The sequence below is a fragment of the Hyalella azteca genome, unplaced genomic scaffold (assembly GCF_000764305.2).
Source record: "Hyalella azteca isolate HAZT.00-mixed unplaced genomic scaffold, Hazt_2.0.2 contig2030, whole genome shotgun sequence".
Taxonomy (NCBI): domain Eukaryota; kingdom Metazoa; phylum Arthropoda; class Malacostraca; order Amphipoda; family Hyalellidae; genus Hyalella; species Hyalella azteca.
In genome coordinates, this window is record NW_025932318.1 from 287,913 (window position 1) to 360,001 (window position 72,089).

Below are 72,089 nucleotides of genomic sequence, written 5' to 3' on the forward strand. Positions count from 1 at the left end.
TTTTAACTAATACAATAAAAAAATATTGTAATAGGATACAATATTTTAACTAGGATACAATATTACCATAAAAATGTTCTTCTTTTAAATAAAACAAGTTTTAACTTCATAACATTGTTAGTTTTTTATTTATTAACAAATTAAAAGGGTCAATTAATTCTGGTTCACCCTGTATAAGCACAATCCCCGTATTTCTGCAGTCACATATACGGCGTCTGCAGGGCTATAGCGAGCTTACCCGGGTTTTAATAGAAGTAAATAAGAGACCGTAATTTTTTATCATCATCCATCCACGAACGGAAATAGTTGTAATTAGTGCTAGAATTGATCCGTACGCTGGGTGAAGGGTTAACGAATGCAGTTGAGTACCATATATTAACTTGATCGATTAACTTCGTTTACAGCTCCAACGAGAAAAAAAACACTAATCAAAATTTACGTTATTGAGATCAAAGTAAAAAAAATGCAATCATGCGTGTCGGGGTAATTAACTATAAAGTACATACTTAGCACAGATGGTAGAAATAACTATGTACTTAAAATAAAGGTTGAATTGTCCAAGTTATTTTCACGGAACAACAATCACATACGAATTATTCTTTTGAAAATAACAAATACAATCTTCGGTACAAAAAATTGCAGCGCACATCACAAATTAACGTTAAAACATTAATCTTGGAAACCGAAAAACTTGTGTCAATAAAATGTCAACTTGAAAGTTAATCTGCAAGTTGCATAACAAATCGTAGAAAGTTATTTAATGCAAGCGTTCGAGTGATTTAGAGTCATGTAATTCAGTAAGCAATATAATGTACGGAGGAAATCAAGCCAGAAGTACGGAGTAATGTTGATCTTAATCAATGTATAGAGTAATCAAACCCTAGCTGCGGAGCTGAAATCGATAAATTCAAAGTTTCAACTTTATTTTATTTATTACTTTTTTTTTTGCTATTCAGCCCGCAATTTTCTTTTCCTAAGGATGCGAGGTTTACATTCTTCGTGGTGAAGTAAGGGGTTCAAATGTTCCACATCCCACGGGATGTAGGGGGATGAGGTACGAATGTACCATAACCTCCGGGATGATGGAGAGAAAAGGTTCAATAGTTTCGCATCCCCCGGGATGAAGGTTCAAAAAGCCCAGCATTACATATAAATGCAGGTGACGTGATACAGGGGGCAAGGGGTCGTATTTAACGACCACAGCTGTGCGCCTCGCTCATTAGGCGTGTTATGCATCGCATGGTCGCTGCAGGCTTCATTTGGTAGCAAAAATTACCGGTCGATACGCAACATTTTCGCTGCGACGCGTCCGTAAAATACGGTACTTTGCTCCAGCCCGCGCTGAACGAACACTGCAGGGTGGCCGGTAAAAGGACTAACTCGTTATTCAGAACTTATAATTTATGTGGGGGCAATTAACAGTGCTCCAGCAATATGTATTAGCTTAGGAATAACTTGAATATAGGTACTTCTCGTGGTAGGAAATAGACGCTTAATAATAATGAGGAACAGTTTTCCTAAGAATCCAAAGCGTAAATGTTTTAGTGGAAAGTAAGATGTAACATGACTAAAATCAGAAATATAATGATAATTGCCAAACGTAGAAATAAATCGAGAAATCAGTAGATTTTTATTTTCAAAACTTGGATACATTTTCAATTTAAAGAACTCGGCCTACATTTTCACGACTGGTTGAAAATTGTTCGTATTTTTGACGCAAAATTGGAAGCTCATCATTGAATGGTGCTTAGGAAAATTTTACGGGTCATTAAAGGTCACAGAGACCAAAAATACTAGTTACTAGAAATACTATTACTAAATACTAGATAAACTATTAGAATGAAATACTAATGGAGCAAGTTTTGTGTCTAAGTTGGAATGAAAGACTTGAATATGTGAAATTTTGGACCATTATTTAATTGCATTTAATGGAACTGTATAGTGCCCAAAACAGGAGGCAGAGAAAATATGATTTACCCTTGATACAAACAATAATATATGCGTTATATTAGTATTGCGAGTCCCACACAAACTTCACAGCACGGTGTCCCCGTTTTGCAAAAATAATGCATAATTTCGTTGACATTCAGAATTAAAGAATGAACCTGAATCAACATTTTCGTAAGTGATTAAAGACTTGTCTCCATTCAAGTAAAACCAGTTCATGAAGTTTCTGTATACATATCTCGATTGTATCTCACTAAAATTACTAGATTGCGCAAATCCCGAATGAAAAAAAAATTAATAACAAAGAAGATGACACTGAAATTCACCAATTCTTTATAAAGTAAAACGTTTGAGAGTCCCGCTCCATCGTCATTTCGACATCCTTTCTAGGTTTGTCGAACTGGCGATGAAGCTGAACTCCAAAACATTTTCCTTTTAAAAAGATATGGTGAATTTCTGTGCCATCTTTGTTTTTAAATTATACATGATAATTACATCTTGCATTACAAAAAAAATTTCACCCCCGCCTTATAGACGCCCTCTTGTCGAATGTCTGTAGACAAACAAGTCTTGTAGCTACCATTAACCAACTACATTAAAAAGTATACTGATATACATTTTCATGAAATAAATGTTCAGTAACAGTAGCGCTACAGTTCATGCGATTAAATTTACCGTTTAGAGTGCGGGGAGTTGGGAAGAGACCGGCTGTGCTTCAAATCGGACGACGAATTCCCCATTTTGACACCAGTAATTAGAAGATGAACGGTTCAAATTTCAATAGGACTGGTTCCTACTCTAGCCAAAATATCAAGTGACGTTTCAAAGCATTAATAGGCTATACATTATGTATTTCAGTATGTAAAATATATTACAAGAAATGATTTTTAACACTGAACGTTTCATCAATAACGTTTCATTTCATATCCATGGAGGAAGTGTTGGAGCCCCTCAACTTCATTAGTTGAAAAGAGGAAAACTAGCACAATATTCATGCAATGTTGAACACTTTAGGATTGAACACTTTGGGACACAGTCCGTATGAACAAGGAGCTTATCGCGAATTCAGGAACCACTCCCGGCGTCTGAGCTAACTCATTTCCGGTGAATAAGCAAAAAATGCAAAAGCATTAAATGAAACGGCCTTAACAATAAAATTTCACATGCGAAAATAATCCGGAGCTGATCATAAACTTCAGAAAACATTTGCTTATAAAATCCACTGCAGTTGGCCGTGGATTATGTGTACTCCAGGAAGTGCCGGGATTTCTGTTACAGTCCAGCGGCCACGCATCACTCGCACCACCTCCTCCAACTGAAGCTCGGAAGCCACTGAGTTCCAGTCTACTCAGAAACTCCTGCGCGTTCTCTCGTTGGCGGCGTATGGACGCAAGCTCGTGGAGGGTGACTTTGTGCATGGTTGAACGTCACTTTCTTGTTACGTCACTGAGATCAGGAAACGTAAACAATACCGTCGTTCTCTTGACGGATTGGTTGACTTGTTTGATAGCATTTCGGTAAATGGTTATTGCCCGAGATGTCACTGAGATCAGTGACGTCACAGGCGAACAACTACTGTATCCGCAAAATTGAGCTTCTCATATGTCAACCTGACACTAGTTCAAAAATGACTTAGTGCACTTCAAAAACCGTAAATATTTTCTTTTATAAGTTGACCATGTTAATTCATGAGCCACTAGATGACGATAAAGTTACATTCATAACCCGATGTCGGTTCCTGACGTATTGAAAAGATCACAAGTAATATTATTTCGTCAGTGTACATATTGTCAAAAATTCTATAAGAGAAAAAAGGTTACGCGGCATAAACTCCTGGCAATAGAAAGAAATCAAGCCCTTCAAACGTGTGGAGATAATTATCACAATTTTTAACACACAATTTTTTCTTAAATTTAATAATAAGGGAATCAAATTAATAAGGAAAATAAAGCACGAGTCGACTAGGTTGCTGGCGCATTACAATACGTAAGATAAGGCGAGCTCTTGGCCGATGTTCATGCCACATTTGGTGATTGCACACAATTTCTTCCAGGCATTAATAATAAGGGAATGAAATTAATAAGGAAATTAAAGCACGAGTCGACTAGGTTGCCTGCGCATTACAATACGTAAGATAAGGCGAGCTGTAGGCCCGATGTTCATGCCACACTTGGGGCTCCTTCAAGCGTGGGATGATTGATCACCACGACAGCCCTAAATAAGAAGCTTAATGCGATCAAGGCAGCAGAGATTCATGCGTAGTTTCATTACGCGTTTGCCTCAGAATGGAGCGTGTGAATCTTGGGTGGTATATTCACTTCTTACAATGGGATTAAATTTTGGGCCTGTATTTTGAGTTAAATAACAATTTGTTAATCTTGTGGAGGTAGGTAAATTGTGCGTATTAATGTTTCATATTGAATCGTAATAAAATACAAACTTGGACATAACAATTGTGCGTATTTGTGTTCCAAGTTGAACGGTAATAAAATACGAACTTAAACATAATAATTGCGCGTATTATTGTTCCCAGCTAAACCGTAATAAAATACGAACTTAGACATAATAATTGTGCGTATTATTGTTCCAAGTTAAACGGTAATAAAATACGAACTTGAACATAATAATTGTGCGTATTATTGTTCCCAGTTGAACCGTAATAAAATATGAACTTGAACATAATAATTGTGCGTATTATTGTTCCCAGTTAAACCGTAATAAAATAAGAACGTGGGCATAACAATTGTGCGTATTAGTGTTCCTAGTTAAACCGTAATAAAATAAGAACGTGGGCATAACACTTGTGCGTATTAGTGTTCCCAGTTAAACCGTAATAAAATAAGAACTTGGACATAGCAATTGAGCGTACAGTATTAGTGTTCCAAGTTAAACCGTAATGAAATTACACCTATAGGCATAACAATAATTGTGCTATTTACGGCTGGAATGTGAAGCATAAAATGCGATTTATTGCAAACAGGGCCAACAAAAATGTTCCTAGTTAAACCGTAATAAAATACGAACTTAGACATAACAATAATTGTGCGTATTAATGTTCCTAGTTAAACCGTAATAAAATACGAACCTAGACAAAACAATAATTGTGCGTATTAATGTTTCCAGTTAAACCGTAATAAAATACGAACTTAGACATAATAATTGTGCGTATTATTGTTCCTAGTTAATCCATAATGAAATTACACCTATAGGCATAACAATAATTGTGCTATTTACGGCTGGAATGTGAAGCATAAAATGCGATTTATTGCAAACAGGGCCAACAAAGCGGATCATTTCTGTGATTTTTTTTCCGCAGCTCAGTTTGAAAAATACTTAAAGAAAACAATTTTACACTAAAGAATATCGATGCGGTATTCACGTAATATACAATAAACGCGATAAAACAATTATAGACACTGCCATACAATTGACCAGGGCTAAAAATTCCTTGCATGCTCACTGTTATTATTGCGATGATATAATATTAATACGAATCACTAATATCTTGATATAAGGAAATGTTCAATTTGATTTGATTAACAAATATTTTTCATTATTTAATATAAATATATTAGGGATTAATTTTTGTAATTGATCAAAAAATTATTGCTGTATATCACCTCGGTCAGACGGCAGTCATTTTATAAGCAGCATTCACACGCAGACGGGAAATTTTTCCCCGTTGCAGGAATTTAGTCTTGAGTTCTGCAAAATCAAAACTCACATCTAAATTGTTTTTAAGATGCATTTCTCGTAACATTAAATATCGGCATCCGGTTGACGTTAGTTCACCTGGTAACTGTACTGCCAGACGTGACGTCGATCGACCATCTCGAATCTTAATAAACACACGTACATAACGCACCGCGTTCCGACGAACTCAATGACATTTTAATAACGGATTTTGAGGCGAACTTCTTCAGATTAGATAATTTTTTATTTCATTCTGGAAGAGCCATAGCGTTAGATTAAGATTAACGATAATCCTAATTGGGATTTAATTTAATTAAGTTTAAAGTTTAACGATAATCCTAATTGGGATTTAATTTAATTAAGTTAAAGTTTAACGATAATCCTAATTGGGATTTAATTTAACTACGTTTGAAGATTAACGATAACCCTAATTGGGATTTATTTAGTGTTCATTTCAAGGAAAGACGCGAACTCAGTCAATTCTGTGTCAGAGATGAGGAAGAAAGCAACTTGCATGAGGCAGCAAAACCAATAAGCCCGCCTCCCAAAAGTGGCTCCATGTCGCCAGCCCACAAATATCGATTGACAAACGAGCGAAAACGCGACGGGATTCTTCGTAACAGGATTTGTTTTTAGGTCCTCGCTTTTTAGAAAGATTTATTTTTTGGAATACATAATAGGATGCTTGTCGCTGACGGTAGACATCTAGTCGCAGCGACTTCATAAGAAGTTTGTCACTAGAAACTTGGTCATAAAATGCGAAGTTTTTCTCTGCAACACATGCAACTTTAAAAAACTTTATGCAGCAGTCTATTGGACTTGGTTTGGAAAATATCTTCTATATGGCAGTGGATATTTATGGATAGAGCGTCATCACCGGAGATCAAGTAAGATATTAATAACTTCAGGCTCAACTGATAAATATAATTGATGTAAAAATGAAAGCTAATGTAAGTAGCTAAAAAATCAAAGAATTCACAACTATAATTTTTAATTTAAATCTCTAAAGTTGCCTTCTTGCTCCCAACTACCCACCAGATATATAACGTTGAAATAAAGTTAGCTAAGCGTTTCAAGAGAATCAACGTAATTTTGCAGCAGGGTAGGTCCTCATCGGTTATACATCGTTTCACAGAACTCACGTAATTGATGTAATTTAGCTCCGATACAACCAACGCAAGCAGGTTTCATTTGAAGTTTTGCTTAGTTTTTATAATTTCATTGTGTGAATAAATAATTCGACTGTTGAAACCACTATCATCCGGTAATTTTTTGCGTTAAAAGAGATGTGCGTCAGTTACGAATTTTTACAGGATGCAGCGGGATTAGTATAATTTTGAATTCTGATGGTAAACTTATCATAATGTAACATTAATATCCATTATTGAGCGTGTCTTCAAATCGAACTACAGCAAGCACAAAACTGTGATCAGAATATACACAGCTTATATCTCAATAACCAGTCGAGAAGTGAAAGTTAAAGAAATCTAGAAACATGCAAGGGTTCGATTCAATTCGAACTGCTCCACGATATTTGCACAAAACAATGATTCCAAGGCTCACGATAATTAAAGAGTTAGCGCAATTTATTAAATTCTCACGCTAACGAACAGAAACAATTAAAACATAAACGTCTATTCATTTGTTTATCAATAAATAATTCAATTATGTTTAGTTTAATTTGTATTTCATCTATATAGTTGAAATATTAACCGATTTTTCTAGCATTCCAAGATTTTGCGTACAATTTGTACATTTGTCGACGGAGTACATTTGGGGTACTTTGTCGACGGAGTACATTTGGGGCGCATTTGTCGACGGGATAAATTTGGGGTATATTTGTCCACGGGGTAAATTTGGGGTACATTTGTCGACGGGATAAATTTGGGGTACATTTATCGACCGGGTACATTTGTCGACGAGGTACATTTGGGTACATTTGTCGACGGGAGAAATTTGGGGTACATTTGTCGACGGTCTTGGAACTCATGTTTGTTCCAGAATCATCATCAGAGAATTGAAGGTAGCGATATTCAGTGTGGGAGTTGTATGTGAGCTGAGGGCAAATTAGGCAAGCACACGAAGATCATGAGAATTCATGCATAAACTTTACGAGCGGATCTATACCCTAATGCAGAGAAAGGACGCGCATATATCGGAAGGCCCTGGCAGAGCGTCTGCCTGCCGGTAAGCATTGTATGCAAATGAGCGTCGATCATAATAGAGAGGAGAGATGGGCCACGATAGCAGCGAGACAGTCTCTGATCTATTGAGTGGGCGAGCTAAGGGAGAGGCGATACACTCTAACATGTATATTTATTATATTCCATTAAAAATATAACCGAAACACTTGTGAACGTGGAAACTAGAGGCATTAATTTCGAGTTTCAATTATATTTTGGAAATGGAGGCTTCAATAAAGTTTTGATTATTTCACGATATGAAGCGACAAATTTTGTGGAGTCCAACGGGAACATAGTAATATCTAAAAAAAACTAGCTCATCTTCGTGGCTTTGCTTTTACGTTGCCTATTTTCTGACGTGAAAAACCTTCATCATGCATAATAATATCGGAATATAAGTGTAATGCTTCTAGTATATAGGAGCGAACTAAATATTTAACGCACATCAAGACCGGCGACTCAACAAGGTAACTTCATCAGTAACGTGAGTCTCTGTGTGGTCAAATTAAATTTAGTTTAATTGTCCGGTTTTCAGATGGACACAATTCAAGATGTTATACCGCGCGCGATTCGCGTATTATAATAATCCGATGTCTCGGAAAGAATTGGCAAAAATTTCACAGCAGACGTCAACACAAAATCCTACAATTACATTAACGCACACCAATGCAAACACATGCTCCACACAAAGACAACCTTACATCACACAACTAGAGGCTTGGCTATCAGGCAACAGACTCGGAGTAGCCCCAGACAAAATCAACAAGCACACTACTAACAAACCACAAAAAGGAGCATCAACACAAATCCACAACCCCATTAAACAACACCCTCATACCACACACGCGAAACCATGATTCTAGGTGTCACTTACAACACTTCCATGTCTTCCGGGCCACATGCAGAACATCAAAACAAAATACAGACCTAGGCTAAACACACTCAGAGCCCTCACAACATTCGGACAGAACAAAGAAATCCTCAAACTAGTGCACAAACAATACCGACGCTCAATGCTGGCCTATGCAAGTCCAGCCTGGGCTGCCATAATTTCACCCACACTTCACAACCACCTACAAACCATATGAAATACAGCACTCAGAATCGCACTTGGCAGCCTTCAAACCACATCACCCAGCCACGTCCACGCAGAAACCAAAGTTTCTGGAAGAACACCTCAATATGAGAGGCATCCAATTCCTTGCATCAGCAGCATTCTGTAACCCCATGAGCCCCTGCCATCACTTTCAGCATTTACCCTTTACACGCAGGCAAATAGCTAACACTCCATACAACTTATACCTCACAATACTTGACTTCTTACCCCCGTACACAGACCCAGCAAACTTTATCAAACATACACATGAACGTCTACCAGAATGCACTCTAGAATCTACCAATAAACAACATCATAGACGAAATACCGCCAGACATCAGCCATGCGGAGCAGCAGTTAAACCGTGCAGACAAAGTGCACCTCAGCAGACTCCGCTGCCGTCACCATCCCTCACTAAACTCTTACAAACACCGCCTGGATAGCACTCACTCAGACCTGTGCCCCCAACGTCATGCACTCCCCCACACCGTCAAGCATCTTCTGCTTGAGTGCTCTGACCCGGCAGAATAGGGATGTTATGCCTGCTCCGGGCAGGCATAACATCCCTCGCGCAGCTTTAATTGGTCTGAGCCGGCTGGGGTGGTAGAGAATGCATCAATTCCTTCTCTTTCAGTTCGGTGAGCAAGGCTCTCCTAGTGATCGCTTTGTCCCATGGTTCTGTTTTCCTATGCTCCCGTTTTCCTATGCTCCTGTTTTCCTATGGTCCCATTTTCCTATGGCCCTGTTTTTCTATTTTCCAGTTTTCCTATGGTCCCGTTTTCCTATGGTCCCGTTTTCCTACGGTCCTGTTTTCCTATGCTCCTGTTTTCCTATGCTCCTGTTTTCCTATGCTCCTGTTTTCCTATGCTCCTATTTTCCTATGCTCCTGTTTTCCTATGCTCCTGTTTTCCTATATGGTCTTTTTTCCCTGCGGAAATAAATAGTAGTGGAAACCACTGTTGATCAAGTCGACGGAAAGCTCTGCCCTCGGCTTGCCAAAACCTCTCGTTTATCCGACGCATACACTGAATAGAAATATATTTTCTTATGTGTAAATTCAAGTTCACCTCCTTCGCTACACAGGTGTATCAGTATATGCGTATGGTGACCTTCTAGGAGCTACTTTTATTGACAATGCATAAAATTGTTCATTAAAATTGATTACTATAGACGAAAAACACAGACGAGCATAATCAAGATAATACATCGTTATCGTAAAATTATAAATATTTTATAAATAAATGGATTCTTTTGGAATAATTGAGCGTTTATTTTTCGTAGATCTGACCAATATGGCTGCTTCTCGTAGCTCACAAGTTGATCTAATTTACATTTCTGAAATTTGGTTGTTACTTTTATTTGTATCTTTTATTGCTCTCATTTTTGCTAGACCATTCATCATTCACGCCGTTGTTGTGAAGTAACTGTAATTTACCCATTAACATTGCAAGTCAAGTGGCTTTTGTCCTGAGGCTGCATAGCATAGTGCATACGGCATACCCTATTTAATAGTTAAGTACGTTATTCCTTGGCACAGTAAATGGAAAATTTTTATTACCTTTTAAAACAAATAATAGAAACTGATTTTAATTTGTACCAAGTGAATTTCTACAACTTTTCAATATAGCATGCATTCTGTCAAGGAATATTTTTCGGTTAATAATTTATTAATAATAATTTTTCACGGAACAGATGAACACGTTTAGATTCGAACGACACTTGCTCGCTTGAATCCATCTGTAATTTTGTTTAAATCCCATCGTTTCTTTGAACCCCAAAAAATCGCAAAATGCTTCAGTTTCTATTGTGCCTATTAGTAGATCATAATTATTAAGTCTTCCTCGTCAAATAAAAGAGTTAATGCTAAAAAACTGCGTTCTCTATTTATAAATTCGTTTTCTTTTTCAAGTCTCCAGCGGAGACATCTTCATTTGAAATGCTCCATTGTCCACTGTAGACTCCTCTACCGTGGAGCTTTTGAGAAGCAGCTCGTTACTTTTCAGGCATTTAAAATATTTAAAATATAATAAAAATATTGAGATACGGAATAATATACAACTAATAACTATCGAATCAACTATAAACAGCGTGACGTGTTTCGGTTCCAGCTTCTGGAGACTGACGACTGAAGTGAAGGCTTGGCCGCTTAATAATTAAAAGCCGCTTTAGCATTAGACGATATTGAAATTTCTTCACCGCTTAGCAAACTTGAAAAATTAATAATAAACACGTGAAATTACCACAAAATGAATAGTTGAGGTAGCAATTTTATTCATCCTCAATTCTCGCGGGAATAATTAGTCGCAACCTCTGTTAGCGATGCCTATCATCCTATGGTCCATTTCCGCTTACAGGACAAAAGTTAAGAAATGAAAGTTAAATGATAGTGTTATGTAGACATCAAGAAGTTGGAACTCCCATTACAATTTTATGTATATAACCACATAATAAAATGCTATGCTGCTTATTGATCGAATCCATTTTGTTTATTTTTTCGTGGCTATTCGAGTTGTTCTTTGTAATTCTATTTGATCTCACCTATTTGGCGCAGGCGCCGTTGACTCGCTTTCCATCTTCTTCTCACGGAGTTTATCAAGTTCTCTTCTTTCTTGCAGCAGTTGCTTCTGCTGTTGCTTGTACCTGCAGTTGTAAAACTCAATTACTTCAACTTCAACGATTTCCTATTACAAATTAATTGCGAACTAATTATTTGAAAAGCCAACTTCCACCTCTGAACGAAGTAGTATTAAGCCGACTGCTTTGGGTATTAACAGTGATTCTCCGCGAAATTAAAAATAGTTATAGTTCCGCTTTAATTTCTAAGAAGTTTACAATTTTAGCCTCGGATAAAAATTTAGGATAACGGATAGAAAATTTAGTTTAAGTGTAACTTAATAATTTATGAAACGAAAGAATTAATTTTTCAATAGATCACATTGAAGTTAACTGTAGAACATTCTTACTTTATTTAGAACATTTACTATACAAAATTCGCTCAATTATTTGACTTCCATGAGTCCCCAAATATATTTATAGATGTCGAACACTATATAGGTACGCAATGGTAACACGGAGATTGGCTGCACGATTGTGGGTAGCAGTTCATTCATAGTAACCGTTTGTACAACAGGTACAAATAATTCATTTGTATAGTAAAAACGTTGTATAAAATGTATAATAATATCAGTTTGTGCAACAGGTACAAGCTATTAATCATGAACTGTAACTGTAAAATATCTGCGTCCGTAAAGCAGTACCAAGTATAAAACATACTACCCGTCCGCACAACACGCGAGTACAAAAAATTATCCTCTGGGAAGCAGTATGATTATATAAACTTACCCGTGTGTACAGCGTAAAAAAATTACGTCCGGGGAGCAGTTCAAGTATAACGAAATACCCATTTGCCGTCTGTACAACAGGCAAGTGTAAAAAATAACCGTCTGGGTAGCAGTCCAAGCATCTAAACACAACAGTTGGTACATCAGGTCTAGTATGAAAAATAACCGTCTGTCTAAGTAGCAGTTCAAGTATATAAACACAGCAGGTCTAGGGTAACAACAACATCGCAGCGCACCTGGAGAGGGCGAAGAAGAGCGACAAGACCGCCTTGAGGTTGCCCTCTTTGACGTCGCGAGCGGTGAAGCCGTCGAGTGCCACGCCCAAACCCGACAGAAACACAAGGCATGCGTTGATGTTCTCAACCTGCAAAGATAATGCAACGAATAAATAAAGTAAGATTTTTATATTAGGGTAATGTTAGAATACAAGATTTCAGTTGCTTTCCACATGCAACTGAAATTAAGGAGTGTAAATCGGAGCCGTGAAAACGTTCATTACATCATTTTAAAACAGAGGCGTGACTTGTAGTTGAAAAAGAACTATATATTAATGAATCGAGTCGCAGATGAAATATTATGAAGCACAGAGCAAGTTTTTCGCAAGCATAAAATTTCCCCTTTAATATTAATAAATTGAAGGACAACTTAGTAGGAAAGGTTAACATTTTCCTACCTTCATATTTACATATTTTTTCAAAGAAAATACAAAATAGCCTTGTCCTCAAATTAAACGCTCGCATAACCTTGTCTAAGTTGGCGTACTTTGCGCTTACTTTATTTGACAATAATTACAGGTATTATAAGCAGTTGACAAAATACTAATAAATATTACATTTTACTCTTCAAAAATTCATTCAGCGACGTTAAATTCACTGACTGGTCCGATTTGATAAAAATATTGTACTTAAAAACGCGTGAGAAACTAACTATATTGGTCCATACCAGAGCTATTAAATTCACTACATAATCATTAATTAATTGAACATCAATAAATTCATCGCAATACTCTAAAAACATCCAAAAATTCCGCCAGTATAAAGAAATTAAATGGTACCAAGCTTGAAACTACTTCATGATTTCGTCATTAAAGGCGATACTTATTATGCTGCACGTTGCGCATAATTCAGCAATTATGCTCGGAATTTCTCAGTGCAAAACAATTTCAGAAGGCAACAAATAAAACATTTAAAATAAGTAAAATGCGAGATGATTAATTGTCGCTTAGTTTCTCACTCACTGAAAGCAAGTTCGGGACTCGTACATGAACTATGATTTCAGAAATACATACCTACTTGCACAGTCATTTACTCTTTGGCTTGGCACACTTCTAACCAGTAACAGACCATTTTGAAACGTATATACTAATTTCGAGAAATCCATTCATGTAATTTTTCGCAAAATTGTAGACTGTTTTGTAGACAGACCATTGCGTTTGTGCGCAGTCCATTACACGCAGGGAACGAGGCCACCCACACCCTCTCACACGGCCGTCATCGCAATTTGCCGCACGTGTCCAACACGGAATTACCGTGCAGAGTATATTATATATATTGCTCGGTGCTGTATCTGTGGTCGTCCGTCCCGAGAATACATCACTTAACATGACTACCGAGAAGCTGAATCACAAGATTCAGCACCCAAAATAAGGAGTAACACCGTAGAGTGTCAAAGTTACAACACGGAATTACCGTGCAGGGTATATTATATATATTGCTCGGTGCTGTATCTGTGGTCGTCCGTCCCGAGAATACATCACTTAACATGACTACCAAGAAGAAACGCTTTAATTGTTACGGAACTATTGCATGAAATTGACCAGAGTGGGATTCTCTCCGAAATAGAACTCAATGCGATTTGTTTTGTAATCAGACAGTGAAAGTGAATATCGAGCAATGTTGAGTATGTTCTCAGGATAGCGATGCCGATCAAGCCAAACCTGTAAATAATTCATTCACATATCTGTCGATAAAAATGTTCTTAGTTAAATGAATTAATTATTCTTTTTAAGAATGAAAATGAATAATAAATTTTTGTAATGAGGCTAACATCGAAGATTTCAGAGCAAAAATTTTTTATTTTTGTCACAGATCCTCGCCCAAGCAATCGTTTACCAAGTTACTGACTCAACAAGAGACACAAACGTCAAGACATCCTCGCTAGAAACATAAAGTATTCGCTTGAGCAAGTCGACCGCTCAAGAACATCGCTGTTAAACAATTAAGACATTTAGGCTTGCTCGCCAAAATTAGACACGTGCAGCTACGGCATGACTACGTTTGCATGAGATAAAGCGATACGAGTACCAACAGTTGTCATTGAGAAATACTACACTATAGTATTCAGGGCCTATACTTTCAAAACTCGCTAAGTGAACGTATGTATTTACGCTCTATTTACTTGTCTATGATTGGTGTATTTTGCTTGAAAGGCCGTCAATGATTGGCTGATGAACTTACGATCTCATAACTTTTTTGAAAGTATGGGCCCAGAAGTAGTACAGTATTCAATGACAAATCACTGACTGGTCGTGGTTAATGTCAAAGCTTATGACAGCACAAGCTAGCATTTCATAATACACGCTCACTTCATTATTAGCATTGGTGATGACAAGCCAAACTTGCTCTAATTCGGGTGTCAAAAAAACGGGTAGGTTCCTTTTGCCGGTGTCGACTTGTATGAATGAGCGCTAATTTTCACTTAATGTGTCACTTTTCGGATGTTAAACAAAAACTATCTAAAGTCAATTCTGGTATTCACATCAACGCACCGAGTTTCTAGTCTTCAATGGCCCTTATTGGGGCAAGAAAACGAAATAGGAAGTGACTTTTTACCGCCACGAGACGCCCAGATGAACATCAAACAAAAGCTTCAGACCAACACGCGAAGTCAAACAGGGACTTTTCAAGACACGCACGCGCAGCTTCCATCATAAACACAAAGTCCTAACTTTAAACACTGAACCATCTTGGTGCAGGTAAGGGACTTTCGATATGATTTGAAAAATGATTACCCAAATGATTGTGCTGCGACGACGCTTTTTGCGAGATGATCTAACATAAACTGTCCTCGTATTTAGCCTCGAGTATGTCAATGAAATAGATCTCGACTATTCGCGTAATTTTTGTGTGAAATTATCAAGTGAAAAATAGACGTTAGCTAAGGACTATCTGGAAGAGTATCTTCACATAGTTATAGATAAAATCCATGATGGATTTTCATGGGCTGTGCCAATTAGAAGCCACATAAAAAATTCGACTTCCATGTCAGCTTATCACAAGTTTACCAACAAGAATATTTTGCGATTAATGTAAATTGATGAAAATTATTCCAATATGATTTGATTCTTCAGGTCGGCACTGAACCAATTTTATGAATGAATTCTGTATTGGATTTGAAATCAATAGAGTATAAATTCTTCATATATAAATTTCAAATCAATAAAGTATAAATTCTTAGGAAAGTACCTTTCGAAATTTCATAGGTTTTGCTGTTAGATCGAAGCTATAAATACTGAAGATCATATCATCCCCCATACGGCAACAGGAAAATGACGATATTCGGAAAAAAATTGTTCATGGAACTAGAAAGTTTTGAAGGCAAAAATACAAAAATATTGAAACAAATCAGACGACAAACAAAATCATTCCAAAAACTTGATAACGATATAAGTCGATGTTTTAAGGTCAAACATTATAACATGTATAAATACTAACAGCTGCCGCAAGTAACAGGAACAGCGCACGAAAGTAGAAGTAGGTAACGGCTAACCTAACCTAACCTAACCTAAGCTAACGAAAATAACATAAAGTAACAGCTGACGAAAATAACAGCTGACATCAGTAACGGTTTATAACAGCTACTATAAATAACAACATGCAACAGCTGATGAAAATAACAGTAGGTAAAAGCTGACGAAAGTAAGTTGGTAGCAGCTGACGAAAATAACAGAAAGTAAAATTGACGAAAGAAGCAGTTCGTAACAGCTAACGAAAGTAACCAAATGTAAGTTTGCATCAGCTGATGAAATTAACAAAAAATAGCAGTAGGATAATGGCTGACAAAAGTACGCTGGTAACAGCTAATTTAAGTAACAGAAAATGACAGTAGGAATCAGCTGACGAAAGTTATTTGGCGACAGCTAACGAAAGTATAATAGAAAATAACAGTAGGTAACAGCTGACGAAAGTAACTTAGTAGAAGCTGGCGAAAGTAACAAAAAATCGCAGTAGGAATCAGCTGACGAAAGTAACTTAGTAGAAGCTGGCGAAAGTAACAAAAAATCGCAGTAGGAATCAGCTGACGAAATTTATTTGGCAACAGCTAACGAAAGTATAACAGAAAATGACAGTAGGTATCAGCTGGCGAAATTTATTTGGCAAGAGCTAACGAAAGCATAACAAAAAATAACAGTAGGTAACTGCGGACGAAAGTTAGTTGATAACAGCAAATGAAAGTAGCAGAAAATAACTGAACGAAAGTAGCTAAGCTGGGCTAGCCGCCCCAGGTGAAGCTACGTAACCCAGGCATATCGCGGTGCCTCTAAGAGCCTAGTCATGCCAAGGCTGAGGCTGAGGACCATAAATATTTACTTCACAAGAGGGCAGCTCCGTCCCATCTGGCATGCTACCATTCCACCACTAAAATAAGTGTTAAATCTACAATAGCATTTTCTAAGAAACAATAAAACGTGTAATTAAAATCGTAAGTAGAAAATTTTATCTATATGGGATATAACAGGAAACTAATTCCAATCGTATTACTGGGTATATTGTCCGCTTAGTCTTAGTATGATTTTCCAAGCGTTATAAAATGTCGATAGTTTTTACAATCAAACTTTATTTTTATTCGATTTCTTATAATCGAAAAATGAAGTCAACACTTAAAAATTAGAATTCTAATGTTATACTTAATTATATATGAGCTTAATTAATGTTTCAAAATCATATCTGGTGAGAGATAATCAAGCTCGGCCGAATTGAAACTTTTCTCGTCTGAATTTGAGTCTCGTCTGAATTAGAGCATTAATTTACTTAAAATTCTCTCAACAAATATTCGCATTAGACACATTCTGATTGCCTGTTGAATAACAATTCACACTTGAAACCACAAAAAATCAAAACTGAACTCCTATATTATGCTATAGTTGACACATACTTCTAGAAAATATCAGCATTCATTAATAATATCATTATTATCACTGTAAAGCGTCCCTGTCTAGACGCTCGGGAGCTCAAAAAAAAAACCACACACGTTTTAATAACATAGTAAATACCAAACAAACTAGTCTCAAGTTTGAAGAAGCCATGTTTAAGAAAATAACAGCAGAGCTAAAAAATTGCATTTTACTAAATTTAAATTTTATATATTACCGATCTAATTTAGTAAGATTCCATTTCTTCGATTTATTTCAAATGTGATAGGCGAATACGCACAATTTACAAAAAACTTGTGAGTTTAAAAAAAGTATAAAATTTAATGGTAATCATTTAACAAGATCGTGATAATGAAGAAGAACTAGGTGAAAATTCATAACGAAATAGCGAATACTCACCATTTGAGCGGAACCTTTTGGTTTCTTGACGACATCGGGAACTTTGAGACCAGCTGTAAGCGAATAAAACTTCAATTATGTAAACAATTTGCCGTATTTTAAAATAATTAGATACGCCAGAACTTTTTCAAGGTAAGAATTACACAGCATTGAATAGATTGTATTTAGATCAGATTTTAGAAATGTTCGAGGTATGTATAAGGATTGATACATTTTTAGCAATTTTTAATAATGAGACAAGTCAGACAACATAAGAAATCATTTCATAGAATCAGCTTTGTTTTAGATTGAATAATTCACAGTTAAAAGATCACTAAGTAATATAAATTCGAATTATAAATAGAGTTGGAAGTGGTTTGCTACATAAATGATCTCGTATTTCACTCGTGATTTTCCACCAAGAATCATCAGGAAAACAATTAAGAAAAAATTATCACTCACTGACGGCTTCGATGACGTCAGCAAGAATCGTTCCATCCATGACGTCATTCTGCAGGTCGGTGATGTGGCGGCGACTGCGGCTCTTCTGCAGGTAATGGTTGGCCCAGTCCGTGTAGATCTGCACAATATTATAATAAATATAAATAATAATTTATAAATAAAACCATAATCCAATGAATGCATGTTAAACCCTTGAAAATACATGATTGAATGCATGATGAACCAAGTTCTACATGCGTAGAAGGCAAATTCCGCGAAATTATCAAAATTTACAAGTGGTTAATAGGTCGATGAATGACGTACGTATTTATTTCGTCCAAAATTGACCCTATGAGACAGGCAAATGCAAATTGTACAAGAATTCCAAATACTTAACCGTTTTAGAAAAATGTGTAGAAAATAACAAGTGTAGAAAATAACAATAAACGCATGCTAGAGAGACTATCGTAGTTGAGGGCTTTCTAAGTTAAACTTTCAGCGACATCAGAAATTTTATTTCATCATTTTTTAATCGGAAATTTGTTCACAGTCTTATTAAAATATAATCTGTAAATTATTCGCACTTGTTACGCCGCGCCACATTTTCTTCGCAAGCTGGCCAATAGTTGAATTAAAATAACGTACACGTTTACTGGGTGCACTGATTATTATTTTCAAATGTAGCATGATTCAAGCATCAAATGATACAAAATTGCGGTTATAATTATTATAAATTTAATACTACACTGACGACTGTACCCTGTACAGTCTACAGTCGTCACATATCCAGTACCCACTGCACAGGCCCTTTAAGTAAATCTTTTAAAAAATGGGGATAATTATTTTTTGTATAGGATGCAAGAACTAGCGGACAATAAATTATTGAGATATAATTTATAATTCTTTCGAAGCTTCTATCAATATAGTTCTATGAAGAAACGAAAAATTTTTCAATACAATCAACACGAGATATTTCATGACATCTCATGATATGTATAAATATCCTACAGTCAGAGAGTTTCACCCAGAGTAATAAGTGCGGTGATTGTGGCAGAAATGTCTTCATTTTTCTCTTAATTTGAAGGTTCCCTCTCTGGCCTTCCTCACAATACCGTGGAAGCTTCTCTAATTATCTGGAGAGCGGCGCGGTAAAGCGAACATGTCACTACCAGAACATCCCTCCGAGGCACTCGAGGGAGAAAACAGCACCGACTCACCCAATAGGTGACTCAGGCAATGCAATAAAAGGTGTGATGCACTTAGGAGTAGATGCTATTCAGAGAGTAGAACTCAACATAAAACCAAAAGCATAAATATTCTTGAGATTTAGAATCTCTTTCATAAACGAAGCTTGCAAATAAAATAATTTCTGAAGCACAATCACATTTCCAACACACTCGATCACGTAGATCGAAATCGGACAAGTACACTTGACCAGAAAAATAAATTAGATTTCTAACACAAGTCTAATAAGAAAAATTTTACAACTAATCAAAAATACCGGTACGTCAACAAAATGAACGTTTAAGAGCTTTGGCTCCCATAATAAACTGTTACGTACGCGTACTCAAATGTAAAATTCAACACCTCAGCTGTCACAGCAACTATAAAACTATATAATTTATTCAGTATAATATCTCGGTGAGCAAACGTCAGCAGTGAAGCTTCACTAAGCCAACACCTCGTAACAAATTATAACCTAAAACTCCCATACGCCTTCGTTTAGGTGGCCGCCTATTATTCAGCTTCCATTTTCATTAGGGTAGCGAACGTGGTCATATTGCTTGGTGACAGCAGCGGAGGTGTTGTGATAAGAGCGGTCTAGGGGCTAATTGGTTGTAACATCAGCCTGCGTGATGACCCTTGTCTTAATGAACGTAACGCAACGACGATGCTCGTTATGTGAGAAGCGATGATGCTTCGCCATGACTGGTGTTTGGATAAAATTTAATAAGTTATCACTAGTGGTAGTGGGTCACAACGACATGATAATTTTACTGATACCTTCGCTCGTTTCAATCGTTGTACAACTTTGGAAAAGTAATTAATGAACGGACAAAACGTATCCAAATGATACATGAACGGAAGATATCAACATTATTAAATCACTGATTGAAATGTGATCAATTAAATTTCAAGAAAACTTGTTGATTTGTAATTTTCAAGCCAGGAAGTATAAATTTGCATTAGGCTTCATGGAATATTCTAACGCAATTACAATGGTTATAGGAATGTACATGTACTAGAATATTAGGCAAGCTTTGCAAACGTTATTTAGGGAAAATTAAAGAGAGCAGGAAAGCTCCCCAAATATCATTCAATGATTCCGAATCAGAAAACCACACAAAAATACTCGAGAGATCCTGTTGCCAGACGAATAGAACCGTTGGGTCCTGTAATCGTGACGTTTTCAACCAAGTCAATGAAAAACTAAATGACTAAGATCGGTCTGACTTTGGAATGATCAATACAAGTTAGGAGCATTCGTGACTCAGCAATGTGGTGTTGCGACCACCGCTGGGAGGCCGATTGGGTATAGGCCTGTTCACATTGTTTGTTCCAAGGAATACCGAAGTGTCCCACGAAGCGTGAAAGTGAAAATTACAGTTTTTCCTTATTGTGATACTTTTTACACGATTTATATCGTCGTGAACACGACAATCAACACTCGACTTTCCTCAGATTTTGATTTTTAAAAGTATATAGTATTCTGTTCTTATCAACAGACGTTCGATTGTTGAGAGCAATATAGATAAAATATTAAAAGAATGATCATTAAATATTCTAGAATAAATCCGTATATTCAGTACCAGAAGATTCATCCATGCATTAGGAAATTCATAGCATAGAAAACATCAAACTACTTTTGAAACGGAGCATTCGTAACCCCGAGGAAGTTCTAGAAAAAGAAATTAACAAAATCAGTTGAAGCTTAGTCCGCGACCTTATGACGTCATTCCCAACTAATTTCCACCTCACCAGCACGAATACTGTCATATATGACATACGGCCTGCTATACACATATTGATAGCTAATCGCATTTAGTATAGAAATTAGATGACGAGCTCTTCTTCAATGACTCCTTCGGGACCGCTGCCCGCCCCGCCTCTACTAGCTGAACTCTGGCCGCTGTCACCTCTACTCTGCTACTCCCTCTCTGTACGAGAGACAGACGCCGCTCTGGCGAGCTTTGCAACCGACTTTTTTTGCATGCACAGTTAAAAGTAGTTACTGTCTCTGGAGTCCATTTAATTTTGAGTTTGGATTGTTGTGCGGTTCAGTAATATCGTAGTTGAGTAGTAATTGTCGAGTTTGGTTTACAGGTACCATTTCAAGAACATTGCATGCATTAAAACTTGATTTTCTTTCGTGTCAAACCACTTATAACATAATTAAAAAGTTCTTACGCGATATCACGTCCAAAACATTTTCATTGTTGTTATACTGAGAATGATAAATTTCAGAACGCCAAACCACTGTTACATTACATTCCTAACTCAATAAAAATAGCCCACAGAGCTACGGGTCAAAGCATATCACATTAATCAGTCATTGCAAGTCTTATGCACCGAAGTTTTCGCTGGCATTCACACACATCAGTTTCACCAGAAATCAAGTAGTCAGCTGAAATTGTGAAGAGAGCAATTAAAATGCTCGGAAGCAATCATAACGCACCAAGCTCAGCAAGTTAATCACGAGCTACTGTGATAATTACTTCTAGCGTTTGAGCGCCTTGTGGGCATTAGATAAAAAATCATGGCCCATAATATCATAGAACATCGCAATAATATTTCACCATTGAACCGGAAGTTCCAACAATTAAGAAACTGCCCACAAAGCCGCTTGTAATCAGGCACGGCACTGCTATAACAAAACCTCAAACGGGTTTGGCTCAAGTGGTAATCGCAGACCGAAATGTGAAAATTCGAGATTGTGCCAAATTTCCCTTGATTATACGTGACCCCATGTGACGACATATTGCACCCATGAGCGTGAATAGCGACTGTCACTTTCAGGGCATTGTAGGTGTGATACTGACAACATAATAACCTAATAGCCTGAGGCTCAAGTGTTTGAAGTGCGTATGAAAAAGACAGAAGAGCACTCTAAACTGTAACGCGTTTGACACGGTGTTCGTATGCCTTAAAAACTTGCTATTAAAGGGGAAATATACATTTGAAATCCGTAAAATTATTAGAAATAAAAAAGTTTTAGAAGAGAGTTAAAAATTGAAAGAATATTAAAATTCCATATATACGCAAAATATAATGTACATCACTTTCATGCAGTAAAATAATACAAATGAACATTAGTCCTTTGTATCATATATTAAATAGGTACATAGCATTTAAATATATATCAGTTATTATCTCTGCACGGTGAAACAGTAATCTGTACAAGAATTTGGAATTCGCATCTGTACAATGCGAAATTGAAGCAGAATAAAATCCACTTCTAATAGCCACTGCAGAGATTAAATATGAGCCTTCAAATACTTGATGGACCATCAACGCGTCTGGGTAGCGCCAATGAAGTCAAGCGAGGCAATAATTGCAGGGATGACTGACGTGTAAATTGAGTGCCGTCCAAACACCTCGGCATTTCTACTGGAATTACCCGCGGCGCCAAACTCCTGAGTGATGGCTAGTCTTCGATCATCTACTAGGATCAAAGAAGACTTGTTTGCGATCATCTTGTGTTGATCTTTATTGATCAAAAAGAATGTTTCTGCTATGATATTAAATGTACTCGCAAAATTTGTACAAATTTGCATTATTTGGAATAGGGGAGTTTGTAACTTGATGGTAGAAAAATATATATAATCAGTTATCGAAAAATCTCAGAGATACACAAATGATACGTAACCAATTAGTGCTGCTCTGTCTAGAAGTTATTCTTGATAATTAGAAATAAACCTCGCATACTCTCACCAACTTATACCTGCAATTCTAGCGTTTCTGTTGTCACCGGTCAAAAAATATCCGTTTATTTCGTTGTGATTAATCCTTGATTCAAAATTTAAAGAATATACATGAATCATAGTTCAATCAATCAATTGTCTGGATAGTAGTTGATAAAATTACGCATACAGTCATGCACGGCTTAAATTGCATAATTTATGTCTAAACATACATCATCAACTGCTTTGAAATTTGCCTCAATCCAACAGCTTTCACAAATATCATTAAAATACAGAAATGCCAAGCAAAGTATGCAAACGGAGAGCACAGACAGCGTATCCCAACTTGATCTCCCATCGTCTCCTTATTCTTCATTCCGGAAAAAGTGATAAGGCTTCACCGACTCGATGCAATATTGAGTGACTGCCTGTCCACAAGGAGAATAGAAATGGCGCATTACAACATAATGGCTTTATACGCGGCAACAACGGTTTTGCAGACAGCCGGTTTCTGAAAGTAACTTGGAAGTTACGACTTGGAAAAATAACAATAATTTGAATTAGAAAGGCCCATGTATATTATTCATATATATGGATTTTTGCATGAATTAACATCTAATTGAACCTTCTATAATTTAAAATCGTACGTTATTATAGCACTTGTTATATTTATGTATAGGTATAAAGTATAAATAAAAATCGTACGTTATTATAGCACTCGTTATATTTATGTATAGGTATAAAGTATAAATATATACTTTCTATTATGAAAAAAAAAAATATTCCGCGTATGTACACTTCACAACTTGTGGACTAGATGCGACCCGAGTAGTAGATTTTTGCTTGGAAATCGAGAGCTTTCATGTTAGTGAAGAGTTTTATAGGACGCTCAATATTTTACAGAAAGGCGAGTTTACAAGCAAGTCAAATATATACATTGTGTTCCATCAAGTATTTCGTATTACGAGTATGTCAAGAATAATGTAAAAGGTCTTGTTTTTAGAAGCATTTCTAGATATTTCAAGTTTTGCAAGTCAAGTATTGTACTCCGTTAAGTTTTTCGTAGCATCTCAAGTATATCGTCAAGGGAACAGCAAATCTTTTAACGGGTTAGGTGTTTCGTAGTACGTTTTTTCTAAGAAGCGATTAAAAATATTGTTACAGTACCGTTCTCTACCGTGTTGCCGTACTTTACTCACAGTAGTGTTGCAGGACAAAGTAGTGTTTTGCAGTACCTTACTCAAAGTAGTGTTTTGCAGTAACTTACTGAAAGTTGTGTTGCAGTACACAGCAGTGTTGTGCAGTACCTCACTGAGAGCAGTGTTGCAGTACACAGCAGTGTTGTGCAGTACCTCACTGAGAGCAGTGTTGCAGTACACAGCAGTGTTGTGCAGTACCTCACTGAGAGCAGTGTTGCAGTACACATAAGTGTTTTGCAGTACCTCACTGAGAGCAGTGTTGCAGTACACAGCAGTGTTGTGCAGTACCTCACTGAGAGCAGTGTAGCAGTACACAGCAGTGTTTTGCAGTACCTCTACTGAAAGTTGTGTTGCAGTACACAGCAGTGTTTTGCAGTACCTCTACTCAAAGTTGTGTTGCAGTACACAGCTTTGTTTTGCAGTACCGGTACCTCACTGTAAGTAGTGTTGTGCAGTACCGCACTGAGAGCAGTGTTGCAGTACACAGCAGTGTTTTGCAGTACCTCACTGAGAGCAGTGTTGCAGTACACAGCAGTGATTTGCAGTACCTCACTGAGAGCAGTGTTGCAGTACACAGCAGTGTTGTGCAGTACCTCACTGAGAGCAGTGTAGCAGTACACAGCAGTGTTTTGCAGTACCTCTACTGAAAGTTGTGTTGCAGTACACAGCAGTGTTTTGCAGTACCTCTACTCAAAGTTGTGTTGCAGTACACAGCNATTTGTGCACATAACTGGAACCATCAAAATGTGATATCTGAACAGAAAAAAAACATTAATTCATTCATTAATACATTCCGCATTGAAACAAATATCCATGTGCGATATCTCAACAGACAAAATCACACATTCACTTTATGCTACATTTCTCATTTTTACTAACATAGATTTGTGATAGCTTGAATCAGATGAAATGTTAAAAATTTCTGGTTTGCGCCTATCAAGTTAACTTAGGATGGGGTGGCTCAATTAAAATCAATTATTTAAGAGTGGCTTTTGAATAAAACGTATTCAATATAATTCCTACAATATTCAGCAATGTAAACAAATTGCATGAGAGAGTTATTTCAACAGAGCTCAATAGTTTCTACCCCTTGCCATAAAATGAATACTCTCCACATTTCCACAGCAAACTACTGTCGAAAAAACTCGAGAATTTTTTCCCGTGCATATTTTATTAAGGTATTGAACATCGGAATTCAATCCGAGGAAATCCGAGATGAAACGACAACTCGACAATTCCATCACAAGCAAATGCGTCTTTGTATCAACGTGATATTCGGACATCCGCAAAAATCGATGACGAATCTGTTTCACCAGCTCAGTCAGAATGGCAAAAAGTCTAAAAGGAAGATACCTTGCTGGAGAAAAGCATTGGTTTCACTTACGAAAAATATAAAATGTAGGTAATCTGGAGCGGACTGAGAAGCTATTGAGGAAAGAGGCTACTCCCCAACTGTAATCTTATTTAGAGCACTGCTATGTGAGGGTTTTATCTTGAAAGAAATGGCCGTGCGAGTCCACAGGGAATCCTAAAGGACGAACTCCATAAAATATGGGTGAGCTACGTGCCGCCTTTGGCAGGATACCACCATCAGGTTACTGATCCTGAGGTCGGTCGGAACGAGCGCACATATCGAAGCTAATTTACGGGGCCGGGGGCGGCTACCGCCAAGAGTAGAATAGATTTTACTGAAATTCGAACACTTAGATTAAAAAAATTAAATCTTGTGGCCTGAGTGTGTGCTGTAGTGTACATGTCATGCATTGTGAGATCAACGCAGAGTTGTAATTGTTTCATGAAAATTTAATTGAAAACTCAAAATTCACATCCAAAAGCTTGGTCATGCTCAAAATTAAATGAGAAACATTCAATAAATCACCAGGTGACAAATTATTCAGGAAACACCGCAATGATGCTACGATTATATATAATACTAAATTGATACATTAGATTAGATTAGGATTAATCTTTTTCCAAGTGATCCAGAAAATGCTGTTCAACGGATCGACAACTTACTAAACTCATCTCTGGCTTGAAAATAAGTATAAAGTCACCGCATTGCTCTCCGAATATCAATCCTTAGCCATTCGTTTCTTACATATCATCGCAGTTTCAAGTAACTTAAGAAATTCAAAGTTTAGTTGAATTAAGATATTCAGAGAAATGTAAACTTGCTCATTCACGTTTCGAGAAGACTTGTAATAATAAGAAACTAAGAAAAAACTAAAACCCAGCTATTCTAACGCTCATTTAACATTGTGAGCACAGACTATTACCAAGTATAACCCCAGACAGACTATATACCAAGTATTTTTGCCTAACAATATCTCCAATGCTAAACTCCATGGGTCAATGAAAGATTCATTTCGCCGCTCGAATACGATGGTGGCCCCGAGTTCCTTTTATACCCCATACGGTGCCAACTGGTGTACGTACGTGTTGCAAACACCAGGTCAACGAGTACGCAGCCAATATTTATTACATATCTAATTTCGGATGTAATATTTACTCGTTCACAAAATTACAGTATTCATGAGCAAGTAAACTATTTATCAACTACTAATGACGAGTATTCGGGATTGAATTAATTTGGCACATCAGAAATTTTTCCAACAATAATGATTATTATCCAACATGTTCAACATACATTTTACAATTGCGAGAACACAACGAATACAAGCTGTTGCAACAATTAAACAGCTAAACACATTTTACCTTCAGTATATGTTCATTCTTGCGCAATATTAAAAACAGTCATAATTGCCTCGATTAATCCACTTAACTTCAGAAACTCGATAATAATGGCTCCTCAACGCCTTTAAATTTCCTGCGAAGCTGAATAATTGAATGTAAATATTCTGATAAGCTTAGGAGAAAATACAAGTGTTAACATATATAAATTAGCATTCGAAGTAAAAAGAATGTAATAATATTCGAGCAGTCACGAATACTCGGGTCGGCCACACGTTTCAAAAGACAAAAATAAACATCCGTTAGCAAATTCGTGCAGAAAGAACTCCCGACAACGATTACTGAAAAAGCCAGTTTTAAATAGGTACTTAAACAAAGACCCCAACCAGCCACACATAAACTTAAAATCATTCTTATCGATAAACTTAACTATAGGCCTCTCTCCGCCAGTCCGCTTCACTTTGTAGGAGTTACAACGGCTATAGGTTGGTGCCGACAACCTGTAATTTAAGTGTCGCTCTAATCGCGTTAACTGAGTCGTCAAAAGCCGGTAGCGTAAGTCAAAGCCGTAAAATGTCGCCGCTCTCTGCTTTGAAGTTCATCAGAAGGTATTCATGATATCATATACATCGACTTAGGGTCCAAAATCGCAGTCAAGGATCCTAATTCGATGAAATGATCTCGGGGCTGAAACCTTCATTGAGCTGGTATTTAGTCGATATTTTGTAATTCTTGCCGTTGAACACCTGGGCTAATGACGGTTATTTTACACAACACACTCTCAGAAAGTAATAGCAATGAATTCAGTAAATGCATCCACAAACAAAGGGTTAAGTGAAACATACCAATGAAACAAATAATAAATCGTTCTAAGAATTAATCAAACAAACGTTCGATATTTATACGTTTCATGGGTCAAACAAATACAAATGTGGAGGCAAAGGTCTAATCTAAGCAAGCCAAATACACTGCCAGCTAGTAGTCCGTTCACTTACAGCAGACTCCGCTAGACGGACCTCTCTATCGCAGCCAATTTCCTATCAACGAAATTTGATAACTCAGTTGAACACGAGCGCTGCTACATGCCTGTATGTGGAGGCTACGATGGCACATGGACCAGTCCCGCGTATATGAAGAATGTAAAAGCAAATATTGGTCAAAATAAATTAATTGATTGAATAATGTAGAGAAGTTTATTATTATACTCATAGACTGGATGCGATAATGTTTTTGTCACTTGTTAGTAAAAATCGGTAGTAAAACATGAAATAAGAAAATATAGCAAGGTTAAGATGATTTATGCTCCGCCGAAGGTGTTTCAGATTTTAGTATATTAAAATCGTTGCATATTTTTTAGCTAAAAACAACGCCTGAAGAACGCATATAATTTTTATCAGTAAGAAATTTATTGAATAATTTACGTTACTTTCTATTTTAGTTATGCACTAAGAAAATAGTGCCATAATCGGTGTAAACTGGCTCGTTCTAGTGAATATTTAAGGTTTTCGAACGAATCGAATACAACTTAAACGAATTAATTAAACATTGTAATAAACATTTAATCGTCTTAGAACGCTGATTAACGTAAAAACTGAATGAACGTTTACTAAAAATTTCGAACGCTAAATCTTAAATTCAGGAAACACAAACACGAAACCAATTATTACAAGAGTGGAAATGGCAGATCAATTATGAATTTAAACTGCATTAATTTGATATGGAATTAGTCAAATAAATGAGCGCGATCGGGCGCAAACATGAGCAGAAACCTTGTGGAGAAAAATGACTTCATTCATTTACGTATAACCGTCATATGATCTGGCGTTCGGTCTTGGCACGTTCAATCTAGCTTGTTGAAATCACAGAATCGTTAATCTTGCCCCAACATTGATTTTTTTTTATTTTTTATTTTTTATTTTTCAAATGCCTCCCACACTCACCATTCCAGCAAAAAATGATCGAGTGCACAATAGCTGCGGGCATGTTACTTCCGAGCAGGAAACGCTCTGTGCAGGTATTTTCGCGAGATTCAGGAGCTATAATTTGCATGACTCGAGATCTGGGCCTATAATTTCAGAAAAAGTTAAGATATCGCAAGTTCACCGGCCAATCATTAACGGCCTTTAAAGCAAAATCCACCAATCATAGACAAGAAAATCGAGCGAAAGTACTTACGTTCACTTAGCGAGTTTTGAAAGTATGGCCCCAGGAAAAAAAAGGTGTCACGGGACGTGGTAAAGAAATTGAAATAACGGATTTTAGAAATGGCCAGCATTGTCATTATTTTTAATTGGTTATTTAAATATATCTCAAAAAGAATTGGAGGTTAATTTGACTGTAATAGCATTTCATACCTTGGAAATGAAACATGTCTCCAGTAAATATCCTCGTTGGCGTATGCATTTTCCATTGGTTATCTGGACCGATATAATTATGATTTTCCTTCAATAAATCAATTAACTAATTTATATTAAATAGCTTATACCGTTTGACCAAAAACTTAAAATGAAAATCAGAACTGTAATAGAGACCTAATGAAGACTATAAGGCCTAATGAAAATCAAGACTATTATGCGAAACCCCCTACGTTATAGTGCATATATTATTCAGTGCCTTCATTTTCATCTGTGGTAATATAAGAAAGCAGAAACATGAACTTGTTCCTACGTAAGCGATAATTATTCTGCAATATCCGCTCCTGTTTATGAATAATTGAAATGTGTAGCATAAATTATTTAAATTACTAACACGCAATTAACCTGATAGAAGCTGGAATCAAGTTAACACATCAACGACTGCAACTTTTATACTAAAAATATTAATTTTTTATAGTTTAACCGCGACGTCACGCAATTACAGTACCTACATAAGACGCCCTACAGGTTAGACGTCGATTGAATATCAGCGATCAGAATCTTCAATACAATTTATTACAATCTTAACATCGATCACCGATTGCGCATATAATGTATAATAAAGCAGGTATTGAAGCTTCGAGACCGCACGGCAGGCTGATAAATATTCAGTATGGTACATGGTAATACCTATGCAATAATGATATTAGCGTCAAGTCTGATTCAAATTTATATCAGCTCATCTAGTAACGTCCATTCACGGTCAACTGCAAGACGTATTTCCTTATAGCTGGTATTTGGCTTGAATTAGGGAGAATTTCTCCATATATCATGGGTATAATACACAGGTCGATTAACAGGATTATACGCAACTCTTCTTCGAGAAATTAAGTGATACATGTGCGAATCAGCGGTTTACAACTCAGATTTTGCTCATGAACTGTCCAAGATATGCTACTAGTAAAACATGTTAGACAAAAGTTAGGTTAGTTCACCGAGAAATCCCGTCACAAATCACTCGCATTCTTTTCCAAATTGAAAATCAGAGTTCTAAATTGAGCTTATTGACTTCACCGAGGGAATTCCTGTAATATCATTAGATTTGATATGAGCATATATGGTACGTATTTATTCTAATTGGAATGAAAATTTTTTTCATGATAGCTCGACTTAAACTTCAATTTAGCCCAATTGATTCGGTCAAGATTTATAACCTTATTTTTAAAAATGCGTACATGCATCGATAGAGAGTATAATTTCATAAAATTGTGATATACAATAATGTAATCCAAAACAAATAAGTTCTCGACTGTCAAAAAATCGGAATAAGTTCTCGACTGTTGCATTTATATAACCGAGTACTTTATACAGTACTGATCTAAAACATCATGTAGCAATAAACATCAATAATAAATCATTCCCGAGTGCGGCAACACAGTTCATATTTGCTTTTAATTTAGAGCGCAGTGATAAATCCTTGCCAAGACTCATGAATCAAAGAAACTGAGTTGATTGAACGTGGCGCAAGAAGCTCTACTTTCACTGAGCAGAGCCGCTTGACCAGCAAGTCCACAAAGATTGAATAATCACTGGAACTGATAAAGGATTAGTATAATAGATGAGACGCCATCAAAATGTTACGTCCATTCGTGTGGAGCTCAGCGCCTTTACGAACAAGTGCTTTGTCGTGCGTCAGTCCACTTCATGACAGATGGCATTCGCAACAGCAGGATTTCGGTTAACCAAGCGTCATTTGCGTATTTTGTATTTGAACTACTTTGATCGGAATTTACTACCTTAATCTGCATAGTTGACTTTAAAGTTCAAAAACGGAGTACACAGTCGACGTGGAACATCAATGTCGTGAAATATACTAAAGGCGAACTATCATATATAAGAGTAGTTAGTTTTAATAGATAAAGATTTATAACACTGATGTAATCACATTTCTAGCAGTGAAAAACAATTTAGTGGATTAGTTGGGGCATTAAATAAAATGGCCTGATCATAGTTACTTTTCATTATCATTATTGTACCAAGTATCACATTATTTACTATATGAAAACGTACAGTAGTTCTATGTAAAAGATACCAAAATTGGATGAAAAAATCGAAAGAAATACATTAGGATATTCTTGATGAAAATACATCGTGATATTAGGAGGCGAAATACAATGTAAGAAGTGATGCAGAAGTGCGGAAATAATGTGCACAGGTTATTGGGACAGTTTATATAACTAAGCTCAAATTTTGCTGTTCATTCGATTTTACTTTCCCTCATCCTAAAAATTAAAAAAAAATCCATCTTGCTTTCAATATTATTACCAAAACCAAGTTATTATTTTCTAATTTGATCAACTAACTCGACGATGAATGACACAAAATGATCACAAACAATGAAATGTGTAACTGATAAATTTTAATTTGCAGGTAATAATTACTGCAATTCTTCCTAAACCGAATTTTCCAAATAGGCGCCATGCAATGAGACACTTGGATCCATACGCGCCCATTGTTTTGGCTGAGGCGTTATACGCAGACATAGCAGAAAGAGTCTGATGAACGCAACGACTGCGGCATGTTGACGTCACTTTCAACAGGATACAAAGATTATGCCCCAGATGTATCCTACATGCCAACAAATACATAAGCTCTCAAGTATTAAACCCAGTTACCTACTATTTTTATTATTTAAACACCCGTCAGTAAATCTGCGGCATTTCTGTGAGACACCTTGTACTAAACAATAAAAATTTAATATAAATCCGTCATTGAATTTAGTACATAATATTGCCTCTGAGGCGAAATAAAGTCAATCTCATATTAGCATTTCCAGAATCATACATAAAATGAAAATACGGAACAATACATCATGTAAACTAATATTCGGTTATTATCGTTTAAATATCGGCATCTTCATTGTTTTTTGCATTAATATTGGTTATTTTATTTGTATCAACTATGATGAAAGAAATGAAAGTTCACAAATAATTACAGACATGGTGACCAATATTACGCAAATACTAATTAAAAACCATTTGCTAAATACGAGCAAAAGTAAGCTAAGTATGGAATTGGCTGAAAAATTGCCGAACAACCACTCAATTAATTGTTTTTAATTAACCAGTTAGCATTGGGCAACACCACAAATCCTGGAGGACGCGCATCTAGTTACAAAAATGATGTTCGTCATTTTGGTTTAAGCACAACAAGAAGAGAAACTACCGGATCGGAAAAAATATATGCACGCCTGAAGAAGAAAAAATATAACTCAGTACTCACAGCAGTGAGTGACAGAGCGCGCATTTTCTCGTCAACGAAAACTTGAGGTCACGGACAGACGGACGGACGGACAGACAGACAACAGACAGACGGACATGGCGAGCACAATAGTGCCTTTTTTCCATAAATGAGAAAATGCGCTAAAAATAAAATAAACGAAGAACAGGAAGGAAACGAAATGCATGCAAGCAGCATGAATTGAAACAGAATAGAAAAAGTGTTAACAAGAGAGATAGACAGACAGACGGACAGGCGGCAGTGAAGTGATTTATGGACAGGTACGGCGTGAGGGAAGGTGTGGGACACGCGAGGGAAAGCGACAGTAATGACGCTCTACCCTCGCTGCTCAGCTTCCCCGTATACCAGCTTCCCTCACTTAGTCCCCCGCACATCTCACGCCCCGGCCACTAACTATTTGCTGCTATTTGAAATTAAATAAGAAATTTCCGGATTTCCGCTTCTACATGCATAGTTAAATACGTTATTTAGGAGAAAAAACAACTTGCGTAACAGCTGCTTATAGCAAAAGTTCCCGCAATGATAAAAATAAAACGAATTAGCAAGCACTTTTTCAGTAACAACAGTAGTAATCGTTTAGCACATAGAAATTCTTATTTTAGGTGAAGGTAGCTTAGCGATGCGAGATTTAAACCTAATAAAAAATAAAGATATCTAATGAACGTAATCAACAGCAATAATTTAGAAATAACACAAAGCTTTTTGATTCTATTTTTAACCGTCATAAAATGAACAAATTTTGATCAAGTATTCATATGTACTGAGCCGAGGCTCTCGTATCCAGAATACCATTTAGCAGTCTGAGTAAAGGCAGCAGGAAAGTGCCCGGAGCTCAAGAGTAAGGGTATGTAATATACATAAAACCTCGAGAACAGTTCTCTCGTCCAAATATCCGTCATCTCGTCGAAAATCCCGCGCCACAAGAGCTCCTGTTATGTTTGCGTAAGCCACGGCCGCACTCGTAACAAAGCGATGTTTTTTACGAGCGTAAGATGATATTTTTCGCTGATGAAGCATTGCGAGGACATGATTTTAAACGAATTTGGTGACTTAATATTTACAGGAAAATTAATTGAAGGAGATAAAATTTCATGAAATTTTTCGGTCAAACTCTGTGCTTCCTTTGAAATAGCATTAATTCCCAGTTTAAATCCATATCAAACAACAAGAAATTATTAAAATTATCATTTTTTTAGATATCTTCATTTTACTCACTAACGATATTGATTGCGTCAATTTTTAAGATTCGAACAAATTTCATGTGCAAAAAAACTATAACAGCTTGGATAGCGTTTAAAAAAATGTTCCAAAATTCAATTCTTTTCCAAGTGATTTTTATAGATGATGATAAAACCTTAACATAAGGCTGATTGATTCAAAGTGGCTATGATGTTGCAGGCGAATATAACATTCACCAACAAATTCGGAGCATTGCACATCGAAACGTTTCGTAGAATGTACCTATACCAATAACAGGGGATCATTTTTATTCGTTTAGTACGTTTCAAGTTATCCAAGTTATCCGACGAAAAACTAGGCTCAGTGAAATCGTTCTGGAATAAAACAAATAAAACGCAGCACTAGAATATCCGGAAGATTTCATGTCTAAAATTAGTGCGTGTAAGTGAAAGTTTCACACCATAACGCGCGAGTTTATGCCCAAGCCGGGCCTTTGGCGCAGCTATCTCTTCCGACGATCTGAAGTGGTAGCAGCCAGAGCTCAGCGCAGAAGCATGCCTATAGTCCGTGCCACTGCCAGCGTATCTCTGAACTTATCAGAGATTTGTGAAGACCGCGTGCGTATTTTCTTTCCTTCTATTTCAAGTCACGCAAATGAGAACATTTATATATGTTAAAGCTATAGGTAGTTAGTGGTAACTGGCACATATTTAGTGCTGAAATTCAACAAATATGTTGACGGTGAAATGGAATTTTTTTAGTAAAACAGAGTTTGAGAATCATATACTTAGGTCAATCGTTTATTTTCTAAATAAAATTGATATAGGAATGTATCACATAACTATACAAACCGAAGAAATTAAACTTGCCGTCCGACGTAATGTAATGGTAATATTAAAGTTTTAACTAACTTCTCATATTCAACGGAAAAATTTTGCAACTGTTGTTGAAAATAATCTATACCCCCAGAAAAAATTTCTTTCTGAATCATGATTCAACATCTAATATACATCGAAACATGTAGCTGACTTCCAATAGGCCTAGCTATTAATTCCAACAAAATTGATTTTTCATAATTTTGTCATTATTTACGCACAAAATGGAAACAAGCCTATAAATACAAGATTTATACACGATGACCATTTCAATCTATATAATACGCCTTGTAGTGACGACAATTTCCTTACGTCACTTGTCACTCTGCCCAGTGACGAAAGAAGTCACTCGAATCACTCCGCTCTCAAGTGCGGTACTTGAAACTGAGGAGAGAAAAATATGACAGGCCTAAGCGAAGGAAAATGAATGAACTGCTTTACACCCGTGAGGAGAAATCAATAGACTTATAACGATGTTGATCTCAACTGAATTAAAAATGTTATTGACAGTTATATTGTTACGGGCAGAATCGAAATACATACGTAGACGATTTTTTTGTCACAGTTCGCTACTGGGGTAGAAATACACATTAGTTATTGAAAAGATTGTAATCAAAATGAAAGTGCCGTATATGTGCCTCGACATAAACGCGAAAGATAATAAGCCATCTCTTAAAAATCATAAAAGAAAAAGTTCAGAGCAAGGAACCAGTTCTTAGTTTGCTGTCGCAAAAAGCAATTAAGAAAATCGGGAAGTGCGCTCAGGAAACCAAACACACTGCCGGAAATACCGACAAAAATAAACAGCAAGAGTAGCTTTTTCGGGGCAGATGAGCTACCCAACTCCGGCGAGAGGCAGCGACGACAAAAGCTGGTCTGCATTGCAACAGACCACGCTAAATAATGATAGTAGACTTAGTTATAGAAATAGCACCCTCAAGAAAACAATCATGGTTACGATATTTATACTGAGAGCAATTCCTATGAAAAACATTCGAATGCAACTCGAACACCGTAGTTACAGTTAGACGTAAGAATTCGTCCAACGAACACTTTTGACGTCTCGAAATTTTCTGGTCATAGAAAGACTTCAGGTAATTGGGGCACAATCACTCGATTTTGAGATTTAACCTCTTCTCGGATCAGCCTGGTGTATATATATAGGCCGTAAAATACTGCGGTGAAGCTCTTGCATTGAATGGACTCGGAAGTGAAATGTTGTCATTAAAGAATCACAATCAATAAAACGATGAAAAATAAAACGATGCTGTGTTATCAAAACCGTACTTCTGATTATTAAAAAATGGCGAGAACTTGTTTGTTCGTTTGATGAAGCAATGACAAAGTTGTGCATGCATCATGCTCATATTTTCATTATCAATTGTTTTAAATATTTTAATATTTGTGCTCTCAACAATTAAAACCCCAAAATGGCGTTTGCAATCACTCGTTTAACGGAAAGTAATAATCAATTAACGAAGGTCAACATCATGAAAATTAATGAATTTCATACAAATTTAAGAATAACAAAATATATGATGAAAAATGAATTTAATACCATCCCCTGAAGCTAAAAGGTTATAGCAACGTAAAAATGGATGCAAGGATTTTTTTGCAGCGAACACTAGGAAACACGTACAAGTAATGCTGATACGCCAGCTCATGGAAAAACTGGAATGAAGCGCGTCTAGGATGTAGAGTATTATGTGACTTTCTATATATAAATACGTACGTATATGATGAATCTTTATCTCAACCTTAATAACTATCAGTAAGATACAAACAGCGAAAAATATTTGAATTTTCAATAGAATTTTAGTTAGAAATTTGAATATTGCATAGTATTGAATTTCCAATAGAAATTTCAGTTAGAAAAAATAATGGTTTTACAAAAGAGTTGCACGAGACGCAAATGCAGTGGGGAGTCATCCTAGAAAATTAAATTTATGCAGTAACAAAATGATGGGCAGGAAAAGAGACAAAAAAGGCCATGTAGCTGTCAGGGAGAAGTAGTTGGAGAATATCTCAAGCGCGACAAAACAAGGCTCAATAATAGACTGTGACATGGCTATCTTCAATTTCAAAGGTAAGTCAGAGAACAATGGTGCAGCCTACACATAGCATTTGCAGATGGCTGACATATAGATAAAAATTTTATTGAGAAGATTCTTAATTATATTGAGAAATGTCCTGTAGTACTTTCATAGAAAATGCTAGGGCAACCGATAAAAAAGACGTCGAGGAAGGGGATGTTCTTCGTGTAACCCGCTTTGAATTTAATCAAGAATCACCAGTCGGCTTTAGGAATTGCTAGGAATTCGAATATTCGAATAATGTTTGCGCTGTTACATATAGAATATAAAGTACCATTTTAGATACATCTTCTCAAAAAGCGAGACTTAACGCTCATAATCACCAATTCGGTGATATATACAACAATTGTATACGAGACAAAGCTTAATAATTGTTCTGCAAGACAAACAATACCAAACCTGAATACATGAGAGGTTGTCTTAACTAACATTGCAGCACAGACTGGACTTCAAGCGATCAGAAATTCATAGCTAAGAAGAAGGCAAATGCAGGCAGTGCAGTGAATTTGCCTGCACTCTGAATATATCATACATATATTGTCCAAATATCGACACTTCTTCTACACGTGGCACTGATATGCCTATTTGACGTGGGGAGGGGGGACTAGGTCAGAATGATCCAAGCAGTGGCAAAAGTGCACCGCTATTTGGACAAATTCTCATTTAATTCTCTGAGTGATGTCTGGTGGACACGCATTGAGGGCTCCAGAACGAGAGTTTCGTGTTTGCCAGAGAAGTGCGTCACAATAGACGGACGGAAAGTAAAAGTGTAGATGGTCATGACAAATTAGACAGCAGAAGAAGGCAACTGTGGAACCAACAATAGCTCCTGATTGAAGCTCCTGACCTCTCAGCTTCATGAGCGACAGTAGGCCAGTACATCTAGAAGGCTATAAAAAAATCGTAAATTGCCTTGCAGAAACTGCACGAATAAAAGTCTTCACTATTAAACAGCAATCGAAGAATCAAATTACTTCTTTGATCGAACGGAGATTTAAATTCATTGATGGGCACATTGAAGAAGTTGCCAACGCAGACGTGGTATAAATTGCATGTGTATCGGAGAAAGTGGATAATATGATTATTTTGTAATTGAATCAGCACTGAAATTTCGCGCAACATCGATATCAAATTATTAATGTAGCATAGTAAACCTGCATGACGAGATATCATAATATTTAACAAGAAGAACGATATGAGATTATCTCAGATATAAATTATATAGATCATCGACATGGTGAAAGCACTTTTACAGCCATTGCAGACAGTATATCAGCATCTCATAATCGTAGTTTAAATTTAAATAATTTCTAATCAGGCTTCACGGAAAAAAAACAAGTGATGAAAAAGTGACTAAAATAAATAAAATGTTATAAAATTTTCACCCCTTAAACATCAAGTGTAAAATATACGATGCTTATCAATAACAAATATTCGCATATATCTGGCTGCTCACACCCATAACGGCCTTCTTGGACCAGTTAAAAGCTACAGTTTGTTAACTGTCAATCATTCTAGCAAGGAAATGAAAACTGGATACACTTGAGGTCAAACAAGCCACAACAATTTGTCGAATTTGACATGAATTAACTCACGGAGCATAATGGATATTCAATTCTACACATATAGCGTGGAAGTGAAAGGGCTGCAGGTGCCGTATGTTTATGTACGTATTTTCCTACAAGAAACGACGCATCTGTAAAAAAGATGTGTTTGTTTTACAGATGTGTCTTTGAAAGACACATTCCCACATATCTAATTATATATCATTACATATGATTGCAGATCGATTACACAGCCAATTTGATCCCATTCTCGATAAAAAGGACGAATGGATTCACCACGTGCATCGAAAGAACTTAGAACAGCAACTTATAGTGCTTTAATTTTGCCATAACTGTACTTTAGCTGGCAAAGAACGCCATATTGACTAGAATAAGTTTTTGGCTATTATTTTTCAAAAAAGATAAGTATCATGTGAATTGCGTTATAATCGCACATAATAAGAAGAGCGCGAAGATCACACAACTACATTCATCTATAAGGCATCTACTCCCAAAATTATGATGCCAGTGTTCCTAATGAAGCGTTTCTAGTCGAATGCTTTAAAACGGAAAAATTGAGACGTTAACAAACATAGGTAAGTGCATGAGGCCTTAATAAAAGACCTCGTCGTGCCCATAGAACCTATATTAAGGAGCGCAGTCTGTCACAACAATGCAAGAGCAGCGGGCTCGTCTGCACGAGATATGCGAGGCAAGCACATAACTCAAGGATGTCTGAAGGAGCGGGCGTCGAGTCGCTAAATGCGGTGCACTGCAACGGCGAAGATGCGCTATAATTGGCCATATTGATCACTATGCATTCAATAAATAACTCAGGGCACATATATAATAATTCAAGCACAGAACTCAGGGATATCTGAAGGAGCGGCCGCCGAGTCGCTAAATGCGGTGCACTGCAACGGCGAAGATGCGCTATAATTGGCCATATTGATCACTATGCATTCAATAAATAGAGGAGAAAGAATTTAAAATGTAAGGTAGTTGAATAGTGGAATACCCTGCGCCATATAACGGCGGAGATGCAGGATTACCGTACGTTTCCACATTGATCTTAGTGCATAAATTAAATAGCGGGAAAAAGATTAACTGGCATATTATCAAAAAATAAACGAGTTTTTTCATCAAGCCAGTACTTTTTAGTTAACTTACCGGTTTTCATGAACTAAGAGAATTTCATTCGAAATGATAATTGAATTTCCTGTTCTGCGTGAACACTTAAGAACTGCATTGGAATGTGTAGGACAGCTCAACAGTTTAGCCTAAATTCGGCAAATAAATTAATCAAAATATAATCATATTTCCATTTGTTTTTTTTCCTGTGAGAAAATACGATTCTCCTTCAAAAATTGACGTATTTGCCTTGCTGTCACTCACTGTGACAACTAATAAATGAATAAAAAATTACAAAATTATATCGCCCCCTAGTACTGAAACTTCAACAGTGCAACATAATTGAAGTAATATGAAAAAAACAGTACCTACCAACTAAAAAAGTGAAATCCATATTCAAATGGCATATTCGAATTGATGAAACAACTAAAAGGAATGATGCAGGAGAATACTTGTGTTTCCTAACAAACTTTGTTAGGAAATGTAACAGTTGCGGTTAATTCGTTGTCTAGGTCGCACAATTACACTGCATTTAAGTGGCATTGCATGCAGTCCTGGAAGGTGCAAATTACCGACCCACAATTTCCTGCCGCCCTCACTGCAGGCAAGCAGTCGAACCAACGACACTTCCCATCATTTTTCAGTGCAACACAAAAATTTCAAGTTATACAAATATTATATTTAAGATACCTATCCGCTTTCTCAGAAGCAAGAAAAAATTTCACCTGGATCGTTCAAACATAACGAATGCTGACATTTAATGGAAGTTGAAGCAACTCGAAAAAGATGTTGAAATCTCATCCTAAGGTAGACATCTCGTTAAAATTTCATTTATTTCTATAAGCAACCTCCAAAACAGTTGGTATATTTCTCAATGAACAACGAGCCAAACAGAATAATAATTCTACGTTAAACAGAAGTAGAAAATAATATTGGATAACGCCTGAATGGAAGCAGACCCAGAATTTTAACATAATGTATAGTATAGTATCTTCGGCATTAAAGGCCTGGATAGGCCTGTCGCCGATTCTTGTGCTTTTCTTGACTAGACTGGCCTTTTGATCAGATCTTTTCAACGGACGGTAGATTTAAAATCGATTCTAGATATCAGTTGTTCCGTAGGGTACGAGGCATTTTAAGACTAAACATAATGTAATGTTGGTTTTTAATGCCGCCGAAAAACAGCCTTAAGCTTGTCGTATATTGCCGTCATTTGGCGGGATGTGGTGAGAGTCTGAGTGGAGACGGTTAACCGCAGTCAACCACCAGCAAGTGGCCGGTAGTTCAGACTGAATAAATGCACAATGCATGCAGCCGAAATTGCGGGCGAGCTTTTAAACCCACGCACAACACAAGAATAACGTGTATGGTTACAGAATTCAAAGGGAAGCGCTGAAGAGTTAATACAAAACGTGAGCGCATACTCTATCCGCTCAACGAAACAAAGTTCGAAAATGTGGAGATCATTCCCCCACGGTGTAGCACTTAAATAATTACTTAATTGAAGACATCAAATTTCAATATTTATATAACATATCACAGGAGTTAACCTAGCTAGATAATACATAAACACGTGGTAGAATTTTCAACAGGAATCTAATGCTAGAAAATGGTCCGCATCATCATTGACTTTCAACACAAGAAAACAGTACAAGTTAATAGATGCAAGAAATATACGATTCTCTAAAACAATTATCAGTTAAAAAAGAAAAACAAAAAATTGCTACCAATTAAAATTATTCGCTTAATGAACCATTGAAAGATTTATTTGCAAGAATACAAATTCTTCGTGACAGACAATTGTTCCGAGTCTAATAATTTATGCGCGGTGATAAGAATCAGGCAGAGGAGAAGTAATATATTTGCAAATAAACAAACAAACCTCGGCCGCCAATCGCCGAACGCATCACAAATCCTCTAGGCCTATAAAAAGGCCAATAAATCTGTTAACCAATACCGCAGTTCAAGATAAAGATTACCTTTTCTTGTTAGGAGTGATGCTTGCTAGGATGAATGAGTAAATTGTATTGAATTCGGTATCAAGCGTAAATAAATCAAGTTTGATCAGTAACGTTAACCACAACGTGGATTCGAAAACGTCGAAAAACAAATTTTTGCAAAAAAACGAAATGTATTAAATAGAAACATAGAAACAAAAAAATTTAAATTTACCTCCATACGGATACAGTGGAAACAAAAAAGAACAAATTGAACCTTGTTACGATTGCAAAAATTATATAGTCACCGTTTAAATGTAATTGATGTCACCAGACAATTCTTTCAAGATATATAAATTGAAACACTGTTCGGAGATTTCCTTGATTAATCCTAAAAATTGTTTTGCTTGGTGCAAAATGTAAGACCCTAATCCAGAAAAGGCTGAGACCAACCCTAATTACCAACCTAGGAAATACACGCAAGTTTAATGTCTCGCTTATATCAGATAAGATCGCTTGGCACACGATGTCGCTAGGAGGCGTGGAAAACTTACAGTGAACGATGTTGTGAGTGCTCTTAGCAAATAAGGCGAGGGTGGTGCCAACGCTTCGATGGAACACGGGATAAAAGACTACCTTAGTCTATGGCATCTTGAAGAAGAACGATGTCGAGATATACAAGGTTAATGTACGTCCACAACACGACAGCCGGAACTGTTAAGCTAAGTTTCGCAAGCCTGATAAGCCTGATGGGCTCGTATGGACGATCTCACATCGTGGACTTTCCAGCAGATGCTCGATGTAGGTCGAGAGATTCAGCTGACTTCCCAAGAAGTGAATCAAATATCAAGAAATTAACAAATTATAATGCTGTTTGAACTAAGAAAATTTTCATAACATGGATGCAGTCTGGTATACCGATATCATAAACAAGTTTAAAAATAACAGTAGCATGTATGGTTTATTGTACAAAAATGCATTCTCTATGACTGAAGGAAAGATCAAAATAATTTAATTCAAATCTTCCACTTCCATTTTACCCATGCGTCTTGGTGCAGAAGGTTCGGATGCAGTCGCCGTGTGCCTCTTCCCAACATCAAGGCCTCGATCGCTTCCTGGTAACCGGCGCTGGGCGGGCGTTATGAAGGGGCAGGTTCAGAGAGCTGCAATTACGGCTCAGTAGAGCGGCGACAACACTTTATATAATACTTGTTACTGCAACAATAATGAGCGGCGACTACAGTAAATAATACTTTTTACTGTAGAAATATTTAGCGGCGACTAGAGTAAATAATACATGTTATTGTATAATGAGCGGCGACGAGTGTGAATATTATTTCCTGCTGTATCAATAATGAGCAATGACTGCAGTGTGAATAATAATAGCTGCTGCTTTTATTATTACATTCAAAGTCAAACTCTATTCATAACAAACAGCCGTAATATTTTTCTTGTTCTTGAGGAAATCAAGTACCAATAAGATCCCCTCGGCATCACAGAAAACCATCCCTCTTGAACAATTAAATTTTTCTTCGACGGGCCCACTTAATTCCTCTCCTGAGCATACACCGTTTCGATCGAGTTTTGTCTTGAGGATCGAGCTGGTGTACCTTTGTTTGTTTCATCGACGGTCACAATCCGCCTAAGAAAAAGTCAAGGTTTTCAAACCACTTTTTAAAAATTTTCATAGAAAGATTTGCCCTTGATTCCTGGTTATCTGGGCGCAACAGCTTGGGAACCCATTGAGCAGAGAGCTTGCCTAGTCGCAATTAAACTGCTCACCAGAATTGTGTGTGCAGAACTCGCGAAGATGTTGAGTGTGCCTGCTACTAATTCGGTGGTTATCCGCCCATCTTTGTCAATAAGATCACGCACAGCATCAATGTTTTACACAAAACTAATGCGCACGGCCTGCTTCTGCAGAGGTCATCTTGATCTCATTTTTTTTTTTTTGCTTCTGGGACTACAAAGCCATTTGTCGGTTACTGATTTGTTTGTGGCACTATCACCATATACTTGTTCCAGATAGTCAATGATTTGGATGTTCTTCCACCCAAGCTTCACCTTGAATTTAATGTTAGACCTGGCCTCAATTACGGCAGATGCCATGTTGCATGAACAGTTGTTAATTATGAAGCGCGCCCCGCGTTTATAATATCAATTTAAGGGTTCATGTAAGAACACGTTATAAAACGTTGATAAAGAATAGTTCTCGTACACTGGCAACATTTTCTTTTCAAAGAATTGTCACTAATGTCGCGTTTCCTTGAACTTTTTGAAACACTCTCGTAATGAACGACAAAAAACGCTGAACGACAAAAATAATTATATTTTAAGGGACTTCGCCTGAAATGTGCGTGCTTCGCGTGAATATAATCGTTCAATTTTATGTTAATTAATGTATTTCTGAATAAAACGGAATGAGTCAGGGGTACGAGATTAATTAACACTTTTCGGAATAAAATTTTTCACTTAATTGTCCATTGCAAATAAATATATATAATATATAGATTTGGTCAAATGACCTGTCTGCATGAAATCGAATGACTTAAGTACAAGTAGCATAATACTCTCAACAAATTGGGAATTAAAAACGAGCAGAAACAGTCTAGATCTTGATTTTCACTCATTTAAAACATTATACACCAACGCAAAATATCACGGTTACATGGACAAAAAACGAAAAGTCTTTCAACTCGTCACACTATTTGGTTCTCAATTGACATACGTCATCTCCTACGAAGCAGACCAATTCTTAGGCACGCCCAATCGAGCTTCCAACTAACCCCAGCAATTTCCTCAGTTCATCAAAGAGCTCTTTTAGCTGAGCATGATTCACCTGGTGACATTCAGAGAACACGCAGAATGACGTCTTGTGGCATTATTACGCTCGTGCAAACAGCCGTCAATTTGTACGTTTCCAACAGACGTTCGTGTGTCGACGCTTGAGTTGTAAGTTTGACTCATTTCCTACACGCATTCTCATACAGGACACTCACCACGCTCACGCTCGGGGATTAATTCCCCAAGTGCAAACGAATTGAGACAGTTACATTGCCATCTATGGAATACAATCAAACGAAAAAATGGACAAGATCAATACCAATGAGATAGAGTTAATGCATTAATTTTAAATAATGCTGAAAAATTATATTAGTTTATATATTATTAGCATGGGCTTAAACTTAATAGCGCTTACAAATTATATTAGTTCATATATTATTAGCATGCTTGATCCCACAGTAAGGGTACGCACACAGTGGAAGCAGGTTTGCCCGCGCGGGCAACCTGCTCCAACCTGCCACAAGAATGAACATAGGATAATAATGTCAGTGTTCACAGTGAAAACCTGTACGAATAGGCTTCTGTATTCTATGGTTTCAGGCGCCAGCCTGAGCAGGTAACCAGCACGCTGGCTACCTGCTTTCACTGTGTGCGTACCCTAATAAATGTCCAAAACTTTACCTGCGTGATGGACTTCTGCTGGGTTTTCTTGTTAGGCTGAAGTTTATGGAGATCATCACACGAGCCTTCAGAGGTGATAGAGCGAATGCAAGCCATAGCAGAGCCTTGTTGTCCACGCTAGCAAGACGCACTGAAGGTTTTCTTAGGCAGATGCAGCCCAAACACCTCCTACCTGAAGACTCCACTTATAAGGCTCTACGTCAAACTCGACAGTGAATATTTTAAAGTCATTTCACGGGTGTGCGCTTATAAGGAAGTCCCGTGACGTTCATCACGATTGAATTGAGATGCGGAGTAGAGGTGCTTGATCGTTACCTACGCAAGATAACAGCACAAGTACACTAGAATGCGGAAATGTTTTCTATAAAGATATGAATTTTTGTGGACTATTCTTTGCTTTTAAATTTTTAGTAACCTTGCGATTTAGGCCAGCAAGTGACATCAATTCTTAATGCGGATCGTGCCGAATAAACTACACAATCGAACTGCACGAAAGAGCAGATAGGCATAGTAGCTACAGGTGACGGTCATCTGTTGCAGTCTTCTATTATCGGTCTCGGGCGCGTCCTGCGTTTGTTGTCCCGCTCTTTCCTGTCCTGAAGGTCGGATAAGCACGAGTTGATCACTTTTCCTTAGGGTAAATAACCCACAAAATTGCCTGGTATTTTCCGGCAAGCATAAATCCAGCTAATTGGAATTAGATATGGAAATTTGTTCAATGAAGTTTAGCCGTTCGAAGTGGTCACACAAAGATTTTAATCACTTTCTTGTCAATCAAAATATTTTTTAAGAAACTATATGATTCTCACACTTTAAATTTCTATATTTTTGAATTCTGACCACTTACCGCCGACACAACTTGAACTGGTGTTTAAAGTTTTACTGTATTTATTCTCAAGAATATCTTGATTGAAAGATTATCGATAAGTAGTTGAAGCGCATGACTGTGCTGGGCAACTCGAGAACTTAATGCATGTCAATCGACGTTCATTGGATCGTTTCATAAATGCGAAACGAGCAATCATCGAGGCAGCGTAGAGTTTTCTTCCGTATTCTCAAATCCCTCGCTAATATCCTTGCATTAACGAGGACTAAGAAAGTAGATCTGTTGCAGAAAACAGTTCAATTGTTACCACGTGAATGATATGACTGTATAGCCTTTTTGCTTCGCAATGTGGTCCAAATTTAGGATGATAGATATTCTTGCAGTGCATTTGACTCATTTTATCAACATTGTATTTGTAAACTCACTTTAAATTTACCTATTACTTTTTTCAATTTAATGGCAAATCTAAAAATTAAAACTAGCTAACTGGTCTATGTACTGAAAGAATTAAAACAACCAAGATAATGAATAATAAATAAACTTAATACAAAAATATCTTGATGATAATTCCACTTGGAAAAATCCTATCCAGCAGAAAAATAACAGAATAAACTCGAAGATATAAATCGGAGCTTTGACACAAAACTTTCATTGACGTTAAGAGGTTGAATAATTAGTCAACTAAACCTAAAAGTTATCTATATGAGTTAATCAATGAAATTATTTATACCGAATGAATACACTGCGTAAGTACGTCTTAAACAGCTGCCAAGTTTTGGAAACTGGATATAAAATCCAATAAAAAATAATTACTGAATAATTATAAAACCGTGGGACTTGTGTTTCAATGGAAAGAATTTTTACTCTGCCATTACTGTTAGTTACTCGCCACCTATAGAAAATAAAAGCGGGGGAAATGAAAAGTCTAACCATCGGATCTCTATGACCCATTAATTCCCTATGAGTGGAGAACCCTAACGAACTTCGCGACGTTGAAATAACGTTGGATATTAGTCCAGAATGAAAAGTGAATCAACGTCATTTCTTAAACTTCGTACTTTTAAACTTTGTTTCAACATTGAAATCGCGTTGAAGCCTGAAGTTAAAAAAAGCGTTTTAAAAATGTTTTATCAGGTTAACATGGTCTATCATGAGTGTATCAGTATATACGGTACGTGATTTCAACGTTGAAACAACGTCGAAATGTATGACGAGGAAAAATGACATTTATTCACTTCTCGTTCTAGATGAATATTCAACGCAATTTGATGATGATGAACATTGGTGCAACCAGACATTGCCTCCAGGGTATGAGTGGAGAAATTAAGTCCATTTTAACACGTTGACTCCAAAGTGGTACATATGCGTACCACGAAATGTATTTTTCCAGGACGTAGTGGTGCATAATTCAGGTTGCCTAAAATCGGCCGAACCCGAGAACAAAAACGGCCAAAAACGCAATATATACTAGTTTATTTGTAGGTTCCGCTGTAAAATTCCAATTATTTTATTTTTGCAGTATTTAAAATTTAATTAGAAAGTACCCCAATCATAAATAATTTTAGCCGGCCAACACAATTGAGAAAAACTAAATCACGGAATTTGTCCGGAAAAAATGACCGTCTGGCAACCTTGTTTAAAAACAGTACAAAAAAATGAAATAATAGTACAAGATGAAGCAATCGGAGTCAAAGTGTTAAAAAAACGGGCTTGATGCATAAATTCTTATTAGGCTTTGTATACAATTCCATCAATTATAAATTTTCAGAGAAAAAAAAAACAATAAATGGCGTTTGGTAATTCTTGTGGATCAACTGCGTGAAGAAGCAAGTGGATATACAAACATAATTTCCAATTTAGAACAGAATCATGGAAACAAATAACATCTCTTTGAATTGCAGACGCAGACTTTTAACGCGACTATTATACGTTTAGCACTTGTTACGTGTATATGTATAATTATCCTGAGCTGCATGCTTGTAAATAGCAGTTTCCTGTTGAGTTGGAGTTCGTGGCACTGCAATAGCTGAGAATAAGGTTCACCCTTGATAAGGTGTCGAACTGAGGCCATGTGTCACGTCGCAGCCACAGCAGCGGCACTGTTTTGTGTCGCGGCGCCACCGAAGTAGCAGAGGTTATCAGGTGAATCAGAAAGTGGACTAGGAGTTGTATGGCTGTAGTTTGAACGCAAATATTCTGGGCAAATTTTAAACGTCAGGTAATTCATTCTAAGTTAAGCCCAGTCTAGTGACGGTAAGTTGGTTACTCTAGTTATCATACAACTATTTGATAGCAGTTGCAGAAATTATCAGGATAACGATAGGTGGACTAGGACTAGGAGTTGCATGGCTGTAGTTTGAACGCAAATATGCTGGGCAAATTTCAAACGTCAGGTGATCCATGCTCAGTTAAGCCTTTTCTACTGACAAGTCGGCTACTCAAGTTATCATACAGCTATTTGATAGAAGTAGCAGAGGTTATTAGGTGAACCAGAAAGTGGACTAGGAGTTGTATGGCAGTAGTTTGAACGCAAATATGCTGGGCAAATTTCAAACGTCATGTAATTCATTCTCAGTTAAGCCCAGTCTAGTGACGTTAAGTTGGTTACTCTAGTTATCATATAGCTATTTTATAGCAGTTGCAGAGGTTATAAGGATAACGATAGGTGGACTAGGATTAGAGTTGTATGCCTGTAGTTTGAACGCAAATATGCTGGGCAAATTTCGAACGTCAGGTGATCCATGCTCAGTTAAGCCTTGTCTACTGACAAGTCGGCTACTCAAGTTATCATACAGCTATTTGATAGAGGTAGCAGATGTTACCAGGTGAACCAGAAAGTGGACTAGGAGTTGTATGGCTGTAGTTTGAACGCAACCTTGCAGGGCAAATTTTAAACGTCAGGTGATCCATGCTCAGTCAAGCCGAGCCCGTGTCTAAAGGGTAAGTCAGTAACTCTAGCTATCGGGCAAGTTACTTGGGAATGACGTTGACGACGGTATCCGTAGACAAAGGGTTAAACTAAGCCAAAAACGGAACCTTCCAAGGAAAGTCATCTAATGGAATGACTTAAACCCGACTAATGAACAGCTATCAAGCTGTTCACGGGTGATATATATATTACCAAATAATCTAAATTGATCAATATCCATTATCACACCAAAGTGCGCCATGCAATGCATAACTGGTGCAAAACAACAAGAATCGGATTTTCTGTAAATGCGCTTGCTAAATTTGTAGGATCACCGTCGAAAACTTGGGAATCACCGCATTCCATCCGTTGGAAGTTAACCGTCAGAATGGGAGACTATTCTACAAATTCAATCTCATTAGTCCAGTCCCTGAGTAGAAGTAAGAAGCTATGAATGTCATAATTCATAAAACGTATCTAAAGATTTGGATTAAAGCAATTAGCTCGATTTTTCAAGAAAATCTATCCGATAAACTCAATATTAAATGGAGATTTATTTAGCATCTCTGGGTTAGGGATAACTTTATACATCAAGTTTCAACGCCAATGAGCCGTGCGCGACACGGGTTGGCTGTAAATAATTAGTTACGGCAATAATTCGGTGCGTTAGACCCCGAACATGGTAAATTCTATAACTAATTGCTGCTCAATTAGTTACAGAATTGCTACTCAAAGTCACAAATAATTTTCTCATCTTTCACTCCTTTCCTAGTGAGTTGGGTAAACTGAATTAACAATCACACCAAGAGTTCGAAGTTCCCCAATCTTTTTTTATAATTTTAGGATTAAATCATTATTCGTTACACACTACACAGTTGACTAGTCAAATGAGTTGTGTTATAACAAGAGAACACAATAGAGAACAAATAGCTAAAAATACGTTCTCATCACGCTTTATCCCAGACACAGAGGAAAGCTTTCTTGCACTTTATAAATCAAATGTCAAACACCGCATAAAGCGGCATGATTAGCTTGATTTCTTATTATCACAAATTTTCTAAAGCCGATCATGTTTATTTTTCACACTAAATTTACCATGAAAGTAGTTAGGCTGTATCGATCAGCATTTGCAATATGATATTCAGTATTCACAGTTCACACAATAGGGCAAGGGCACCAAACAAAATACGTGTCACTGACCCACCGGCAACCCGCGACACTCACACACCACACTCGGCAAAGGCTAGCAGCAAACTGAACTTGAAGCACGGCCGTGACTGTACTGAAAACTAGCGACGACTCGGTCAGAGCAACTACGGTCAACCGCGACGCTCGTCGCAGAGGTAATTTTGTTCAACCTGACATCATTCTTTGAAAAGTTGGCGCTTCCGTGAATTCTGCATCATCGATTCGACTGGCAGTTCAGTAGCATTAATGGCATAAAAGATTTAACGAATTTCAACAAATTCCATTCGAATTCATGTACTCGCATTTATCTTCGAAGATTAGATAAGCTGGCCAAACGCAAATAAAATAATTTTCACCTTGCACATTTATCTAATAAAAATTAATTACCTTTTTGAATTTCTCAGCAAACAAATAGATTTTTTTGAGTAATATCTTTGCATCCTGTGAAATTGTCATCAATTGTTCCTATCAACCACTAACAGCTTCGTCAGGCAGAAATCGCCACCATTGGAGCTGCAGCCACAAAACGGACAACCCGCCGAATTATTCTAATGGACTACACAGGATTTGTACACATTAGAAACAATAGCACAGACAGTGAACTAAACAATGCACAATAGATTTCGTAGCCTGGAACCACGCTTCAGCAGCAGAGGCAAATGGATGATCCTAATTCTACATAGTACTGTAAACTTCTCATGCAAATAACCTCCCTCTGTCACCAACTTGAATGATTATTCATTGTGATCGGTCAATGGATGAATGTTATACGAACAGATTAGTATCGTAATTAATATCGTCCTTTATAAGTTCCTGACCATTAATATCGTCCTTTATAAGTTCCTGACCATGTTGCAATTCATATAAGCTCGTTTACTTTAAAGTTTAAACTAATTATTCTTTTTATGGAAACCGTCTATACATTAGAATGGAAAATTCCATAAGTAAGAGCTTATTCGCACTAGAAAATGTTCATAACCACTTGATACTCTCGATCAGGGCCCATGAATTTTGACAGAGGCCCATGAAATATGAATTGGACAGGGGCCATGGGCCCCTATATTTTGACAGGGGCTATGAATTTTGACAGGGGCCCATGAATTTTCAGGGCCCACGAAATGAAGACAGGGCCCATGAATTTTGGTACCCAAAAAAACTCTGTAGGCAGAGTGGAAATCTTAGTTGAATTTTAATTAAATCAACCACTTCCTGTCACAACTTTTACTTCTTGATGTTATCTTGTTACTATGACCAATATTAGAACGAAAAGTTACAACCGAAAGAATTTATGCCGCTTTCACTGTGTTTTAAATGGCATTTTCCGGGCGATCATATTCACGAAAAAAACTGCAAAGGGATAATAATAAAAAACCCACACTATTATACTCGCGTAGCGATTGTACTTTTGAGCTTTCATTGACGCAGAGTCTATTCCACAAACTAGAAAATTTTTAAGGCTCAGAAAAACTATCGTGGAAATGTCTTTTCAATCACAAAAACATTGTCTGAAACACCACGTCACCAAGCTCTTCCCCAAGAAGCTAAAATTAAATCATTCATTAGCATTTATATGAACGAAGATTCACGTTCCAAAATTTTATGTTTATCACCAGCATGTGATTTGAACTTCATCAATAGAGTACAAGCAAATAATATTCTGATACACAATATTTGATTTATTATTCCGACTCACATTTCCAAGATATTAGATAAGCTGAAAGTTTGGTATACATATTTTCAAACACTCTCTGTCTTAATGTGCCAAAAAAATGCAACGAATTACAAATTTTTTTGTATGCTGATCTCGAATATCTACTATTCATTTAACGAAACAAATTGGACAGAAAAATTAATTCTGGCCCCCTAGAATCTAGAGGCACAAAGGATGGCGGAACTGTCTTGATTACCTGTCTGCTCATGCAGGCTAAGTGAAGTTATAACTTCTGGCTTATAAATTTTCACCTCAGATTCTCGCTTTCTTGCTAATTCGTCCGTAGATTTGTGTTATTGCACTTCGGAGGTGCTATTAATCTTCATACGCGTCAATTCTGCCCTCTGCCGATCGCCAAAAAAAAACTGGATTTGAGAGCGTGGATAAAAAGTGATCACGGAAGAGGCAGGATCTTTTCCCCCGATGAATGATGGTGGTTGAGAAGGGAGCACTTCAAATGAGTAAAAAACAGTACTGGTTTTCTGACAAGTAAAATTTGAATCTCAAATTTCTGTCTTCCATTAGGCAAATACAAAAGGACGGGTATGTCCTATTAAAATTAATGGACAGTGATGCCGAGAAATTCAGGTTATATTTCGGGCTTTCAATGTACTCAGTATAACTCAAGTTATCCTATAAAAACTCATCGATTTGAGTCCACTGGATTTATTACTTCGCAGCGTGCCGCAATTAATTAGGATACTTTTTTTAACCTTAGAATGGTCCGGCGACATGAGAAACAAAAAATCTCATACGACGAGTTATCACATGTCACTCAAGAAGACCTTAAGATTGCAACTAAACTGAAGATATTACCTATACAAAAAGGCTCGTAACTTCAATGAATAAAATAGAAATTTCGGAGACTATGAATTAAACCTTGCTATGGGTAGAATACTTTTAAATTTATTGAATTCTTAAATCGGTTTTCGTTCTTAACCTTACACGCTCTAAAATGTATACATTATTTTTCAGTATAGTAAGCGTGGACAATTAAATTTCTTGCTACACGTATTTTTTTAAAAACGGGTATGCAGTCAAGTATAAAAATTATATATAATATTATAATATCAGACTGATATTAATATAATAATCTCATAAAGTAGCTATAGTTTTTATCAAAGTTTGGCTGATCTGAGTTTTAGTAAGATAATCTATAATTATTGATTATATTATATTAGAGTAGCATTGCACTCGTCCAAAAAATTTTCAAATTCTAATGCGTTAGAAATATATAGATACACATGTCTCGGACAAATGTACTTATAGCCAAATGATCCTCCAGAAATTTACTCGTTGCAAATATCCTTAAAGCGATCGTTAGTCACAAGCAAAATGTTCGCACGAAATATTCAAGCATAAACTAAGGCTGGGTTCTAATGGACTGTTTCTTGCTGAATGCTTCGTCGTTTGAACTTCACTGCATGAATACGAGCTGCCGGGGTATATAGGCAGTCGCACATCATGGCTGCTTAAATGGGACAACAGTCTGCGGTCGTTTGGCGCCTTTTTACGGTTATAGCTTGTGTTTCTGTTTGAAGTGCCAAACCATTGCCGATAGCGGAACAAATGTTACGACCATTCTAAAAACTTAGGACCCAGTACGCTATGTTTTGTTCGTATTCCGTTTACTGCTACGCATTAATAAAAAATGCACGGTTGAATGCAATCAGGTAAATTGCGTGAACGTGTAATTAGGTGCATAAATAAATCGCTTCACTTTTTGAGTGCCTTGATGTGAAACAAGTTTACTGAAGAATTCATTCATTATTAATATGCAAATTTAACATTTGATACAGAAGATTTTTGAGTATTTTTGTTTAAGGAAGAAATAGAGATTATATTGATTTAGTTAATTGTGCCTTTTTTATTTAGTCGACTGGATGCAACTCAATCGAAATTTTGATAGAAATTTCAGATTCCATACATAAAATCGCAATTTTTTACCTCTCGCATCTCGAGAAGAACAGAATAACAACAACCTTATCAACTGACATTTAAAGGGTATCAAAGTAATTTTTATTGTTACTCATAAGTAACTCACGTATATCCCAATTATAGTTACTATTAGTTAATTCAAGTTCCTACAGCTCTCATGGAACCTTGGTTGACGGATGCGAACGATGTAAGTAGTTCATATTTTTTATTGTTAAAAAAGTTAAAAAATATTTTTTAGGGGTTGAATGATAGTTCAAAATAAGGCGGAACGTATTCGATGATTCATAAGAATTAATATTCCAACAAAAACCATTGAACATAACACTAAAATATCTAGTTCCTACTTTTTTGGTAAAATTATATTCTGTTAAGTGTTTACTGATAGTTGAAATAAGTTTGAACTAGTTCTAGGTTTCAAAAGAATTAATATATCTACAAAATTCACTTCAAAGTCTGAAATGACTATGCAACATCAAAACTATTCACGAAATTCAGTACTCACTGCACTGAAGTATTCAGCGGTATGCAGATATGCCAAGCATTAAGATAAGATACTCTTTCAGCTGATGTAACAATTTTACTATGTATAATCACTGATTTCGTTGGCAACGCCTTTGTTATTTTAAAATATGCATATGATATAATAAACATGTACATGAACCATTGAAGAATATTTGAATATATGAACTTAGTGCATAATATATTTAAATTAGAGTTATGAACATATGACAAGGACGGCATGAATAATACTTGCAGCATAGGAGAAATTATCGTTGAAGTAATCTCTTCGAAAATGCGAAAAACTTAAAACTAATCCTATAACTTGGTTATGAAGAAAATTTATTTAACTTTACTAATGGTCGGAGCGTGTGAATTTTTGGCCTTCGAAGTAAATGGCACAATTTTCAATCGAAAATGGCTCTTAATTAAAAGAAGTCCTTACAGGCATTGTACAATAAATGAAATTATATAGAAACTTATGTCATCCTTGGCAACTAATTAAAATGAATTAAAGATCAGTGTTTGCAAAACTGATTTCAAGCAGAAGTCTTGTTTTCAGACGCAATCTATCACACTAGTCTGCCTCCCTCGCCCACCTATCCATCAACCCTCGGCGTGGCGAGGGATAAAGCAATGTTTACTCGCGAGGAGCGAACCTTGTAATATCTTGGCACTTTAGAAGGCGCCTTATTGGCCTCTGCTTCTGTCCAAACCACGTTCGCATGTTCCTCGCATCTTCGAATGAAATGCGACTCATGGAACCTCAAAATCTTGATTAATTGAAACTTGATAGAGGATTATGACAAGAATAATAGTGTTCATGATGTATTTTACGAGTGTTCATGATGTATAGTAACAGAACTAAACTATTATGTAGTTTAGTTCATTAGTAAAAATGAGTGGTACCATCATTGGTTTTTCTTTATTTGCCAGATCAATGATACAGATAATTTGCACCAGGAAAGTTTCTGAAATGGTAAGGTATGGGTAAGGTAAGTTCTGAAATGAATGATAAATTTAAAATATTCCCATAGTTTCACTACATCACGCTTCCAGATTGACACCTTTGATAATATAGGGTACAGTCAAAGAATTTAGACAGCAAACCCTGAAAACTTGAATAAAAATCGTAACTAATTACTTGGTTGAATTTTTCGTTGCGTTCACGGTGGGCACTTTTAAACATATGTCACTATATGAACTTTTATGAATATTTCAATAGCAGGAACGGTTTTCCAAACTCAAAAACGCATCTCAACTCTCCCAAAATTCGATTCAAGTCGATCAACATTTCAAATTATTTTAAAATCATATCAGTTGAAATGAATTCACTGATTGGTATCATTCCAATTTTGATTAAGGGATAATTTTAACCGATAACGAACGAAACATGTACGAAATTTATACCTGAGTAAATATATCAGTAAATGATTGCTGAAATAAATATTCTCACGGTATCTGTGAATGCCATTCACGCCTTCTTATTGGAAGAAGCTTCTGGTAATCCGAGCGTCAGTGTTGAGGGGCAAGGCTGTGACAGAAGCTATTGAGCAGCACGCATTCTACGGCCGCCTCAATCACTGAAGAGAAGATTGAAGGCTCAGTCCACAGGCGTTATACAGCCTTCAGACACTCAGTGTAGGCGGTGCTTACATAATATTATGATTTATATTGAATTATAATTTAGCATTTATTATATATCTTTATGATCATTGAATAGCACATTGGAGGCTCAGTCCACAGGCGTTACACAGCCTTCGGACACTCAGTGTAGGCGGACAGTGTACATAATATTATGATTTATATTGAATTATAATTTAGCATTTATTATATATCTTTATGATCATTGAATAAATATTATGTTTTATTTTATGATATAATTAATAACTGAATATCAGATTAAAGGCTCAGATCAACGAGCGTTTAACAGTCTTCACCCAGACACTGAGAATCCAGCATATATAGGTTAGTCAGACCTCGCTCAATTCAGCCGAAAAACCATAAGTGGCACGATTTCTGCGTGCCACTAAGCAACATATTATCACGACACTTCATTTCACGCAATACGATCGTAAGCGTTCATGCAATGAAAAAATACAGCACGTAGAGAAGCAATTTAGATCTTGTCATGATTCGAAGCAATTCCTGTTTTTGCATTGCTTTAGAAAAAGTGAATAGGATATCAACCTAAGGTTAAAAATAACCATAAAAATAAATAAAATTAAATAAATTTCTCGCTCGTAAATTTTTTTCGATGGTTACCTGTAAGAACTATATTGGGGTATTAAAGTGAAATGTCCATCCACAATTTGCATTAATGTGTTGAATTTATATAAGAAAACTGGTCAAAATAGGGATAAACAAAACTTTGATACAATATATATTTTTCGCGACATCTTATTATGTATCAAGATAATAACATTTTTACCAAATGACAGATGAAAAAACATGATTAGAAATATAGATTATACATCAGCAAACCTTAGATTATAAAAAATTGCAGTTTTCGAGTTCGGCATAAGATGCACAAATTTTTCAGAAATAATAATGGAAAAAATAACATATGAATAATAGTGCTTTTTTATTTTTAAGTTTAATAAATACCTCTACTTTTTCAAAAATCGGCCATTCTGAAATGAAATGCGAAATTAATTTTTTGATGAATTTTTTTTTTTTTTGAAAATTCGGGCGGAAGAAATAATTATCCTCGCTCCAAAATTTCCAAAGTAGTTTCCATAAATACCAACTTCAAAGTACCTCTGTGCGGACGTCTTAATTTATAATCTCAGAGCGAAGGTCCGCCTCAGAGCGTTACGAGCCTCTAAAGATTTAGGATGAGAATATCCAATGAAAGGAAGATTGAAGGAGCCGTCTTAGAGCACGAAGCCGTGATGGTGCTGGCCTTTATAAGAGGGGGAAAGCTGAAGGTCAACTGAGGCCTAGAGTGTAGGCCTCAAAGAAAGGAAAGAGGAATTCAGAGAAGACATCAAATTAATGCACTTCGGGAGAGAGGAGGCCGTTTTCCCGAAGCCGTTGCGGGGACAGGAAAATGCTCCCGGAGAATAGCCCTCTACGGAGCAACCGTTCGCTCCACCGATGTAAAGCTAAGGGGCCGCATGTCTAAATGTAAAGAAATTTCATCCCGGTGAGGGTGAATAAAACGGGAAAGACTGGATAAATTTGAGTCCAGGAAGCGGAAGAGCCTTAATTTGATGATTTTCTGAGGTTGAACTATTTTAACGATTCAAAATATTTTTTAACTTGATATAGTGACCACCAAACTGAATTCTACGTAATTAGTGTTATTGCAGACTAATGACTTTAGAAAAGACGAGTTAGAACATAGTTAAAAGCCTCTTACCGATTTTTTTGATAGAATCTATGTAATATCATGGCTTTGACAATAATTGAAATATCTTCTCATGTTTTGTTTTAGAAACTTTCCTGTTTGATAATACCTTATTTTCTCTATAGCCAAACTAGCTGACTATATCCTTTTATTTTTGTCCAGAACGCTAGCCCAGTGTGTGAAAACATTTTTCGTAGCTGAATGCACGAAACGAAATAAAATGACAAAATTGATTGATTGAAATATAAGTTAAGAGGTGAATCCATGCAAAACTTCCATTCACAAAAATAATTCATATCAAATCTGTTAACTGAAGTGTTCGTATACCATCATTGATCTTCACTGGAGCATTTATAAATGACGACTGGCCATGCATCTGCGCTAAAAAATTCCGCGGTAATTTTAGGAAGAAACAACAAATTTCGCAATTAATTGGTTGTCAACTCCAAACCACTTAGCCAACTCTCGAAGCTTACTTGACATAAAATATTCAGTTAGGGGTAATTTGTTCGCCATATGACACGCGTGTATTTCGGTTCAATTTTTTCCTGTATATACCGCCAGGGAGAAAATATAAAATTCTATTGTTCGGATGTTCTAATGAAGTTTCAAGATTTTAGCGAATAGTATTGCTTTATTCCATTTGTACTTGCGACTCATAAGAGATTTATCGTCGTTTATGCTTATTTTCTATTCGTTTGAATGTTCAGGCTGAGAAATTCTTGGCTGGAGCAACCCAGGCGTCTGAAGTCCATCGCAATTATTACAGAAACAATAGGAACAGCTATGGATATAGAAGGCTGTCATGAAATAGCCTAAAGCTGTTTGGCTGTCCAGCAATTGGTGACAGGAATAAGCGTCATTGCCAGGATTGCTGCGGACAACTCGCCTGATTGGGATTTGGATTTGGCGAGGGGGATTCTTAACAGGATTGTCTAGGAGCGCTTGTGCTTCCTCCTGTACTCAGAAGAACGAATGGGTCAAACTGTCCTAATAGTGACACACTTTGTGCACCTAGATCTGAAACGCCCTGTAGTCGTGCTAAATTGGGTCAAGCTGACCCATACAAGGGCAAAATTGCATTGTTGTTTGGACAAAGGCTCACTTATTTTTCTGAGTGTGGGCAATTTTGGCTGTCGCTGTCTCTATGCTTGATAATATTTCGCGGTGTTATATTATATCATAATGGCGCTTTTTTTATAAAAAAGTGATATGATACAAAGAAAATGATTGCTTATGAATTATTGTTATCATAAGATGTCTTTAATGTATAAATAAATCAATAATTGTACTGATTTTTAATAAGGACTAATAATTATAATAATCAAGCTCAATATAGTCAGCAATACGACTATTTCTCCGACACTGGATAGATTTTTATATATGACAGAGGATAGATTTTTATAGCCATTAATGGAAGTAGTTTCGAGTGTAATTTCAATTATTCGGGTATAAATTTTCACGCGAATAGATGATACATTATTTTTAAATATTGACATGGCCTGAGATTGGGACTGAGCATTTTTCTTGTCTAAACAAATGAATTAAAACAAAGATTTCAGAGAGATGAATGAAAGTATACACACTGTTGCAGTCGCACTTGCATTATAGCCACGTGAGGTGAAATTCTCTACTGATTCAGGAAATATTTTTGCATGAATAATTCAGGTTTGCGATTGAATTGAACTACATATAAGTGAGCCATAACGTGGGCATGGATCGTGTTGCTGTTAATCCTATACAGGATAATAACATATTATTATCCCCATATTATCCCCATATTATTATCCCCATACAGGATAATAACTTCGTTATGAAGTGCGCGGTCATTAATTTCTCAGCCCCTGTGAAATCAGGCATTGCAAATGAAATTCCGTTTTTAAAAACTTGATTAATTCTGAAATTACAGTTTTGACCTGATGGGGTTTAATTAACGAGAATTTCCACGCTAAGGCCGTACGAATGCATTCAAAGCAACGCCATCTTAATCAGTGTACACTATTCTAAGAGATAAAATAAAAATATTCTATGCAAATTCTCATGAACCACCGAAAGGTCTCACTATTTCTGAAGTATAATATCATGTGGAGTGCTCTGAATGTATGCTTCGGGGCTGACTCCCTTGCGTTAGTTCTCGCAAAAATTTAGTCACTACTTTAAATGAAAAATTTTCTTACTAAAATGATCATCGAATAGAGAAGTACACTTACTAATTTTCTTTATACCAATAAGTTTGACATTGCACGTAAAAAATAATCTAAAATTTACATTTATATAAATTTTGGATGAGATCTTAAAATTATTTAACACTGTAAAAGTTATTAGGAAGGCATGCTGTATTATTTCTTGCTGTAAGAAGTTTTTCATCATTAGATATTTTATTCCCGTCGTTTGCCGAAATTTCGGGCATACATTAATTTAGAAATTGTAAATAAGAAATAAAGTTCAGTCACATATTAACATGTTCTAGTCCTTGCATGTTTACATTCAGCTTCAATAGCAAACTTTCCTTCAACGGCTTCGAATGAAAGTCAAACTTCAACTCTGAACTAGCTGGACGCATAGGAAACTTTAAAGAAGCCTTGCAGAAGTTGAGTTTCTTTTTCGGAGCGAACCAAACTGTACTTTTTTTATAAGGTCCTGCCTGGGGCAAGCGTTCACGTGGAAACCAGCAAATGTTTCTTCCATTCTTCATATAAATAAATATTGTATGGAAATAAATTACACTGCGAATTAATAGAGTTATATTGAGAAAACTGTACACGTAGTTAGATAATTAACTTCATTTACCTAAGAAGACAATTTTTGGAAGCATTAGATCGAGCAGAGGTTCGGAATAAGATGAAGTGTGTTATCATGAAGGTAGAAAAAATCACAATGATTCCAGAATAAATTTCGCGCTAAAAAAGATCTCTCATAATTCATTCAGCGTAAATACCGTATTATTAACTAATAAAAAGAATATTGACGGGAATTTCAATGGCAGTAGAAGTATTTTTTAAGGACGAAGCGCTAAAAAAAACTCTCCCATAGTTTATTCAGCGTTAATACCGTATTATTAACTAATAAAAAGAATATCGACGGGAATTTCAATGGCAATAGAAGTATTTTTTTAAGGACTGGCGTCTTGGGTTTCGGTCTGAGTCGGAATTTAGCCTGAGGGTCTCCATTACCGGCACTTGTACCGCCCCTTCGTCTCTGATCACAGCAAGAAATTTCATTGATCTTTTGGCTCAACACACACGACCAAGAGGCCTCGGTTTGCTCGGCCCAGCAGTTCCCGCAATTGAATTTTAAAGACACAAGAAATGAGGAAATCATGCGATGATTCTTTAAGAACCCGCCAGTAATACTCCATAAAAAATTGGGGCTGTTGATGGTCTGAAGCAATTAAGATTTTCAATACGATAAGGAGGACTGATATCCTCCTTATCGCACTAATGATTATTATGCATAATCAATAAATTAGTTCGTATGCAGCTTGAACAAGCAAATTCAAACTATGAGTATGCAAATTTACCAAATTTTGTGATTAACTGAAAAGCTATTAACTAGATTTTGAAGGATCATTTATACTAGCATGAATGTACTTCCACGTGACGACATGCTTATACTCGCTGCAAATCATAAATATATAAGTAATGTCAACTAGATTGTGAAATATACTAAAGTTGTACGGATTCTTTGCTAAACTCATTCTATATTTGTACTTGTATAAAATTGAAGCAGAAACTTAATTTGTGCTTACACTAAATTTGAATCTTATACCACTCTGTTGTATTGATCCGAATTAATAGGTAAATTATTGTCCCGGCTTCACATCACGTGTGAAGCCGTAAGCACTCATGTACAGCACTCATCTCTCTTGCCATATCTCGCGTTGCCTTTACTTATCCTACGAAATTGTTCCTCAAGGACACTCGCCCTCACTTCCCTCGACCGTTCCAAATTGTCATCTCCATTCTTTCTAATCACTTCCGCTGTCTCCCTCTCTGTCCATCTCCCGTCTCCGATTTAAATTTTCGTTTCCACAGCACAAGTTAGAATTTTTTCAAGGCTTTTTGTGAGATCAAACTTCTCCAATGACTGCTTGAATCTCACCCTTCAAATCAAATTAATTTAAAAAAAACGTCTAATGCTATATTTCTCTAATGAATTTATAATGGATTATTTTCGAGTAATGATTTATGAAATTTAAAATATCATTTGTAAATTTTTTATCATCATAATACAGTAGACAAATTGCATTACAGTAAATATTCTGAAGTAGGGTTTAAAGGAATGCGAGCTTCTTCCGCCTCTGATGAATGATGATTAAAATGATTCGAAAGTGTTTCAACAACTATTTTAATTGCGTTAAATACTCTATATACTCGACTCTATATGTAACGGCTGCTAACTCCAACATATTCAATGGCGTTTTAACAGCTTGATCAAAGATTATTAATGAACAGATACTACGTGATAATATTTTATTTTCTATAAACGGAATATATACCAAATTATAGAAACATTTAAATTATAAAAGCCAATATAAGAATAGAAGGCTCTATTTCCTGTATGATATTAGAGTTTCCTGATCTCATTTTCTACAGGATTACTAGTCAGAAATTCCGAGTTGGGTCCCCTTATTGAGTTTATGCCTGGCTTGGCGCTTTCCTTAATTTGCCGCATTTTAATTTCTTGGAATCGAGCAGAAGATTCTTATTGAAGCGAACGCCTCGGGGAGAATGAAACCCACGCAGTCCCTTCGAGTCAAGGAAAAAAAACCTAGAACGCACCTTATCGAACTTCGAGTCGACTGATAGCCTTCAAGATGTGCTGTGTGTAGAATTGTTTTAAGAATTAATAATGTTTGAGTGCTGAAATCTAATTGTGGTAGACTTATAGCTTCAACTCGGCTTTAAATATTCACAGTTAATTTTACCGAGTCGGAACCTGTTAATCTCGATGAAAACAATAATTTTTTGAAGATCTACTTTTGGTGAGATTGGGTAGACGGTTGACTTACAACTTTGAATAAAAAATTATTAAATGAAGTTTATCTTGAATAAAAACGAGCATTCATCGAGTAAGATTACACAATTTAGAAGCTTGCGTCAACTTAAACAAGAAAGGTCAATTTAAAAATTAAATGTTGTATGACCTCATTTTACTAATACATCTACTGATCCGGTATAATGGAAGTAAGCGTATGATCGAGAACCTTAAGTAAATTTTCCTATAAATGTAAGCTGCGTACCCACCAAGAAAAAAATTACAGCGACAAAAATAAATTAGGCAAATATATATATACCGCTAACTACATTGAAATCAATTTTGTATATCGCCCAATACCGTGAAATAAAAGTAAAAATTTCGTTTTGACATGTTTGATAAAGTTCATCGTGAAAAATATTTTGGTTTTGAAGGATATTTACTATTTGACAAATTACAAGAAAATTTTCAGAATCAATTTTTTTGCTGTTATTAAGAATTATAGCATCACATTAATAAACAAAATTGCCTTCAATTCTTAAAATCTCGTTCCTGTCGTCAATCACAAAATTTTCGAAAAACATACCTCCAAAAACCACTAGATGATATTTACGAATTCAACTAAACTCACTTCTAAATTAAAATTTTACATTCAATCGATTTTATTGCTATTGATTATCTCCCTAAACATTCCACTAGAATTAATCTTAAAATTGAACAATAAAATTATTAATGCCATTCCAGTAATCTGATCAGTCGTTCAATGACTAGGAAATTTTAGAGAAGACTTTTCAATGCATCATTATTATAGCAGAATAATTCATCGAAGTCTTGCACGAGTCACCTAAAATATATTTTTCAAAATATGAATGTGCTCTCGATTAATATTTGATTGAAAAATGGGCGATTAACATTCTGTTATCAGAATAAAATCTCTGGATACACCGGAATGAAAATGGGCTCATCAGTTATGCAAAAAATAAAATGTAGAAAAATTTGCAGAAGAGATGAACAAAGCAAGGTCTTGCCGTATGAAATAAAGTTGAGTAAATTAAAACTCAACTTAATAAAATTTAGGAAATTTATTCCAGCAAATTGAAGAAGCATATGTATGAAAATTTTGTCGTATTGAAACCTTAGTAAAAATGAATCAGGGTTGGCCATGAGCCAGAAATCTATAAAAAAAATTCACAAGAAAACTAGTATCATTAAAATAAATTCAATGGAAATTTCAAAATTTAACGGCTATGAGTGACTAGGCCAAGACTCGCCGGACACGAATTTTAACAACGGCGCCATGTCATTGATCGCAACAGCCTGGAAATTATTCCCTAAAACTGGCTATGACATCATTATGAAACGATTGAATGCAAATATGTGAATTATGAATAAATAAGCCAACCATTGGAGGTCACAAGCTGCAGGTATTTGTAGTTATGATACATTGATCGGAGGCTAGCATTTATTAACTTCAGTTAGTTATGTTGTAGTTTACAATATCTATTTGGGCGCATGACAATTAAAATCTTTCGATCAAGTGCGGAATTTACAAAATGTTTTGAATAGTTCAAGTAAAACAACGCAGGAAAATTCTTAATAAAATAATAATTACTAACAAAATTAGTAGTAGATTAGTAATAGCCTGCGGAATATATTACCCAACTTGCGAATATAGATGTCATTACCATTAAACTACTTGATAATATAAATATTTGCCACTCTAATTTATTACACAGGAAGCTTCGGCTTGTTAATTTGTTTGGTGCTCCTGCGATCGTCATTTCTCTCCCTAATTGACGGCAGTGTAGAATTAGCTAAATTTACCGATTCAGTTCCTCCGGGATTTCAGTGGATCGTAATTGGGAGATGGAATTGGCAAGGAAGAAGATCTTGATGGACTGACCGGAGAGTTCCGTGTAGTAATCATTGCGAAAAACATTCCCGTTGAGGCGAAACTTGAACATAGAGAAACTACCAAGCAATTTAAACGAAAGAGAATTTGCTTATTAGCAATTTCATCGCCGTGCAAACTTAAAAAATTTCGTGCATTTCTGATGCATAATTCCAAATGCTTTCAACAGAGAAAAGAAATAAAAATTTTTAAATTTCGAAAGAATGATGTATAACCGCTGAAATTATCTATAAGTACAAATCTACTAAAAATCAATATAATTTGTCAATGTGATGATATTTCCCCCTTGTTAGAAAAATTGCGTGCAACATCTTTGAACAAACTCACTCCCATGCCTGTACAATCATTAATTTTTTCATTTTTTCTACGTTTGATATTCGAATTAAAATTCAAGAAAATATTTTTTCCTTGAGCATACGAGGATACGTCTTCGATGTGGTATCAATGACGCTTATTAAATATATATTGTGGTAAGTCAATGTAAAAAATGTATTGAAATCAGTATAAACTTTTCCCTGATAAACGTGGGTCAATACCTTCATTAAAAACTCAAGTTTAGGTCTTAAGTACGATGGTCTCGCTTGCCATTGGAATTGATTCCGAACTTCCATACAATGCAGATCTGCAAGCTCTGAATACCGACTATTATATAGCATCCAAATTTTCTGTGCAATCTTATTAAAGTTCTGCCCAATTTAGCATAGATCATTTCATCGTCTACAAGGATCGCAAGCAATCCTTGGAAGTAGAAGCGTGTGGCCTGCGTTCGGTAATTGCGTGTGGAAGAGCGGCGTGTCGCGCACAGTAATTTGATCATCCGAGGGGCGCTCCTAACGAACAGCTTTGGACTCTCGTCACTCGGGCCCTGAGATGTGATTAGCAAACCAGAACTTCTTCCGGGGCAATCGATGATTTCAGAACAATATGGAATTTATGAATATTAAAAAATTTCACAGTACCAATATGTAAGTTACAAATTTCAAAAAAATTCACAGTACCAATATGTAAGTTATGAATTAAAAAAAATTCACAGTACCAACATTTAAGTTATGAATTTAAAAAAATTTCACGGTACCAATATGTGAGTTAAAAATTTAAAAAAAATTCACAGTACCAATATGTGAGTTATGAATTTCAAAAATAATTCACAGTTCCAATATGTAAGTTGTGAATTTCAAAAAATTTCACAGTACCAATATGTAAGTTATGACTTTCGAAAAAATGCACAGTACCAATATGTAACTTATGAATTTCAAAAAATTTCGCGTTACCAATTTGTAAGTTATGAGTCACAAAAAATTTCACAGTACCAATATATAATTTATGAATTTTAAAAAATTCACAGTACCAATATGTATGTAAATTATGAATTTAAAAAAATTCACAGTACCAATATGTAAGTCATGAATTTTAAAAAATTTCACAGTACCAATATGTAGGTTATGAATTTGAAAAATTTCATAGTACCAATATGTAAGTTATGAATTTAAAAAAATTTCACAACACCAATATGTAAGTCATGAATTAAAAAAAATTTTCACAGTGCCCATATGTAAGTTATGTAAAATGCAGGACGTGAAGTTATTGAATGTAACTTTGTTTGATAAGGTGATTGATCAATTTCACAGGGACGTAATTATGACATATCCAGTGTGACTAAACTAAAAATAAATCAATTTTAACAAATAATTAATCACTTTAAAAGCTGATAGCTTTCTCATCCGTAAATCATATCGATAAAATCGTTATAAACGAACGCTATGTTCTTAAGACATTTTAATTTATAAAGGTCATGAAAACCAGACATGTTTTAATTTTCAACGATCATTTTCTCATAAAAGACGACAACACTTCAAACTGAAGCTCGCAGTGCATACATAAATTCAATAGCAATTTTCATCCAATCTCATAATGGATGAAATAAATGCATCAAAAAACGATCTTCTACACCGAAGATCGCGACGACGCAGCATGAGCGTGGCTGTTATCGTCAATTACTGCGCTGTTGCTTCCGGTACTTTACGCAGTTGCCTGCGCGTCACTGCGTAAGTACTCATCCCGATTGGCCAGTAAAGTTAATTTTCTATTTAATGATTTTTGCTCGGTAACTACATTTTTAAAATAGTTGAGAATTAACGACAGTTAAATGAATGATGAAAAAGTTTTCTTAGGAGAAAATATACTTTTATTCGCCAAAATTAGGATCATCTCATCTCATATACAATAAACGATGAGATATACATTTCATCTCATATACAATGAGATCCAAAATTAGGATCTCATTATCTCATGTACAATAAACGTCATAGATAAGATACAACAAAGAATAAAAGTATAATTTAAACAAATATAAGTATATATTAAATTTGAAGTTTCATTACAGTGACAACACTTTTCCGAGAAATAAATAAAAAATTTATAAAATTGTCAATTTAAGTCGGAATATTATGATAAATTACACGGAAAATTAATAGAAAGTTTCTAAAAAATTGTCGTTTACTATATTTCGAATATGAAATTAAATCATAAATATCAGTTTTGGATTATTGGACTTAAAGGTGTGAGCCCGGCATACAACTCTCACTTGGTTATTGGCGCTGTATGAGGAAGAGCAAGCTGAGCAAAACTCCACGGCAGTTTGCACGCCCGATGCTGCGTCTTTACGATGCCCTAAAGTTGAGCGCTGGAGCCTTGTTACGCAAGTTTTACGGCTATGACTGGACATAGCAAGCTACTCCAATGCTTACTTAGTGCAAATGACCAATAATTCATCGATGGTATTTGAATAATAAATTAGTTGTTAATTTCCCAATTTGTTTCCAATATTTTTTGCTTTAATATTTTTAATTTTTAGTTTGTAATATCTTAATTTTAAACAGCTTTCCACATTTATTACAAATTTAAAGCATAATATTGCCCTCAATCCAGATTGCTGTGGTGGTACAAGTTCGAAACCCTCACCGGCCGAGGGCATATTGGTAAGTGTAATTGTGTATAGTGAGTGTTATAAAAACTTGTTAAATCAATTATTAATTGAAATAATTCGAATTTCTAAATTTTTCTGGCATAAGTTTTAGAACATTTCAACTTATCGGCCAGGAAAAAGCATGGTTATGAATATTATTTTCATTTTTTGGTGTAAAAACCGTCCCCGAAGTTTTACCCTCAGCAGCTTCGTTCGTTTTTAAAACAACAGTTTCCTGCAGCCAATTTGAATTTTCAGGCAGCTGTCTACTACTTCCCTTGCATTAAAAAGGAGCCAAATTTTAATGAGGAAAGCTTTGAATATTAAGGTTCGAAGAGTCTGGCTAAAAGAAAATATTCTTCATTTTGGACATTTGCATAAGGCTTAAATTTTTTGCCAGGATTTGCTGAAGCTCGGTGAATTTCAAATTTTTTTAGTATCTGCCCCATCTTCTTTATTTTAAAAATTGTAACAAATTCGTTAAAGACTGTTTCAATGAATCCGAGTCGGCAATCAACTGATTGAGCGAAGCGCAAAAATATGAATGCTGCTTTTCACATAAAATAAAAGCTTATGTAAGAAAAATTTGAGAATCCTGTACAAGAAATAAGGGTCTAGGTGATGAAGCATTACACGCGAGTTCTATCGATGCTCTCATCTGGGCTTCTGTTTGCCGGCTTTGCCAATGTTTGTTGGTGGATTGAGATTGTAAGCAAACCTAGCCGACAAATCTAGACTATTCATTACTTTTTAGCGCATTTTCTCATTTATGGAAAAAATGCACTATTGTGCTCGCCATGTTCGTCTGTCTGTCTGTCTGTCCGTCCGTGACCTCAAGTTTTCGTCGACGAGAAAATGCGATCTCTGTCACTCACTGCAGTGAGTACTGAGTTATATTTTTTAATGTTTTGTACATAAAGGTTAATAACAGTAGAACAGGATCAATTGTCCCAGAAACGATAAGTACTGTTTTGTACGTAAAGGTTAATAACAGTAGAACAGGATCAATTGTCCCACGACGATAAGTACTGTAACGATTTACTTCTTATTATTTGTGTTCTAAACACACGAGATGATCGTGTAGCCACAAATTATTATTTTCAGTTTTAAATGATCGATATTTTCTTGTTAAATACACAGTTAATTTCGTCGAGTTGAATACGGTTTATTCATAAAAAATCCTTTGTGAAGCTCAGCGAAAAATAAAATAAAAAATGGAGCAGTAGTGAGAAAAAACAGAATTGATATTTCATTTCCGATATTTAATACTTTGTACAGCTCAAACATGTAAATTAATTTTGAGATACTAGGCACTAAAGCAATTCTTCCCAAGAAGCTGGGTTAAAGACTGTAATCATTTCTTAATCAAGAGAATTCTCATCAAGCAGAAACAAAATTAAAAAAACCACACCTCAATCTTTTCCAGCCAGCTTTCAATTTTCCAACACGGAAGAAGTTTTTCTTCTGAACGAGTTGGCTTTTTATTTCTAGCCCCCTTCATAAGTCGGGCGGCAGCCTATTGAGTGTCGCATGTCACCGCAACGACAAAAATTCTCCTGCAAAAGTCGCGGCTTTCTGGCGGCGTTTGGTGTCGTGTCGCACTTTCTAGGCCGCCGGCTGTACGCTGCTGGTTTGAAGTTTCAAATTTATGGAATCTTTGGAATTCCACCAAAAAAAGTAAAGTGTTAACTTGGCTTTTTTGCACGCTTGATGTTGCACACGTGAGCTTGCAGGTACTCATGAATTGCGTCATGGGTTTACGTTTTAATTCAAGTACTAATATAGGATACATCTGACTTGTTCAACATATTAAATCCTAACACACTTTAAGGCACGTCGTTTGCTATACTGTATTCAGGCTTAAGGTATTTTCGAATTCAGACTATCAAGTACCGAAAATTGACTCTACATGTAATTTTTTTAATAATACAGTAGCTTATGTAAAATGGCCTTCATTAAAAATACTCACATTGAATTCAAACGTATGTAGAAAAGGCTTAATGTGCAGCAATATTCCTTTAAATTTGCTCAGTAGCAAATTTTGATGGCCATATACTTCCGAATCACTTCAATTCCCTTTAACATATCTACATATGTGTGCATTTCATGCGGTGTATTTCCCTGTATACTCAACATTCAGCAAGTAGCACGGTGCCTCTATAAGTTAGTACGCTGCACTTAAGTGTATACTGTGGACGTGGAGAAAATAACTTGAAACCATTCTGTTCGATAGCTAAAAAGGTATTAAAACCGAAACGATCAGATTTACAACTGAATGAGTAATTTTATGGCAATAATTTAGAAATCCTGTAGGGTTAGATTCGCAAACGTCGCTTATGGTGAATATAAATGATGAATTCATTGAAAACTACGAGAGATTCAGGAACATAAACTTTTGCACTTGTCATGTTAGGGATTTTTTGTTTTTCTAAGCTTTTTTCTCTTTAATTTTCGAAAATTTACGAGTTCCATGCAGGTGGGCAAGTGAAGCGGCTTTTCTATTTACGAAACCCTTTCATACTAATACCTTTGATTGGACTTTCCAAGCTGCAGCGTGGCTCAGTCAGTAACAGCACAACTTACAAATGTTGGTAAAATTTTACATAAGCTGTGCACAAGAAGAAGAAAGAAAGAAAATATTAATTGATGAAGAAAACAGAAAAGAATGTCACGAACTCATCTACGGATTTAGAAGAATCGATTATATATTCAGTCAATTAACCTTGTTAAGAATACTCACCTCAGTAATGTTCGTGTTATGAATAGGCACCCCAGTAACGTCTGGGGTACCTATTCTTAACAAGATCCCAATTTAATAACAGAGTAAAATTTCTATGAAGTTATATGTTATGGTATCATTATAAACGAAAAGTGTAGAAAATAATACATTTTCTATATTATCACACTCTCTCTCGATTTGAAAACGAATGTATACCCACTGTTGATAGAGCATTGCACAACACATGACACTACCCAGTGACAGATCTACAACCGTGTTGTCGGATACCAGGATTCAGAACGGAAAAGCCCGTACACATCAGGAGGAAGTTCCCCTCTGTGTCGTTGCGCGCTGTTTGCATTTAGAGGCCCTAATCTGAATTTTAAGAGGAGTAGTGGTCATATTTCTATGGTAATTTAGGCTCCGCTGTTTGCCTTCCAATGCCTATTAGAGGTGACAGTATTGGCTGACGTTCGCTCGAGCGTTGCACTTGCCTCCAGAAGTTTGTCAGCGTTTAAAACTTCAGTAGCGCTAATGGCATAAAGTCAAACAAGTAAAGTTGAGTAGGCAAATCTGATTTAATGAGTGGTAATTATCATTTGTTAGCAGAAACCAAATGAGAAGTACTAGCAGTTGACGTTCTTTTTATCTACTCTGTAAAATTGAACTTTTTTCCTCCTGGGTCTTTTAAAACTCCACCTCTTACTGTCGCGGTGGATGGCAAATTCAAAATGTTAAGAAAAAATTCTACCGAGAAATGAATGAAAAAATTAAGTGAAGAGATTCATTGCAAAAGAGGCAACATAGAATTTAATAAGATAATGAGCAGCTAATAAAATTATTCTATAAAATTATAATGAAATTTTTGCTAGGGCTCTCGATCCTCAATTTACGAATCTTGAGCAAATGTATCTTTCTCCATGTAGAGAGTAATCTAGCAGTCCAGCAGCATTGCCCTCATTACGTCAGTTGTCTGACCTAAGCAAGACGAGATCAGAATTGTGAGGAGCTCATGAGACTGTAGCTCTGGTCGATACGAAACTGCCGAGCTTGCAGAAAACTGCGCAAGATCGAGGTGCAATTCTGTGTTAAAATGGGGGATAATTTTTTATATATAGGAAGCAGCATAGAGAAGATTTAAGTAAAACTGGGAACATAAATAGAGAAATTATCTTCTGAACTCAAGTACGTTTGTAAGATTGTCCTAATGAATAAAAAATGAAAGCCAAGCTGACTAGCATAGTGTACTAGACCAATGTAAATTTGCAATTAAAAATATTTTCAAATACTCATGAAAAATTGAAGAAGGCAACCAAGTTGTTGCACCGCTAAGCTGCTGTGAAAAAATTTTCACGACATTTAAATTTCAAAAAAAAATTCGGATTTTTTTTTCGAATTGAGACTATATATAGATGCGAGTGTGAGGTACAAGCAAACTCAACGGAAACGTAGCAAGTAGGGAAGAAATTTAACTTAATTGCGCCTTACGCACGTAGGCATATTTATTACAGGAATATTTCATTGTATAGTTCCTGTATATAAAATTTAGACGCCAATAGAGTAGCCTGATCAAGGGAGTCCAAAATAAGCCACAAGTGATATAAATCGAAGTGCGGAGTAGTACGATGCAGGAACTTCATCTCACTGACAGACATGTACGTCGCTGCCTCATGCAGCCAGGGTTGTCAGATGGAAAGGGCTTAAAAACAGCCCTTTCCGTGAACCAAAAAGGCCAAAAAAGGCCTATTAACTCAATAAATACCGATATATATGAAGTTTGCGGTGAAAAATCCCATTTTTTGCTGTTTTTAAAATTTAATTATGAATTATTCCTATCACAAATTTTACCCCGCCAACGTAATTGAAAAAATCTAAATCGTGGAATTTCTCCGGAAAAAAATATCGCCTGGCAACCTGGCCCTAGCGCCAGTAGCCTCATAAGGTCGGCCAATAAGTAGTGCGTGTATGCAGAACTTGACGCCGAAGTCCCGCTAGTGTAAGTCCCGCTAGTGTAAGTCTTGACGCCGAAGTCCCGCTAGTGTTAGGCGGTCCCAAAGTTACCTCATTACAGCTTGTGCTGACGAAGACATCCTTCAAATATTATCCATACGAACTCACACATATGATCTATCGCAACCGCTACACTGATAAAAAAAAAATGAATATAACCCAAATGTTAGAAACATGCACGCACA

At 36.2% G+C, this 72,089-nt stretch overlaps 2 protein-coding genes across 2 annotated transcripts in view; both read right to left on the reverse strand.

Annotated features, from left to right (window-relative positions):
• LOC108664512 overlaps positions 1 to 3,365 on the reverse strand; it is a 16,222-nt gene extending 12,857 nt beyond the window's left edge. The window contains exon 1 of the mRNA XM_018151106.1: positions 3,224 to 3,365. Coding sequence (XP_018006595.1) covers positions 3,224 to 3,365 — 142 coding nt within the window. The remainder of the gene's footprint in view (positions 1 to 3,223) is intronic.
• A 6,004-nt stretch (positions 3,366 to 9,369) lies between these two features.
• LOC125179314 (protein sickie-like) lies at positions 9,370 to 45,209 on the reverse strand. Its single transcript, XM_047884934.1, has 6 exons — positions 44,901 to 45,209; positions 18,253 to 18,370; positions 17,812 to 17,864; positions 12,497 to 12,624; positions 11,458 to 11,559; positions 9,370 to 9,433 (listed from the first exon to the last, which is right to left on the reverse strand). The coding sequence occupies exons 1-6, from the start codon at positions 44,994 to 44,996 to the stop codon at positions 9,370 to 9,372; spliced, it is 561 nt and encodes a 186-aa protein (XP_047740890.1). The 5' UTR covers positions 44,997 to 45,209.
• Positions 45,210 to 72,089: the final 26,880 nt, after the last annotated feature.

Excerpts from the sequence above, each read along its gene's own strand:
- LOC125179314 (XM_047884934.1), bottom strand. The coding sequence starts at position 44,996 with ATGGCTTGCATTCGCTCTATCACCTCTGAAGGCTCGTGTGATGATCTC. Across the intron at positions 17,865-18,252 it reads TGACGTCATCGAAGCCGTCA|CTGGTCTCAAAGTTCCCGAT; the intron begins GTGAGTGATAAT and ends ATTCGCTTACAG. Across the intron at positions 11,560-12,496 it reads CTCTTCTTCGCCCTCTCCAG|GTACAAGCAACAGCAGAAGC; the intron begins GTGCGCTGCGAT and ends TTACAACTGCAG.